A 68913-nucleotide genomic window follows, 5' to 3' on the forward strand; every position below is an offset into this window, starting at 1 on the left:
TTCCACTGACCTCATCCCATGGATCCAGTCTGGCCAGGTCACTGTTGCTCTGAATGATTCTTCTGCCCAAAGACCCTGAGCAAAGCTGGGGTGAGCAGCAGTGAACCTGCCTCATGGTCCTGGGTGCTCCATCCCATGCACAGCCCTCGTAGGCATAGAGAACCCTGCAAAGCAAGGCACAGAGCTGGGGTTGATGCACATTGTAGTGCTTCCCACATCCTGGTTGGTGACTGCAGGTGCAGTCCAGGTCCTCCTCACTCATGTTCGGATGTGGATGGTCAACATCATGGGGAAAAGTATGGCAGAGGTGGGCAAGTAGCTTCTGGCTGAAGCAATGGGGTGATGCACTTGGCCCCAGCCTGTCCTCCCCTCTGCTCCAGCAGTGGCCACTCTGGATTCAAGCTTCCCCCTCCCTGCCCAGCCTGCAGATCAGTCTCCTGCAGATCCAAACATTAATCCTGGTGCTGCAGGAGCAGAGTGCTGCAGCAGCAGCGCTCGGAGGCAGCCAGAGCTGCTGCGCAGAGATCTCTGCCCAAATCCTCCAGGATCAGCTCCTCCAGCAGTTGTCTAGAGACAGGCCAACAGAATTAGGCCTGGAAATGTGTGGAATTGCCAGGCAGGACTTGGAGGCTGGAAGAGCTTCAAAGAAAACAGAGCTCACGTGGCTGACAGCAGAGGGGTGGTAACTGTGCCTTGGGTTTGGTGGAACAAACCAACCTTGGGATCACAGAATGGGCTGGGCTGGAAGGGACCTCCAAAGCTCATTCAGTCCAAACCCTGCACTCAGCAGGGACATCCTCCACCAGAGCAGGTTGCCCAGAGCCCTGTCCAGCCTCACCTGGAATATCTCCAGGCATGGGGCCCCAACCACCTCCCTGGGCAACCTGTTGCAGTGTTCCAGCAGCCTCCTGGTGCAGAACTTGTTCCTCACATCCAATCTCAATCTGCTCTGCTCTGGTTTGAAGTCATTGCCCCTGGTGCTGTCCCTGCAGGCCTTTGGGAACAGTCCCTCTGCAGCCTTCTTGTAGCCCCTTCAGGTACTGGCAGGCTGCTCTGAGATCTCCCTGGAGCCTTCTCTTCTCCAGGCTGAACACCCCCAGCACCCTCAGCCTGTCCCCACAGCAGAGGTTCTCCAACCCCCTGATCATTTTCATGGTCTCCTCTGGACCCTCTCCATCAGGTCCAGGTCCTTCCCGTGCTGAGGGCTCCAGAGCTCAATGCAGTGCTCCAGGTGAGGTCTCCCTTCACTTGATGCTTGGTCCCAGCAGTGCCTGAAGGTCAGAGCTGGCTCACTCAGGAGCCTGGCTCAGCTGAGCAAGTTGCACCACTTCAGTGTTTGTTGGTTTGGATCAAAAATAGAGCCTGCTGGCTTTAGCACCACACAATATTCCCTTTTTCTCCCTTCCTACTGTCTCTGCAGCTTCCTTTTTTTCAGTGCATTGCCTAGAAACTGCCCTGCAAAAGTGGAAACATTGTCACTGGTGGTGGATCTTTCTTTGGTCAGGGACATGTGGCTGGGAGCAACAGGGAGGGACTGGTGTCCCTGGTGCCACTCTGCCTCCCCTGGCTCCCAGTATGGATCCTCAGGCAGCAATGCTACCACCCTCTGCTCCAACCCACCCTTGACCCCCAGCTGCCAACCACCTCAAGGGCAGCCAAGGCTGCAGAAGGTCCAGGCCCCCACCCCTGCTGTCCTGCTGGGTCTGACAGCTCAGAGGTGGTGTTAGGTGGCCCAGAGGGCTGCAGGGTGCCCTCAGAAGGGAGGTGATATGAGGTGTGATCTACCCCAGGGCCAATGTGGCTGTGATCTGTCCCTCCTGCTAACACAGGTGGGCTGTCAGAGGCCTCCTGCCAGCTCCTGAGGTTGCATCACGAGCAGAGCACTGCCTGGGCATGCCCTGGGTCTGGGAGCGACCTGAGTCCATGGGGAGGTTGGTTTTGTCAGCCCTCACACTGGGGGCAGGGAACCTCATCCCAGGATCCCTCCACACCTCCCATCATGCCTGCTCTGCAGGATGTCCTCCCATGTCACCCCAAGGCCTCCCTGACAGTGCCACCAGCCCCAGCCATGAAGCCCCCTCCCCACAGCAGCACAGAATGCATCAGGTTGGAACAGACCCTTGAAAGTCATCTTTGTCCAAGCCCCCTGCAGGGAGCAGGGACATCTCAGGCTGCTTGAGGATGTCTCCAGGGATGGGGTCTCCACTGCATCCCTGGGCAGGCTGTTCCAGTATCTCCCCACTCTCGTTCTGAAGAGCTTCCTCCTGCTTCTTCGCTCTACTCTGCTCTACTTTCAAACCACCTCCCCAGCCTCCTGGCCCTGGCTGCCAGCACAGAGCTGAGCTGGGTTCTCCCTAGCCCCTCTGTTCCTTCAGCAGCCAGGTGAAACCCAGTAGTTTGTAGGCACTGTGCTGGCAGAGAAGAGAGAGCAGATGGTGCCCTAAAATCCCCGTGCCCCGAAGTGAGCTAACCATCACTCTGAAGCTCTGGAGAGAGGTTGTTTTTTTTGCCCCCCTCCCTCAGATCCTGCTGAGCCTGGCGAGGACCGTGATTGCAGCTCGGGCTGGCTGGAGAGGGCAATACCCGGATGGGCTCCCTGCCTTCCAGGCTGTAATTGGGGCCCGGCCACACAAAGCACAAAGCTTTTCCCTTCCTGTTGCCGCGCTCCCTCCGCGCAGCCTTCCCCTGCCTGCGCTCTGCGTGCTGGAAAAGCTGTAAATAGCAGGGCACGGGAGGATTGCTCCCTGCTGCCTGCACCACGCCCGGGATGCCCGCTAGAAAATCCATCTTCCCCTTCAAAAAAAGAGCCCTCGCAAAAAATATCCCACCCCAATAAAGCCCCACGGTCCAAACCCCGGCCTCCCCGGCACCGCCGCGCACGCCCCGCCGCCGGGGGGCCAGGGGGAGCGGATCAAAGGCGATGGCTGCGGGGGAAGGAACAATGAGGCCATCCCAGCTAAATCAGCAGCAGGAAGAGGGCTGCTGGAGGCTGCACGAAATCGATCGGGCGCTCTGGCGGAGGAGATGGCACTGCCGCGGCGCCGCCCGCAGCGCCTTGCCCATGCCCAGGGAGGAGGCAGCCTCCGGAGCTGCTAGGGCATCGGCTTGTGCAGTAGTAACAGGGAGACCCCCCCTTTGGACAGGGAGCCCCGTGGTACAGGCAAGGGGTGATGGGCACAAGTTGCTACTGGGGAGATTCCCACTGGCTGCCAGGAGAAAAATAAATCACAGAATCATAGAACTGTTTGGGTTGGAGAAGACCTCTGGGGTCATCCAGTCCAACCATCAAGACCTCTGATCCAGGCCGAGAAGGACCTCCTGAAATCATCAAGACCATGCTTTCAGCACTGGAACTATGAGACACTGGAATGAACTCCCAGGGCAGGTGATGGATCCTCCTGCATCAGACAGTTTAAGGCCCAGCTCGGCAGGGTGCTGTGCCAGCTCATTCCAACTCTGTTCCCACCCTGAGAGGTTGGGCTGGATGGTCCCTGAGGTCCCTCCCAACCTGGTGTTTTATGAATCCATGAGGAACCTTGAGCACATCCCTCTGCCCCATTCATCTCCCTCCCATCACCTCTCTGTCCCCTCTCAGCGAGGCTCCATCCCAGCCTGGGGTATGGTGAGAGAGGTTGGTAGGGAGAGCAGGGAGCCCAGTGCCACGCATCCTCCTGGCCACTGCCCTGCCTCATGGCTTTGGGTGTCTAGGGAGCTCATTACACACAAGTATGCTGCAAAACAGCCCCTTTGGCTTTTTTGGGGGGGATGTGGTTTAATGGCACAGTGGTCTTAGGCTGAAGGTTGGACTTGATCATCTTGGAGGTATTTTCCAGCCAAAGCAATTCCTTGAGTCTATGAATATATGGTCCCAAATTCCCCAAGTGATGCAGGAGCACGACCTGGGTTTTCTGGGAAGCATAATGGGGGCTTAGAAGACTTGGGAGCTAAGGGCTGGTGATGCCTCCAGTCCTGGTCTCCTCCAGAAACCACCTCAGGGATGTGCCTGGGGCTTGGGGGGGAGGCAGTGGGCAGCAGCTCCCCTCTCCAGGCTGGGCAGTGGGATCTCTCACAGCTCCAACCGGTGAGAAAGGGCAACCCACAGAGACATTTTCTTCTTCAAATGAATTCAGCGTTTGACTGGAGATTTCAAAGGAGATTTAGAAAGAGAAGATGAAAAAGAAAGTTAAAAGCTGCCCAGTGAGGGGTGGAAACAGGAACGTGGGGAGAGATCAGGGGCAGCACCGGCAGCAAAGCACCGGCAGGACACCAGCCAGCACCCAGGAGAAGATGAGGGGAGCCTTCATCACATGGCTGCCCAGCTAGGGCATCCGTTGCCATCCTCCAGCAGCTCGCTGCCCATTGCTGCAAGCTGATTCTCCAGGTCTGCAGAGCCCTGCAGAGCCCTGCCCCGGTGTGAGGAGTGGGGCTGGAGGCTGGCAGTGACCATGCTGGGAGCTGGAGGCGGGGGAGCCGTGCCTGGGGAGTGGGACCAGCAGCGTGGGAAGGGCAGGATGCAACAGGGACACAGAGTGAGACACCGGGAGAGAAAATGTTAATCAACTGCAGTGCCTCCCTGAAAGGAGCCAAATGTAAATGAGATAATTAAGCTATTATTTAAAGACTGAGACGGTGGGGACAGGCCCGGGGTGGCCGGACTGCATTTTAATCAGCTGCCTGGCTGGGGCTGTTGAGCCCAGGCTTGTGTCCCTGCCTCTGCATCCCTCTCACCGTTGCCACGCTCCCTGGGTACCACACAGCTCCCCAGTGAGCCACGGGGCCATGGCCGTGCTCTGCTTCCCCAGGTACCCAGGAGGCCAGGAGGTGAAGCATCCAGGTGTGGCTGCACAGCCATGTTTCCCACCTGCCCAGGGGATTTTGGTTGGGCTGCAGAAGCCCCTCGGGTGCCTCAGTCTGGTGTTTGGAAGGCTGAGGGTAAATCCACCCAAGGAGAAGTGGAATGGGCTGAGTTGGAAAAAGCCTCTGAGATCCTCCAGCAACCCAACACCACCATGGCCACCAAACAACATCCTGAAGAGCCATGTCCACGTTTCCTGAACTCCTCCAGGGGTGGGGACTCCACCAGCTCCCTGGGCAGCCTGTCCCAGTGCCTGACCACTCCTTTTTGTGATGCTCTAACGATGCTGGCTGGACTGAGCTCCAAAGGCAAGGAGCCTTTCGTCCCTCTTGGGTGTGGAACGAGCAGAAGGGCTGTGAGTAATTGCCCTGTGGCTCAGTTTCCCCTCCTCTGGAAGCAGCCTCAGAGAAGCTCTCAGCACAGTGGGGAGCTCCAAGGTCACTTCTGAGCTGCAGCAAGCCAGCAAATGTGGCAGGACAGGAATTTCTTCCTGCAGCTATTTGCTTTGGTCAGGAATGGAAGAGAAAGTCACATCCAAAGTCACCCACGACAGAGGCAATGAAGTCCCTCTGTCCCTTGCCTTTGGGACCCTCCTGCCCTGGGATGGAGCATCCAAATCCTGCAAGCAGAGACCTCTGAACAGCAGGGTGGGTGTTCACTGTCTCTCTTTCCCTACACCAGCTGGCATCCAGGTGAAATGAAGTTAACAAGGGCCAGGTTCAAAGGAAATCCGAGGAGATGTTTGTTCTGTGGAGCATCCTTGAGGGGATCTCCTGTCTGGGGGTGAGGGGTGAAGGGGGTGCCCCTACCTGCATGGGAGGTGTGGGACTTGAAAGACAGGAGGAAAAAAAGCCCATGGAGAGCTCTAAAGCAGAAAGGCAGGACCTCTCTAGCTCAGCAAACCCCCACTGCAAGCATGCCTGGAGAGGAGGGAGCAGGGAAGCAGTACACTCTCCAGCCACAGAGGTAATCTCTTCCCCAGGCACCTGGCACCGACCCCGATGGAAATGGGGGACGAGGGTAGAGGAACCTCTCCTGTGTGCCCGTGGCAGAGCCCTCATCTTTCAAGAGGCTTTCTTACTGTATGGCTAAAGAAGAAATTAAAAGCTTGCTCCAAGAGTGCTTTTCAAGTGCTTTAATCTCATTGAGGTGCCTAATTCCTGCAGTGCCCACTCCTTAGCACGACTGGGCCCTCAGATCCTGCAGATGCTTCAGAAGAGGGTGTTTAGCACAAGATCACCCCAGAGCCCTCCCTGCCAGCCCACGGACCCCTGAGCACCCAGCCAGCACCGCAGGCTGACCCCTGGCTGCCAACGTCCCTGCCCGGGGGCTGCCCCTGCCGCAGGAGCTGGGACCTCCCACCACGCTGACCCCTCCCCGAGCGTGAACCCAGCCTCCCTCTGCTTGATTTGCCCAAAGCAGCAGACTTTTACCTCTTCTTTCCACCCAACCAAGCAGGCTGCAGCTGCCTCCCTGCTCCCAGGCCTGGGGAGGGGCTTCAGGTGCAGTGAAACTGGTAACACTGAGTACCAACAGCACCAGGCTCCTGCTGGGGTTGGGTTTGTCCCCTCAGCCTCTGCAGGGGCAGGTGCTGCCTGGACACCTCACAGGTTAGCAAATGGGTTTGCATCGTTGTGCTCTCCTTTTCCCTTCCCACCACTGTCCCCTCCCTTGCCCTCCCCATCCTTGTCTTCCCCTCCCCATTGTTGTCTTTTCCCTTTCCCTCCCCTCAGCTCACAGGGTGAGGTTAGTGCCATCTCATCCCAGTGAGGTCCTTTTGGGTATGGTCACAGACTGGATCCAGGGCTCAGAGCTCCTGAGTGCCATCTCATCCCAGTGAGGTCCTTTTGGGTCCAGTCACAGACTGGATCAGGGGCTCAGACCTCAGTGGCTGGGGCCAAGCTGGCACAGGTGTAGTTTTCCAGTTCTCCTGGAAGTGCTTCCTATCCTGGCACCCATTTGAGCAATGAAGCAAGTGACTCCTGTGTGATTTACACTGCCAGCCCCACGGTGGAGAGGAGGTGGTGGAGGTCTGGAGTCACACGTGGCACCAGGGTCACAATGCCTTGGTCTGAAGCAGCCATCAGATGACAGGAGGGAGGTAAAGCAGATGGCTCTTGGTGGTTTGTTTGCCATGGGAAACAATTTGCCTTTCTTTTCTCCCCCCTTCCCCCCCTGCAAGACCAAACCACCTTTCTGTGAGGTGTGTGACTCAGCTCACCTAGCTGTGATCTGGGAGACAACAGCCCTTTTTTCCCAGCCAGCCATGTGGGAAGGTTTGTGCACCTCTCCCCTCAGGCAAAGCTCTGTTCAGAGCATTCCAGATAGGAAGAAACTGCAACTGCCTGTCTTTAATCCCAGCTCCAGGACTGAGAACTTTCCAGCCTGCTGGTGGGCATCTTGGAGGAGCATACAGTGCCATGGCCTGCAGACAAGAGGAGATGCTGAGTGGACAGCACAAACACAGCCTGGGGCCTCAATGCCCTGGGGCCAGCAAGGGCTCAAGCAGTGGACCCCAGGGTGCTCCATTCTGTGCTGAAGGAGATGCTGCACGAGTTGAGAGGAAGCCTCACAGAGCCTTGGTGCCTCTGCCTGTGAAGGAGTCATCCAGGGCATGCAGGCTTCATTTGCAGAGGTCTGCTTGCAGATAACCTGAGGCGGCAGAGGTGACTTCTAGTCTTCTTGTGTCTGTATGGACCAGAGGAGGGGGATCACCTGCCCTGAAGTCTGACACTATTCCTCTGGGGAGGAAGCATGACTGTGGGGCAGCCAGGACTGGGGCAGGGCTGTGGACCAGGCTGAGCAGGACCTGGCATCATTGCAGTGCTGGACCCATGCCTGGATGAGGGAAGCTTGGTGCCACAGCCTGCAGCACTGGCACAGCTCAGCAGGCTGCCAGCAATGCCACTGGCACGAGTGGGCCCTGGTCTGCTGATGCTGGGTGGTGGACACTGAGTCAGCGGATCACAGAAAGCATTGGCTTGGAAGGGACCCTCAAAGGTCATCTTGTCCAAGCTCCTGGCAGGGAGCAGAGGCATCTCCAACTGGAGCAGGTCGCTCGGGGCAGGGACTGGTGGGGAGGGAAGGGGTGTGGGGTGTGGGGTGTGGGGCAGGGTTGGGATGGCTTTCAGAGCCTGCATTGCCACTCTGGGCAAATCCATCCAAGGATCAGACGAAACGAAATAAAAGCCCCGACTCAGTGCCCCGAGCACGTGTGAAGTCGCTTTCTCAGGGGCTTGTCCAGAAGCTGAAGTTCCCATTCTCCCAGCAGGAAGGGGGGGGGGGGGTGGGGGGGGAATCACCAACCCTCCAGGCACAAAAGGCGTAGGAGGAGGCGCTGGCTGGCGAGGGTGGGCCGGGGGCCAGGGCTGGGCGCCGGGCGGTGGCAGTAATTTTCCACAGGCAGCGCTTTAGGTGAGGCTCTCCCTCAGCAGCCTGCGCTGGGTGGGGGTTTTTGTGTCCCCCCCCTTCTTCCCCACCTCCAGAGATTGGTGTTGGATGGGAGCCCAGGAGAGGCAAGATAAAGGTCTTCTCTATCAGACAGCTGTTGAAAGATCTCAAATAAAGAGGCAGGCACGGCTCAGAAACCGTTAGAGGCAGCAGACGTGAAGGGTAAGCTGCGGAGCAGGTACTGCTCCTCTCCCCGAGAGGCCTTTGAAGCTGCCTCCTCCCCTGCCCGTGCAGCTCTCCTCACCTCCAGCAGCCTGGTGGGCTGGGGGAGCTGTGCCGGCCCAGGGCACGGCAGCTGCCTGGCCCCCAAAGGTGGGAGAGGATCATTCCTCAGCCAGGGGCAGGCGGGGGTGGGGGCTAAGCACCCACCGGGGTAGGGTAACTTTTACCCTAACTCTTTACCATCAGGGCAGCGGAGCACTGCAACAGGTTGCCCAGGGAGGTGATTGAGGCCCCATCCCTGGAGGTGTTCAAGGTGAAGCTGGACAGGGCTCTGGGCAACCTGCTCTGGTGGAGGATGTCCCTGCTGAGTGCAGGGGTTTGGACTGGATGAGCTTTGGAGGTCCCTTCCCACCCAGACTACTCTGTGATTCCCTTTGCCCTCCCACAGCCGGGTGGCTGCCCGGGGAGCAGGGGGTGGGCATGCAGCCAGCTGAGCTGAGCTCATCTCATCACCCACACACGCTGGCAGCCAGGCCTGACCCTGTCCTTGTCATCCCCCACGTCCCACAGTATCTATGCCAGGCTACAGCTCCCCAAGCTGCCCCTGCCCCTCCCGCTGCGTGCCAGCCCCTGGCGCCCCGGCAGGAGGCGGGCGCCGCGGTGCCAGCCGTGGCCTGGTTGCCACACTGTGGTGTGTCACCAACCTAATCAGATCTCATGCTCCAGGGAGCACTTTGCTGCCTGCGGGGAGGCGGCGGGCGCCTGCGCTGGGCCTCGCCTCTGGTGCCCAGCGGGGCACTGAGGGCAGCCCAGTGGTGCTGGCAGCCCTTCCTGCGGCTGCTGGGCACCTCACAGGCCAGGAGGCCTTGACTGAGCCACCCCAGTGTGACCACAGGGTGCCTCAGAGGGACCTCTTGTTCTTGCCAACCCATCCATGCATTCAGTACTCTCCATCCTTTCCCATCCCATCCCATCCATCCCATCCCAACCCCTCTTTTATCTCACACCAGACATCCCCTATGCTGTGCCACATCCTGTTCTGTCCCAGTGGTTCTGTCCCATTCCATCCTCTCCTGTCCCTTCCCATCCCATGCCAATCCCTCCCAGCCCTCTCTCTTATCCCATCCCACCACATCCCCTATGCTGTATCCTGTCCTGTCCAAATGATCCTCTTCCATTCCATCATCTGCTGGCTGCCTCATCCCACTCCGCCTATCCCATCCTATCCTCACCCCAGCAACAGCAGTGCCACAAAACTGTTTCTCTTCCATCCCAGCCCTGTTTCATCCTGCAGTGTCAACTTGTGCTGGAAGCAAGAGGTGGGATGGTATAGCAGAGGCAGGACACAGTCCCTTGGCTCTCACAGCATACAGAAGGACCAGAGCCTGCCAGGAGGACTGGCAGTGATGAGCTCAGGGTGAGCTGCTCCTAGGGCATCCCTCTGGTGTGAATTTGTCTCTCAGGATTCTTTCTCTGCAGCTCCTGTCACAAAACCACAGAATGGGTTGGGTTGGAAGGGACCTCAAAGTTCATCCAGTTCCATGTCATAGGCAGGGACACCTCCCACCAGCCCAAGTTGCTCAAGGCCTCATCCAGCCTGGCCCTGAACACCTCTGGGCAGGAGGGAGCCACAGCCTCCCTGAGCAGCCTGTGCCAGTGTCTCCCCACCCTTACTGCCAATAATTTCTTCTTCACCTCCAATCTCTTCTTCCTCACTTCCTCAGTCTCCCCTCTCCCAGCTCAAAGCCATTGTCCCTCATCCTGGCACTCCCAGCCCTTGTCCAAAGTCACTCCCCAGCTCTCCTGGAGCCCCTTCAGGTACTGCAAGGCTGCTCTGAGGTCTCCCTGCAGTCTTCTCTTCTCCAGGCTGAACAGCCCCAACTCTCCCAGCCTGTGCCCACGGGGGAAGTTCTCCAGCCTCTGATCATCTTGGTGACCTCCCCTGGACCTGCTCCACCAGTTCCACACCCAAAGCATCTGCCTCCTCCTGGGGCACTCCTGCAGGTACCCAGCAGTGACTCCTGGACAAGTGACAAGCAGGGGCCCGATTGCTGTGGGTTTAAGAAACTGGGATGACCAAAAAGGGGTAAAAGAGCCTCTGTCTGCTCCCTAAACTATGACACTGATTCACTCCATGTTATGTGGCATGCAGACAGGAATGGTTAGGGTGGGGTGCCAGTGGAGAAGGCAGGGACCAGGCCTTCTCCAGCTGCCAGGGTGCAGCTGCCTGTGTGATTTTGGGAAATGCCAGAGCCCTGCCCTTGACTCAGCCATTTTCTAGCATCTCCTGAGCTGAGTGGAGCTGGTGCTAAACCTCACTTGCTTTGATCATGAACAAATAGGAGCTGGGAAGCCAAGTTCAGCACAGAGTCCCTGGCTGCTTGTGAAGCTGCTGCTTTTTGCAGCTTTTAGCTGTCTGGCTGGTGCATGGCTGGGGACTTTGCCCCTCACCCTGCTGGCTGCTGTCTAAGCTCCTGCTCTCTGAATCCAGAGGAGCCTTGGGATGTGCCGGGACTCAGGCTGGTCTGCTCAGACTCCTGTGGGAGGAACTGGCCTGGGGGATGCTGAGGGATTGGTGCCTTGCACCTCAGCTACGTTGATGTCTCTGGCTAATGGCAGAGCTTGTGACTGACTCATCGATCAAGTCACCCCAGGCAGGACAATACCCCGGGGTGGGTACCTGGAGGGGTCAGAGGGTTGCCTTCCTGGTTTGCTGGGTGAAGGTGAATGAGGACAGTGGTGACCCAGGTCGCCTAGCTTCTGGCTTTCTTGTTATCCCTGCTCCTCCAGAACCTCATCTGGCCTTGGGGCAGGGTGCAAGGTATGGGACATGGTGTGGTGATGCAACCCCCACCGAGGAAGGCCCCAGGCATGTGCTTTTCAACCCCTGGGCTGAGGGAGCAGTCTCCAAAGGCCACAGACCAGGCAGCAGCATGAGGTCTGGGGGTCTGCTGGAGAGGTGGAGAAGCTGGGGTGGCTAGCTGGGGGGTGCCTGCAGTGCTGGGGCCACATGCACCTTTCCCCGCTGTGCCAGCAGAGCTGTGTCTCCAGACGGACGCCCTCCGAGGCTCAGCAGGTCCCCTGTGCCCCGCGGGGCTCCGGCGTGGGGCGCAGGGAGGGGGCGTCGCTGGCAGGCGCCGGGATGAGGAGGGGGAGCAGGAGCAGGAGCAGGAGAAGGAGCAGGCAGCCATCCGCTCCCGCCGCGCCTCGCTCTACTTGCCACGGTCCCTAAGCTCCCTTTCCTTCCCCTCCACTGCCTTTCATGCAGCTCGCCCAAGGCTCCAGGGCCTGGGGATCTTTCCAGGCTTCCCCAGCTGGGGTTTGGCAGCTCTAATTTTAGGCACTTCGCAGTTTTGCTTTCTCTGCCGAGGCACAGGCGTGTGCGGGAGGCGAGCCTGGCCCTTCCCCGCCGCGGCTGCCTCGCTCTTTGTCTCTCTCCCCTGCACGCTCCCGCCTGGTGCCTGCTGCACCGAGACGCCGGTGGACATTAATTAGCCCCTTTCTGAAGCCAGCCTTCTTGCAGGGAGGGCGGAGTGCAGATGAATGCGGAGCCAGGGCCCCTCCAGACCTTCTGCTGCCCCATGGTGACGTTCCCCAGAGCGTGGTGCGCCCCTGAAAGCACTCAGAAGAGCTGAGGGGCAGGGTGAGAGGCTGTGGGCTCAGAGGAGAGCCCAGCCACAAGGACATCAGGCTGACCACGTTTGGACAATAGTGACCCAACCCCTTTTAGCCCTTCCGAGTTTCTGGGATGAGGCTGGGGAACACCTTGTTGCAGGAAATGCAAAAGCTAAACCTGGAGGTGAAGCAGGCAGCAAATGAATCCATGCAGAGAAAAGAGAGAGCTCAGGTCCTCCCTTGCACCCTGTCAGAGCTACTGCAAGAGCTGAGGAGGTTTAATTTGAAAGTCCAAGCTCAGCACAGCCCCGGGTGCACGACAGGATCGTTTTGCCCAGTTGCTGTGCAATCTGGGCAAAGTGGTGGGTGACAGCATCCCCCTCCCCACACCCCACGGGAAAACATCTTCGGGGTAGGGGGAGAGGAAGATATTGTTTTCCCCCAAGGAAATAAAAACCCAGGTGAGGAGGGCAGAGGAGGTGGCGGCAGCTGGGAGAGCAGGCTGTGCTGGCCGGGCTGGATCCTGCCCCGAGGGCACCTCTGCTCACAGCAGAGGGGCAGTGGGTTTTGCCCGGTGCAGCCAACGGGCTCTCATCTTCCAGCGGGGAGGGGCTGGGGCTGGAGCTGTCTTAACTGGGTTGCGAGCTGCCTGCTCCTGAAAGGGGCTCTGCATCCCATTATCCATAAACCTGTTCATGGCACATGGCTAATTCAGGCAATTTGTGACACGTTTATGCTGTCGATGTAATAAGCAAGCTGCTGGGTTAGAGCACCGTGTTCCCAGCAGCGAGCTGCAAATCAGGCTCCTAACGCTGCCCTGCAGCTGCAGGCTGTGCCCAGGGCTGCGGGACCAGCGTCAGGACCCGCACCCTGCTTTGCTGGAGGGCACAGCACCGTGGGTTCGGGGTGCCTGTGAACCCTCCCTGCCTTTTGAGCCTCTGTGCCGCCCGCAGGGAGCTGGGCTGGCAGGGTCCCCGAGGATGCGCTGCCCTGCAGGTGATAGGGAGCTTAGCTGCCCACCCCCACGCTGGCATCCCTCTTGTCACAGGTTTGCAGGACCCAAATCCAGCCTTATCAGAGGGCCGCAGCGCCGGAGCTGTGCCCAGCTGGCTGCTCCGACCCTTTGCTGCCATGGCTCACGTGGAGCGGTGGGTGGACACGGCTCTGGCTCTGCTCGACTGCCAGCTTATTGCTGGGCATCGCCGCAGACGGACGCCGCGGGGAGCGCGGTGCAGGGGCTGCGGCGCAGCGGCCGTCAGGAAGCCGCGGCGGGGGGCGCGGCAGCGGGGGCTGGGGCTGTGCTGGCAGTGCCCCCATGCCCACCGTCTCGGCAGCCCGTCCGCCGCTTCCCGGTGGCCGGGGCCCGGGTGGGCTGCCCGCTGCCACCGCCGTCCTCCCCCTCCGCGCCGCCGGCTGCCAGCGCTGCGTCACCGCCAGCTCGGCTGATCCGGGGGCACCGATTCCGCGCCGGGGCTGGATCACACCGTGCCAGGGCCCCCACGCTCCCTGGCCCAGATGCCCCCCCTCCCACCCGGACCGCGTCTTCCCTGCCTCCCGTAACCAAGGAGAGACATTAGCGGCGGGGGAAGAGCGGATTTCTGACGCAGGAGCTACTGCGGGCCCCCCCTCGTCTCCAGCGCCGGGGCCGCCCTGAGCCGGTGGCACCGGCAGGGTCACGGAGCCGGGGCTGATGCGGGCCGGAGCGCGGCAGCCACGCACCCTCCGCAGCCGCCGCGCAGCTGCCGCTCGCCGGGCGCCCTGGGGGATGCTTCAGGGTGGCTGCGTTGGCCTGGGGGGTGGGGAGGGGGGTGGTGAAGCTGCTTCCCAGACACCCCCACGCAGGTGGGGGCCTCGGGGCGGTGGCTGCGGAGCACGACGTGGGGGGACGGGAGTGAAGGGCCTTGCTTGCTCCAGGGTCTCCTTACCGGGGTCCCATGCAGGGGCTGGGGAGCATCTGCAGGGGTGAACGATGCAGTCAGCAGGGAGGAGGGGGCTCCCTGTGCTCAGCTGAGCACGATGGGGGCGAGGTGGGTGCCTGCCACACGCTGGCGCCACAGCAGATCTGTGGGATGCCCAGGCCGGATGTGTGGATGGGGTCAGGTGCCCCTTTGAGAAGATGCCTGTGTGGGAGTTTGCCTCAAGGAGAGCTGTTCAAGCACAGCTTCTCCTCCTGGCAGCTCCCAGCATGTCTTGTGAGCTGTTGGTGCCTCCAGAGCTGTTGCAAAGGGCAGCAGAAGACTCCTTCCCAGTTGGGCAAGGAGCAGCCAGGCTGGCTGCAGGTGCCTCAGCTTTGTGTGCCGGGCTGTGCTGGCCCCTGGACCTCAGACATCCACGTGGATTTGGAGCCCAGCAGCCTGCCTGGAAGCTGGGGCTGATTTTCAGAAGCCTTCCCAGCCTCTCCAGTGGGATCTGGTCTCATCCCACACAGCTGGCAGGGGAAAGCCAAGCTGCACGCATGGGTGTGCTCTCACACACCAGAGAAGGGACCCTCAAAAATCATCTTGGCCAGCCCCCCTGCAGGCAGCAGGAGCACCTCCAACCAGAGCAAGTTGCTCAGGGCCCCATCAAGCCTCACATTAAATGTCTTCAGTGTCTCCCCACCCTCACTGTGCAGAGCTTCCTCCTGATGTCCAAGCTCTTCCAGTTTCAAACCACTGTCCCTCATCCTGTCATTCTAAGCCTTTGTCAGAAGTCCTTCCCCAGACCTCCTGTGGCTCTCTTCAGGTACTGGAAGGCTGCTCTAAGGTGGCCCTGGACACCTCCCACCAGCCCAGGTTGCTCAAGGCCTCATCCAGCCTGGTCTTGAACAGCTCCAGGCAGGAGGCAGCCACAGCCTCCTGTGCCAGTGTCTCCCCACCCTCACTACCAAGAATTTCTTCCTCATCTCCAGTCTCAATCTCCCCTCTCCCAGCTCAAAGCCATTGTCCCTTGTCCTGGCACTCCCAGCCCTGTCCGAAGTCCCTCCCCAGCTCTCCTGGATCCCTTCAGGCACTGGAAGGCTGCTCTGAGGTCTCCCTGCAGCCTTTTCTTCTCCACGCTGAACAGCTAAGCCTGTCTTCATAGCAGAGGTTCTCCAGCCCTCTCATCATCTTTGTGGTCTTCCTCTGGGCCCCCTCCATCAGGTCCATGTTGTTCCTGTGCTGGGGCCCCCAGAGCTGGACACAGCCCTGCAGGTGAGGTGGATTTGTGTGTCCCCATTCACACCTCCAGGTTGGGGGCAGGCTCACAGGGGACAGAAAGGAATGAGATGGCTTGGAGACAGACATCCATAGCCCTGGTGGGACCTCAGGAAACATCCCTGAGGCACACACCAGGTTGGATGTTAGGAAGAAGTTCTATACAGAAAGAGTGATTGCGCTATGGAACGGGTTGCCCGGGGAGGTGGTGGAGTCGCCGTCATTGAAGGTGTTCAGAAGGAGACTTGACGGGGTGCTTGGTGCCATGGGTTAGCTGTTTGGGTGGGTTGGATTGGTTGATGGGTTGGACACGATGATCTTGAAGGTCTCTTCCAACCTGGTTTGGTTTATTCTAATAAACTGTTTTATTCTAATAAACACAGTCACCAAGGCCAGGTGTGGGGGGCGCACAGGCAGCCCCTGCCCGGCAGGGCTGCGGCGCCTCCCCGCCGCAGCGAGCCAGCAGAGCAGGCTGTGGAGGGGAGGAGGGCTGGGAGCAGTCAATTTCCATCGCTGCCAGCTGACAAGTTTAAAGCAGCTAATGTGCCCCACAAGATGAGGCCTGCAGAGATTTACAGCTCTCCTCGGCTGGCTGCTCCCATACGGTGCTGGTGTCAGCCAGGGAGCCTTTGAGAGAACCAAGATAAAGCTCCAGCGAGGCTGCAGTGCCCACCAAATGGATGGCAGGGAGAGAAGAAAGGAAGGAGAGAGGTGGTTGCTGGATGGGGAGGGTGGGGTGTGGGTTTCCCTCCCCATCAGCCAGGCTGCTGAGCTCATGTCCCCTCCCGCAGCCACCACCGAGTTACCCCAGGTCAAGGTCAAAGCAGCCCTCCTGGAGCAAAGTTGTTTCTCAGCTGTGGCAGGAGGAGGTTTGTGAAATGCTGCCAGAACCATCAGATGTCCACTGGGGGTGGGAGACATCAGCAGGTGTGGTTCACTGTATGGGGCAGGACAGCCTCCTGGGGTGAGGAAGCCCTAGGGATGGGCAAGAAGCAGCCCAAGCCTTCCACTGCATTGTGCCAGGCTAGTACTGGAGTGGGTGGGATGGTGAGAGAAGGCTCCTGGGTGGGGGTCCTGGGAGAGCATCAGATCTCAGCGGGGCACCAGCTGGGGTTAGCAAGCCCTGGAGGTCTCACACAAGATCTAGGAGCTGCTGCTAAGCTCTTCAGTGCTGCTGCTGCCAACCTGCTTTCAGTGCCATTCGAGGGCCAAGCTGAGGTGCTCCACAGGGCAGCTGGATTCCAGCTCCACCTCTCTGTTCCTCTGAGTCCTCTGCTCAGCCTTTGAGCAGGCCTGTGGCCAGCACCCAGCTTTGTGACACACACTGGGGTGTCAGCTGGCTGGGCCTGTGGCTGGGGCACCCTGGGCACATGGGGTGCCCTCGGAGCTGCCTGCCCATCCCAGCACACTGCTGGTGTCTGCCAGCACCCTTCTGCCCCTGCTCTGCCTGGCAGAGCTATCAGCAGTGGGTGCTAGGAGGCAGATCCCCTTCCCTGAGGTCACCACGTCCTGAGAGCACCTCTGCCTCTCGGCCACAGCCGAGGGACTGGCTGGGATGGAGGTGTCTGCAGAAGGTGGCACTGGTCCCTGTTTCCAGGCTGCTGCTCTGGGGCACCCAGGTCTGCTGGGCTAACAGTGCTCACATTGGTCCTCCTCACCTCTCCAGCCTAGCTCAGGCTCTCCTGTGTAGAGCAAAGCTGTAGCCATGACAGCAGGCTGTGTCTGGAGAAAGTGGAAGCAGGCAGGGTCAGGGATCCTCACAGCTAGGCAGGCCATTAAACCTGTAACAAACCATCCAGGAAGACCTTTTGTGCCTCTATTTGCCAAGGTCTGTCCTGCTGATGATCTGCTCCAGAGGATGGGAGAGCTGGCAGGCTCCAGGAGGAGCTGAGCTCCTTGCAGCCCTCAGCTCTGCTACCCAGGTGAGCTGCTGGGGCAGGGGGGTGGGGTATGGAGGCCACCTCCCAACCCCTCAGAAGCAGAACTCACCTCCCTGCCTTGGCTGGGCAGCAAACAGAGGTCGGGTGTGACCTGGCCCTGTGGTGGGCTGGAGAAAGCTGCTTTGGGGCTCAGTGGCAGCAGGAGTGGCTGCTAGGCTCCCAGCCATGGCACTGCTGGAGTGGCAGAGATGCCCTGGCTGCCCTGGGGTGGGAGAAGACAGCCAGGCTGGGGAAAGCACCACTTGGTGATGCCTGTTTGCTGCCTCATCCCACCCAGGAGAAACCAGGCAGGGCAGAAGATCCACCTGTGGGATCTCCAGCAGTGGGGGGTCTGGAGATGCTCTCCATCATGCCTGCCTGGCCTGCTGCCTGGCTTGGCCACACCAGAGGCCAGGAGACCCCAACTCCTCCATCCAGCTCTGAGTGGCGGGACCTTGCATCCCAGCACCTAACTGGTGCTGTTCCTGGCCTGGGGCTGGAGCGAGAGGGCTGTGTCAGCACCCTGACACCCTCAGTGCTGTGGTGCCACCCAGCCCCGATGCACCAGGAGCTGGGGAGGCAGCCTGCACTCTGGCACCAGCCTGTGGGATGCTTCTGACACTTCCATGCAGAGGGGCAGGGTGGAGTGAGCCCAGCAGGAGCAGGCAGAGCCAATGTGTCCCCTCTGCTCCTCTCCAGCACACCAGTGATTACAGCAGGAGGCACACCCAGGGCAGTCACCAACCCTGGCACGGGAGAGGGGGCACATCTCTACTGTCCCAAGGCAGCTGTTTGAGCCCTGCCCTGCTGGAAGCAAAGAGCCTCTTGTCTGCTCTGGAGAGAGCCCCTCCTGCTCCTTGCTGGCTCCTGAGCTGAGCACAGGCAGGAGCCTCAGCGGAGGACTGGGGCTGCCGGTGCCGGGCAGTGCCAAGGACTGCCCCAGAAGAAGGGACTGGGGTGCCCATCTTCCCCCCAGCTGGTCGGGGGGAGGTCGCACGGCTGCCTCCGCGCTGCTGCCTGGTAGTGACGGCGCGGCGGGGGGCAGAGGGGGAGCAGCACGTCCTTATCTCCTCTCCCTTTGTGCAAACACAAGGAGCCCTCCCGGAGCCGCCGTGCGATGCCGTCAGCCGCAAAGCCGCACAGCCGAGGCGGGAGGCTGCCCAGCTTCTGTCTCCTTCCCAGCAGGTGTGGCTGGCCCTGCCAGGCAGATGGCTCAGCGCCTGGCAGAGAGGAGCGCCGGCGCCAGGAGCAGCTGGCTCCAGCCGTTCCCGGGCCAAGAGCAGGGCTGCTGAGCGGCGCGGGGGGCGCACGGATCGCGCAGGCACCTCCCCGCCCGGGCTCAGGTCGTGCTGGGCACCCCTGGGCTCCTGCGTGAGCAGCTCCTGCCTCTGCCCGTGGGGATCCTTCGGTGGGGTCTCCAGGAAGGTGCTGGCAGGAAGCAGCGGTGCCCCGGAGGTGTCTCCTGGAGGGCACCCCCAAAGCTCAGCTCTGGTGAGGGAACCTCCAGGGCAGCTTTGCTCTGGGGAGCTCCGGATGCCAGTCAAGCAGAGGGACCTCTCCCTGCACCCTGGAGCAGCTGTGGCACAAACGTGAGGAACCCCAGCATGGACCCTGCTTGGAGCCATCAGGTCCCATCCCAGAGTCTGTCCTTGCTGCTTGTCTTCATAAAGTGCTGGGAGATCACCAGACAGATTGGAAGCCCTGCTAGAGCCAGGCTGGGCACTGCCTTGGCATTTCTAATCAGCAGAGTGGGGGAAACAGCTCCTTTGGCATCAGCTGGCAGCCACTCTGCACTGTGGCCCAGCAGGACAGGGCTCAACCAAACCCTCCAAGACCAGGATGGGGATGCAAACATTTGGCACACTGCAAGAACATGGGGCACACTCCAAGAACATTGGGCATACCCCTAGAAAAAGTGTGCCCACTGCAAGAACATGGGGTACACCTCAGGAACATGGCACCCACCACAAGAACATGATGTCCACCACTACTACATGATGCCCACCACTAGTACATGATGCCTACCACAGGAACATGATGTCCACCACTACTACATGATGCCCACCACTAGTACATGATGCCCACCACAGGACTGTGATGTCCACCACTACTGCGTGATGCCCACCACTAGTACATGATGCCTACCACAGGAACATGATGTCCACCACTACTACATGATGCCCACCACTAGTACATGATGCCCACCACAGGAACATGATGCCCACCACTAGTACATGATACCCACCACAGGACCATGATGTCCACCACTACTATGTGATGCCCACCACTAGTACATGATGCCCACCACTAGTCCATGATGCCCACCACAGGAACATGATGCCCACCACTAGTACATGATACCCACCACAGGACCATGATGTCCACCACTACTATGTGATGCCCACCACTAGTACATGATGCCCACCACTAGTACATGATGCCCACCACAAGAACATGATGCCCACCACAGGAACATGACATCCACCACTAGCACATGATACCCACCACTAGTACATGATACCTACTGCAGGAACATGATGCCCACCACAAGAACATGATGCCCACCACAAGAAGATGGTGCCCACCAGCCCATGCTGTGCAGAGGGGAGGCTGTGACCCCAGTGGGGAAAGGGGAGCAGCAGGTGGGACTCTGTCCCCATGCAGAGCTTGTAGGGCACAGACCATGGTGGCAGCAATGGGGCTGCAGCAGCTGTGTTCAGGAGGGGGGCAGTGCACAGCCTGGCTCCCTGTGCACCGTTTGCCTGCCTCTGAGTGAGGGCATAAAGCAAAGCAAATGCCCAGCATCAGGAGTGACAGCCTGGGACCTCAGTGCCACCACCTCCTGACTCTGACGTCAGGAGAAGCTGCTCCTGGGCACTTGGCTCCCCAAGGGGCAGAGATGGAGGGGATCTGTTCCACAGGAGCAAAGCCTCTGGGCAGGCTGCAGGCTCCTCCATCCTGCTGCTGCAGGCAGGGCTGGAAGTGGAAGCTCTGAAGTCATGCAAGGAGCTCTGTGCTTGGTATTTCCTGCCCTGGGAACAGGAAGCGTCAGCGGAGCCCAGGAGGGAGCTGCTCTGAGCCTGACACATTTCCATCCCTGCCTGTGGGAAGCTCCATACCTTCCCTCAGCCTCAGGCCCAGGCTCAGGCCAGGCTCAGGCCCAGGCTCAGGCTGTGGTGGGTCTGGGGAGCTGGCCTGCACAGAACTGTGGCAGTTGGAATGATTCTCCATCTCATCCTCCCTTTGTGCCACTCTGACCTGGGCCCTGTCTGCCCAGGCTCTAGGACAGCCGTGGAGCTGCTGGCTCACAAGCTGCAGTGTGAGAAACAGCTGGTGCTGAGGAATGGATGTCCAGGGCTGTCCTGCTGATGCCCTACCCTCCAGGTGCTGTCCTTTCAGCCCCATTAGCTGCAGGTCCAGCTCCTTAACAACCCTCCCCTGCCAGGTCTGGAAACCTAGAAACACAGAATCACAGAATAGTTTTGGTTGGAAGAGACCTTTCAGGTCATCAGGTCTGACTGTGAGTCCAGCACAGCCACCACCTGTTTCTCAGGCACTGCCAGGTCACCACCAACCACCTTCTCAGCATCACATCTCCATGGCTTTGAAACCCCTCCTGGAATGGGGACTCCACCTCTACCCTGAGCAGCCTGGGCCAGGCCTTGACAATCCTTTGGGGAAGAAATTGTTCCTCAAGACCAACCTAAACTGCCCCTGGCACAACTTGATGCCATTTCCTTGGGGAAAAAGAACTCCCACCAAGCTCCAACCTCCTTTCAGGGAGCTGCAGAGAGCAATGAGGTCTCCCCTAAGCCTCCTCTTCTCCAGACTCAGCAACCCCAATTCCCTCATCCCCTTCTCAGAAGTCCTGTGGAGCAGCATCTCATCACTGCCCCTAGAGCCTCCTCCTTTCAAGGTCTATGTCCATGCTGGCAACCACCAGCCCTAGACACAAGGCTCTCTCAGCCCATCAAAGCTTGGGTGCAAAACCTGTGGTTGTTCCATGCCCTGCTGCACAACCATCTCCCTTCTGTGCCACCTGGATCACCAAGGTCCCTACCACAGGACCGTGTTCCTCTGCCCAGGGCTGCTGCTGGTCGTGGTGGGGCAAGGCTGGGGGAAGGGTAGGTTGGCCTGATGCCTGGTACCAGGGGAAGGCTGTGGCATGGCAGAAGTTACTGTCCGGCACCTGGGCCAGACCAATCCTCACTATCAGTGCAGGCTGGGGGAGGAGGGGATAGAAAGCAGCTCTGAGGAAAAGGACTTGGGGTTGCTGGTGGGGGAGAAGCTGGGCAGGAGCCAGCAATGGGCACTGGCAGCACAGAAGGCCAAGGGCAGCCTGGGCTGCATCCAAAGCAGCCTGGCCAGAGCTGGAGAGAGAGGATCCTGCCCCTCTGCTCTGCTCTGTGAGACCTCACCTGCAGGGCTGGGTCCAGCTCTGGGACCCTTGATACAGGAGGGACCTGGAGCTGATGGAGAGGGTCCAGAGGAGGCCATGAAAATGGTCAGGGGGTTGGAGCAGCTCTGCTGTGGGGACAGGCTGAGGGAGCTGGGGGTGTTCAGCCTAGAGAAGAGAAGGCTCCAGGGAGACCTCAGAGCAGCCTGCCAGTACCTGAAGGGGCTACAAGAAGGCTGCAGAGGGACTGTTCCCAAAGGCCTGCAGGGACAGCACCAGGGGCAGTGGTTTGAAATTAGAGGAGACTTAGATTGGATGTGAGGGGCAAGTTCTGCACCAAGAGGCTGCTGGAACACTACAACAGGTTGCCCAGGGAGGTGGCTGGGCCCCATGCCTGGAGCTATTCCAGGTGAGGCTGGACAGGGCTCTGGGCAACCTGTTCTGGTGGAGGATGTCCCTGCTGAGTGCAGAGGTTGGACTGGGTGAGCTTTGGAGGTCCCTTCCAGCCCAGAGCATTCTGTGATCCTATGATGCCATGATCCTATGGTTCTGTGACTGCCAGTGTCTGCTGCTGGCAGCCATGGCAGCAGCCTCTGAGGAACATGAGCAGCACACGTGAGCCACGCTGGTGGCTGCAGCCCTTCTGTGAAGGCACTGCAGGCACTGGCCTGAGGAGCTCAGGGTCTGAGGAGCTCAGGGTCCAAGGAGCTCAGGGTGCAAGGAGCTCAGGGTGCAAGGAGCAGTGAGTCCATACCTGAAGGCATCCTGCAGCAAGGGTGTCTAGAGACAGGCCAAGGGGGAATGGTTTGAAGGTGAGGGAGGGCAGGGCTAGACTGGAGCTGAGGAAGAAGTTTTCAGTGTGAGGGTGGTGAGACTCTGGCACAGGCTGCCCAGGGGGGTTGTGGATGCCTCCTCCCTGGGGGTGTTCACAGCCAGGTTGGATGAGGCCCTGAGCAGCCAAGTCTAGCTGAGGGGCAACACTGCCCGTGGCAGGGAGGTTGGAGGAGATGAACTCTGAGGTCCCTTCTACCCTGAGACATTTTGAGATTCCACAGAGACACTGGGTGGGATCTGCACCAGGAGCTCAGAGGCTTGCTGGCTTTCTTCACACAGCAGTGTCAACAGCAGCCATGGGACAGGGCAGCACAGAGCCACCTGCCCTGCTAGCCCTAGCCTGAGCAGGTTGCAGAGGGCATGTTCGGACCAGATCTTCCCTGACCAGCTCCCAAGGGGATATTGATGGGACTGCAAAGATGCTGAGGGGCCTGGAACACCTCTGTGAGGAGACACTGAGAGAATTGGGGCTGTTCACCCCGGAGAAGAGCAGCCTGGGGGGGATTTCATCAATGCTGATCAATGCTCAAAGGGTGGGTGGCAGCAGGATGGGACCAGGCTTTGTTCAGTGGTGCCCAGTGCCAGCCCAAGGGGCAGTGGGCACAGACTGGACCATCAGAAGCTCATCTGAAGATGAGGAGGAACTTCTGTAATTGAAGGGTGCTGGAGCCCTGGAGCAGGCTGCCCACAGAGGTGGTGGAGTCTCCATCTCTGGAGAGATTCCAGACCCCCTTGGATGTGTTCCTGGGTGACCCTCTCTAGGTGCCTCTGCCTGGGCAGGGGGTTGGCCTGGATGAGCTAAACAGGTCCCTTCCAGCCCCTGCCTTGCTGTGATGCTGTGATTCTGTGATGATCTGTTTTGAAGGTGCTGGGGGCCCCCACCCCAGAGGTACTCAGGTTGCACTGAGCACTCTGTGGGGCAGACACTGTGGAGCTCTCTCTCTGGGGGGGCCAGGGGCTAGCTGCTCTTTGGGGCCATGGGCTGGCTGCTCCTGCACGGTGTCTGGCCAGAGACAGCTGGGTAAGATGTGACAGACTGATGCTGGGGTGTTGGGCTGCCAGCACCTAAAACACCTCTCTGGAGGCTTCCCACTTGGATTCCCATGGGATCATGGGGAGTCCTGAATCCTTCAACCTCTGCTGGTCACCTCTGCCTGTGACTTCTCCTGCTCCCCTGCCTTTGGGGCAGCACAACCACTTGAGAGCAGCAGGCTGCCCAGCTCTGGGTCCCCCTGGAAAATCATGTCCCAGGTGAAGGAAAGACAAATACCCAAAGCAACCACTGGCACTACCCAGACCTCAACTGCCCTTCGAGGGCAGCATTTGTACAGTGCCCAGCACAACAGCCAGCAGTGGGGAGCAGCAGCAGCCGAGTGACAGCCATCAAATCTTGGGAGGGCAGCTCATGGCTGAACTTGATTTTCTTCAGGAGCAGCAGATCTGGGTCTGGGAATGGATATTAGGAAGAGGTTCTTCAGTACATGGGTAGAGAGAGCCTGCAACAGGTTGCCCAGGGAGGCTGTGGATGTACCCTCCCTGGAGGTGTTCCAGGCCAGGCTGGATGAGGCCTTGAGAACCCTGGGCTGGTGGGAGGTGTCCCTGCCCATGGCAGGGGGCTGGAAGTGGATTATCTTTAAGGTCCCTTCCAAGCCAACCCATTCTATGGTTTTCTGATTCTGGGCAGCTGCAGAGGACAGGATCTCCCTCTGCATAAGTGGTGGCTGGGGTCAGCCTGGGCAGAGTGCATGCAGAGGGTTTGTGGCAGGGCAATGCCATCTCCTCCAGGGGGTGAGGACCCCCAGGGACAAGCATCCAGAGCCCCTCCAGCCATGTGCATGTTTCCATAAGCCCTCTCCTGGGCAACTGTGAGCACAGAGCCAGAGAAGCCATCAGGGTGAGGAGAATAGAATAGAAGTAACCAGGTTGGAAAAGACCTTTGAGATCAAGTCTAACAGGACACAGTCTCAAGCTGTGCCAGGGGAGGTTCAGGCTGGATGTTAGGAAGAAGTTCTTCCCAGCAAGAGAGATTGGCCATTGGGATGTGCTGGCCAGGGAGGTGGTGGAGTCACCATCCCTGGAGGTGTTTAGGAGGAGCCTGGATGGGGTGCTTGGTGCCATGGTTTAGTTGATCAGATGGTGTTGGATGGTGAGTTGAACTCAATGATCTCAAAGGTCTCTTCCAACCTGGTTTATGCTATTCTATTCTATTCTATTCTATTCTATTCTATTCTATTCTATTCTATTCTATTCTATTCTATTCTATTCTATTCTATTCTATTCTATTCCATTCCATTCCATTCCATTCCATTCCATTCCATTCCATTCCATTCCATTCTATCACCCAGCACCACCTAATCAACTAAACCATGGCACCAAGCACCCCATCCAGTCTCCTCCTAAACACCTCCAGTGATGGGGACTCCACCATCTCCCTGGGCAGCACATCCCAATGGCAAATTTCTTTTTCTGTGAAGAACTTCTTTCTAACATCCAGCCTAAACCTCCCCTGGCACAGTTTGAGACTGTGTCCTCTTGTTCTGGTGCTGCTTGCCTGGGAGAAGAGACCAACCCCCACCTGTCTACAACTTCCCTTCAGGTAGTTGCATAGAGCAATAAGGTCTCCTCTGAGCCTCCTCTTCTCCAGGCTTCTCCAGGAGCTTGGTCAGGGAATGGTTCTCAGCCTGGTCAGGGGGCTCTCTAGGTCACCCCATTTTGCCAGCCCATAGATAGGCAGCCAATGGCCCTGCCTGGGGCTCCCTGGTGGGCTTGGAGGGGGTTACCCCATGTCCCTGCTTCCCACTCTGTGGGGTGGCACCATGTGGAAGGGAGAGGACAAGCCCCCTGGCAGGAACAGATGCCAAATGGATAGGAACTGAGACTGCAGGGGATGGCCCAAACCAAGCACAGGGATAGGCCCAATTCCAAAACCCTCATATTTCACCCCATGTAGGGTGAGGTTTCCTGGAGAAGAGAGCTTCAGAGCAGCCTTCCAGTACCTGAAGGGGGTCCAGGAAAGCTGGGGAGGGACTTTGGACAAGGGCTGGGAGTGCCAGGATGAGAGACAATGGCTTTGAGCTGGGAGAGAGGAGATTGAGACTGGAGATGAGGAAAAAATTCCTGGCAGTGAGGGTGGGGAGACACTGGCACAGGTTGCCCAGGGAGGCTGTGGCTGCCTCCTGCCTGGAGGTGTTCCAGGCCAGGCTGGATGAGGCCTTGAGCAGCCTGGGCTGGTGGGAGGTGTCCCTGCCCATGGCAGGGGGTTGGAGCTGGATGATCCTGAAGGTCCCTTCTAACCACTCTGATTCCCTCTGTGTTACTACCTGCAGTAAGCATGCACATAGCCAGAGCAGCCAGTGCTGCTGCTGAGGGAAGGGGCTCCCCACCCAGCTCCCCATTCCTGCAGCTCCCCAGCAAGACCATCTCTGTTTTGCTGCTGCTGCCTGCTTGGCAGCTGCTTGCCCTGGGCCAGGCTGTTGCTTTGCTAATGAGCTGCAGTGCCTTGCTCAGGGTCTTGCTCGCCGTTGGAGCTCAGGGAGTCCCCAGGCTCATGTGCTTAGCTCAGCCCCACGGTTTAAATCTCTGCCAAGAGAAATGGAAGAATCTGGTGCTGCCAGGCCTGGAAAAAACAGCAAGGGCAGGCTTGGATTAACCCTTCCCGTGCCGCTCCCCTCCCTCTCCTGGCTTCCCAGGCATAGGCAAGCCCTGGGCTTCACACCCCTGCTTCCCACACCCTGCCTCCTGCTCCTGCTGCTTCTCTACCTCGGGGGGGTGGGGTGGGGGTGGGGGAGTGCAACTTTTCTCCTGAGATTGCCCAGAATTCCCAAGGACTGAGTATTCTCAGGGCACTCGTTTGTGTGCCCCCTTTGATGGCAGGAGGGCGAAGGGCAGAGGTCCGGGAAAAGAATCATTTCGGGGAAAGAAACAAACAAGAAAAGGGAAGACAAAGAGAGGGGGGAAAAAGCCCGTCAGGCCACTGGGGCAGGAGCTTCTCTCAACCTCTGCAGCACGCAGTTCACGTTTCCTGCGAGCCTGGGGCGTGGAGCCCGTCGGACGTGCTCAGGCCCGCTGTGAATCCCGGAGCCTCCCGTGAGGGCAGAGAGCTTCCGAGGGGCCGGGGAGCCGCGGCGGAGGAGGCTGAGCTGCCGCAGGGGCTGTGGCTGCAGAGACGTTTCCAGGGCTATTTGTGAAGGTGAAATGGTCTGTAAAGATTCCAGGACACCATGTGGCAGGACGCTTAGGCAGGGCTCCTCCTCGGGTGTTTGCCGAGAGCCGGCGGGCTGGGGAGAGGCTGTGTGTGCAGAATGCCTGGCGGTGATTAGAGCAGCTGCAAATTTCAGCTTAATATGCGGCATAATGAGACACGGAGCATTATTAGCCTGCAGCCATCCCCCCCGCCCCCAGCCCCGCCGGCGATGGCCGCAGCCTCAGCCACTGCCACCTTCCCGGCGCTGCGCAGAGCCCTGCAGGGGGATGCCGGCCCGGGAGCAGGGCAGGGAGTCCTGCTGGGGGGTGTCGGACCAGGGAGCAGGGCAGGGAGTCCTGCTGGGGGGTGTCGGACCAGGGAGCAGGGCAGGCAGTCCTGCTGGGGGGTGTCAGACCAGGGAGCAGGGCAGGCAGTCCTGCTGGGGAGTGTCAGACCAGGGAGCAGGGCAGGGAGTCCTGCTGGGGGATGCTGGCCCCGGGAGCAGGGCAGGCAGTCCTGCTGGGGGATGCTGGCCCCGGGAGCAGGGCAGGGAGTCCTGCTGGGGGGTGTCAGACCAGGGAGCAGGGCAGGGAGTCCTGCTGGGGGGTGTCAGACCAGGGAGCAGGGCAGGGAGTCCTGCTGGGGGGTGTCAGACCAGGGAGCAGGGCAGGGAGTCCTGCTGGGGGGTGTCAGACCAGGGAGCAGGGCAGGCAGTCCTGCTGGGGGGTGTCGGACCAGGGAGCAGGGCAGGGAGTCCTGCTGGGGGGTGTCGGACCAGGGAGCAGGGCAGGGAGTCCTGCTGGGGGGTGTCGGACCAGGGAGCAGGGCAGGGAGTCCTGCTGGGGGGTGTCGGACCAGGGAGCAGGGCAGGGAGTCCTGCTGGGGGATGCTGGCCCCGGGAGCAGGGCAGGGAGTCCTGCTGGGGGGTGTCAGACCAGGGAGCAGGGCAGGGAGTCCTGCTGGGGGATGCTGGCCCCGGGAGCAGGGCAGGGAGTCCTGCTGGGGGATGCTGGCCCCGGGAGCAGGGCAGGGAGTCCTGCTGGGGGATGCTGGGCCCGGGAGCGGGGCAGGCAGCCTGTAGGCAGCTTGGTGGTTGCAGAGGGCTCAGCTCCCACAGCAGGCACCAAGGCTTTGCCCTTTGGCTAAGGGTAGCAAAGGTTTTGTCACCTAGCCCCTGTCTGTGCACAGCAGCTTGTGCTCTTCTGGCCTCTCCAGCAGCTCCCCCAGCCTCCACCTGCCCAGAGAATCAGGGAATTTTTTCAGTTACAAAAGCTCTCCAAGATCAGCATCCCAACCCCACCATGGCCACTAATCCATGGCCCCAAGTGCCATGGCCATGGTTCTGGAATACCTCCAGGCATGGGGACTCCACCACCTCCCTGGGCAGCCTGTGCCAGTCCCTGACTGCTCTTGCAGCACAGAAATATTTCCTCCTCTCCAACCCAACCCTCCCCTGGCACAATTTCAGGACATTTCCTCTCCTCCTATCACCTGAGACTAGGGAGCAGAGCCCAACCCCCAGCTCATTGCAGCCTCCCCTCAGGGAGCTGCAGAGAGCAATGAGGTCTCCCTCAGCCTCCTCTTCTCCAGACTGAGCACCCCCAGTTTTTCAGCCTCCCCTTAACCATGGAGTCTGCTCATGGAGAATAACTTCCACATTGTCTCAGCCATGGCTGGAGCTCTGAGGTGGTGAGGACCAATCCTGTCTGTGCTGCCTACCAGGGCAGGAGGTGCTGGGGAAAGGCTTATGCAGGGTGAAGGCTGCACAGGGAGCCATGGCAGTGCTGGGAATCAAAAGCATGACTTGGTATTGCTCTTCATGAAGAGGAGTATGATGAGATGCTGTACCCACTGGCAGTGTCCAGCCACGTGTGCACAGATCTGCACCAGCTCTGAGCTTCCCTCTTCTGCAGTCTCTGCTCCTCCATCCCAGCAGCATCCTGCAGCCCCACCATGTGCAGCAGTTGCTGCCTCTTCTTGTGAGGAATGTTCCAAAGCATTGACTCCTCTGAGAAGGAAAGAGCTGCTGGGCCATGGCAGGAGGATGTTCTGCCTGGTGCAGCAGGGGCTGGCATGAGGAGGCTGTTGGGGGTCCTATGCTTGGTGATAGGCTCTGGGATATCCCTGGTGCAGGTCTGGGTTCAGCCAGTGGCTGGCTGTGGTCTTAAGGTATCTCTAGCCCTGGCCCAGGGTGAAGCTGAGGAGCCATGGATTCCTCCAGGGCAGCCATGGGAGGTGCTCCCATGAGCCTGGGAGCAGTTGGGGTGTGCCAGCCCGTGTGTGCTCACAGACACACTTGGATGTGCAAGGTGTGTGCAGGTGTGTGAGGTGTGGGTGCAAGGTGTGTGAGGTGTCTGTGAGGTGTGGGTGCAAGGTGTGTGAAATGTAGGTGCAAGGTGCGTGAGGTGTGTGAGATGTGTGTGCTAGGTGTGTGAGGTGTGGGTGCAAGGTATCACAGTATCACAGTGTCACCAAGGTTGGAAGAGACCTCGAGGATCATCGAGTCCAACCTGTCACCACAGACCTCATGACTAGACCATGGCACCAAGTGCCACATCCAGTCCCCTCTTGAACACCTCCAAGGATGGTGACTCCACCACCTCCCTGGGCAGCACATTCCAATGGCCAACAACTCTCTCTGGGAAGAACTTTCTCCTCACCTCCAGCCTAAACTTCCCCTGGCACAGCTTGAGACTGTGTCCTCTTGTTCTGGTGCTGCTTGCCTGGGAGAAGAGACCAACCCCTTCCTGGCTGCAACCTCCCTTCAGGTAGTTGTAGAGAGCAATGAGGTCCCCCCTGAGCCTCCTCTTCTCCAGGCTAAGCAACCCCAGCTCCCTCAGCCTCTCCTCACAGGGCTGTGCTCAAGGCCTCTCCCCAGCCTTGTTGCCCTTCTCTGGACACCTTCAAGTGTCTCGATGTCCTTCTTAAACTGAGGGGCCCAGAACTGGACACAGGACTCAAGGTGTGGCCTAACCACTGCAGAGTCCAGGGGCACAATGACCTCCCTGCTCCTGCTGGCCACACTATTCCTAATGCAGGCCAGGATGCCATTGGCCTTCTTGTCCACCTGGGCACACTGCTGGCTCATGTTTAGGCAGCTGTCAATCAGCACCCCCAGGTCCCTCTCTGTTTGTGAGCTCTCAGCCACTCTGACCCCAGCCTGTAGCTCTGCATGGGGCTGCTGTGGCGAACATGCAGCTCCTGGCACTTGGACTTATTGAATGCCACCCTGTTGGGCTCTGCCCATCTGTCCAGCTGGTCGAGGTCCCAAAAAAAGCCTACAGCCCCTGGTATTCCCAGGCAGTCTCGCATCCAATTACTAACCAGGCCCAACCCTGCTTAACTTCCAAGATCAGATGAGATCAGGGGTTCTCAGGGTGGTATGGCCATAGGCAAGGTGTGTGAGGTGTGTGTGAAAGGTGTGTGAGGTATAGGTGCGAGGTGTGTGAGGTGTGTGCAGGCATGTGAGGTGTGTGTGTGCAAGGTGTGTGAGGTGTGTGTGCAAGGTGTGTGGCGTATGTGAGATGTGTGTGCAAGGCATGTGAGGTGCGGGTGCAAGGTGTGTGAGGTGTGTGTGTAAGGTGTGTGAGGTGTGTATGCAAGGTGTGGGTGCAAGGTGTGTGAGGTGTGGGTGAGAGGTGTGTGATGTGTGGGTGAGAGGTGTGGGTGCAAGGTGTGTGAGGTGTGGGAGCAAGGTGTGTGTGAGAGGTGTGAGGGGTGTGGGTGCAAGGTGTGTGAGGTGTGGGTGCAAGGTGTGGGTGCAAGGTGTGTGAGGTGTGTGTGAGAGGTGTGTGAGGTGTAGGTGCAAGGTGTGTGAGATGTGTGTGCGAGGTATGTGAGGTTTGTGTGAGAGGTGTGGGTGCAAGGTGTGTGAGGTGTGGGTTCAAGGTGTGGGTGCAAGGTGTGTGAGGTGTGTGTGCAAGGAGTGTGAGGTGTGTGTGCAAGGTGTGTGTGCAAGGTGTAGGTGCGTGGTGCGTGAGATGTGGGTGCAAGGTGTGTGAGGTGTGGGTGAGAGGTGTGTGAGGTGTGGGTGCAAGGTGTGTGAGGTGTGGGTGCAAGGCTTGGGTGCAAGGAGTGTGAGGTGTGGGTGCAATGTGTGAGGTGTGTGTGAGAGGTGTGTGAGGTGTGGGTGCAAGATGTAGGTGCAAGGTGTGTGAGGTGTGGGTGCAAGGTGTGTGAGGTGTGTGTGCAAGGTGTGTGAGGTGTGGGTGCGAGGTGTGGGTGCGAGGTGTGGGTGCAAGGTGTGTGAGGTGTGGGTGCAAAGTGTGGGTGCAAGGTGTGTGAGGTGTGGGTGAGAGGTGTGGGAGCAAGGTGTGTGAGGTGCGTATGCAAGGTGTGGGTGCAAGGTGTGTGAGGTGTGGGTGCAAGGTATGGGTGCAAGGTGTGGGTGCAAGGTGTGTGAGGTGTGTATGCAAGGTGTGTGAGGTGTGGGTGAGAAATGTGTGAGGTGCGAGTGCAAGGTGTGTGAGGTGTGTGTGCAAGGTGTGTGAGGTGTGGGTGCAAGGTGTGTGAGGTGTGGGTGCGAGGTGTGGGTGCAAGGTGTGTGTGCAAGGTGTGTGAGGTGTGGGTGCAAAGTGTGGGTGCAAGGTGTGTGAGGTGTGGGTGAGAGGTGTGGGAGCAAGGTGTGTGAGGTGTGTATGCAAAGTGTGGGTGCAAGGTGTGTGAGGTGTGGGTGAGAGGTGTGGGAGCAAGGTGTGTGAGGTGTGTATGCAAGGTGTGGGTGCAAGGTGTGTGAGATGTGGGTGAGAGGTGTGTGATGTGTGGGTGAGAGGTGTGGGTGCAAGGTATGGGTGCAAGGTGTGTGAGGTGTGTATGCAAGGTGTGGGTGCAAGGTGTGTGAGGTGTGGGTGCAAGGTGTGGGTGCAAGGTGTGTGAGGTGTGTATGCAAGGTGTGTGAGGTGTGGGTGAGAAATGTGTGAGGTGCGTGTGCAAGGTGTGTGAGGTGTGTGCGCAAGGTGTGTGAGGTGTGTGTGCAAGGTGTGTGAGGTGTGTGTGCAAGGTGTGTGAGGTGTGTGCAAGGTGTGTGAGGTGTGTGTCCAAGGTGTGTGTGCAAGGTGTAGGTGTGTGGTGCGTGAGGTGTGGGTGCAAGGTGTGTGAGGTGTGGGTGCAAGGTGTGTGAGATGTGTGTGCAAGGTGTGTGAGGTGTGGGTGCAAAGTGTGGGTGCAAGGTGTGTGAGGTGTGGGTGAGAGGTGTGTGAGGTGTGGGTGAGAGGTGTGTGAGGTGTGGGTGCAAGGTGTGTGAGATGTGTGTGCAAGGTGTGTGAGGTGTGGGTGCAAGGTGTGTGAGATGTGTGTGCGAGGTATGTGAGGTTTGTGTGAGAGGTGTGTGAGGTGTGTGTGCAAGGTGTGTGAGATGTGTGTGCAAGGTGTGTGAGGTGTGGGTGCAAGGTGTGGGTGCAAGGTGTGTGAGGTGTGGGTGTAAGGTGTGGGTGCAAGGTGTGTGAGGTGTGGGTGCAAGGTGTGAGGTGTGTGTGAGAGGTGTGTGAGGTGTGGGTGCAAGGTGTGTGAGGTGTGGGTGAGAGGTGTGTGAGGTGTGGGTGCAAGGTGTGTGAGGTGTGGGTGCAAGGTGTGAGGTGTGTGTGAGAGGTGTGTGAGGTGTGTGTGCAAGGTCTGTGAGGTGTGTGTGTGCAAGGTGTGTGAGGTGTGTGTGAGAGGTGTGTGAGGTGTGTGTGAGAGGTGTGTGAGGTGTGTGTGCAAGGTGTAGGTGCACGGTGTGTGATGTGTGGGTGCAAGGTGTGTGAGGTGTGTGTGAGAGGTGTGTGAGGTGTGGGTGCAAGGTGTGTGAGGTGTGGGTGCAAGGTGTGTGAGGTGTGGGTGCAAGGTGTGTGAGGTGTGTGTGAGAGGTGTGTGAGGTGTGGGTGCAAGGTGTGTGAGGTGTGTGAGGTGTGTGTGTGAGGTGTGGGTGCAAGGTGTGTGAGGTGTGTGAGGTGTGTGTGAGAGGTGTGTGAGGTGTGGGTGCATTGGGTGCAAGGTGTGTGAGAGGTGTGTGAGGTGTGGGTGCAAGGTGTGTGAGAGGTGTGTGAGGTGTGTGTGAGAGGTGTGTGAGGTGTGGGTGCAAGGTGTGTGAGAGGTGTGTGAGGTGTGGGTGCAAGGTGTGTGAGAGGTGTGTGAGGTGTGGGTGCAAGGTGTGTGAGGTGTGTGTGAGAGGTGTGTGAGGTGTGGGTGCAAGGTGTGTGAGGTGTGGGTGCAAGGTGTGTGAGGTGTGTGTGAGGTGTGGGTGCAAGGTGTGTGAGGTGTGTGTGAGGTGTGGGTGCAAGGTGTGTGAGGTGTGTGTGAGGTGTGGGTGCAAGGTGTGTGAGGTGTGTGTGAGAGGTGTGTGGTGCCTCAGCACATGGACACAGAGCCCTCAGCAGTGTGTGATCATAGCCTCATCATTGCATGGGGTCGGACCCTCCAGGCTCACCTTGCCCAACCCCCTGCAGGCAGCAGGGACACCTCCAGCCGGAGCAGGCTGCTCAAGGCCACATCAGCTTTGACCTTGAATGGCTCCAGGGATGAGGTCTCCACCACCTCCCTTGGCAGCCTGTTCCAGTGTCTCCCCCCCCTCACTGCGCAGAACTCCCTCCTGATGTCCAACCTAACGCTGCCCTGCTCCAGTTTCAAACCATTTTCCCTGGTCCTGTCCCCTCAGCCCTTCTGAGCAGTCCCTCCCCAGCTCTCCTGCAGGTCCTCTGCAGATACTGAACTGCAGCTCTAAGGTCTCCCTGGAGCCTTCTCTTCTCCGGGCTGAACAGCCCCAACTCCCCCAGCCTATCCCCATAGCAGAGGTGCTCCAGCCCTCTTTCTGGCCTCCTCTGGCCCCACTCCATCAGGTCCATGTCCTTCTGGTGTTGGAGGTCCCAGGGCTGGACACAGCCCTGCAGGTGAGGTCTCACCAGAGTGGGGCAGAGGGGCAGGATCCCCTCACCCATTTTCTACCCCAGCTCCAGGGACCTGCAGGCAGGGTGTTTCGAGGGACGGGCATGAAGTGTGGTGCAGGTTGGAGGTGCTGGTTCCTGGAGCTGCTGCCTTCTGCCTGGCAGGGCCAGCAGGGCTCTGCTGGCTCAGGGCCCATCCCTCACCCACTGCTTCCCACAGGCAGCCTCTGCCTCTGCCTCCATTTTGTGCTGACCCAGGCGTTTGCCTGACCTTGGAGCTGCTGCCAAGCGGAACCTTGCCGTGTTTTTGCCTGGGGTGTTTTTCAGCCAGATCAGCTCCCCTGCCTGGTTCAAAGCTGGCATTTGCTGCCAAAGGTATGACAGTGACATCTGCAGCCAGGGGCTCCCCCCTCCAGAGCTGCTGAGGGCTGCCTGAGTCACCTCTCCCTCGCACCCGCCGTTGCCATGCTGCTGCTGCTGGGTTTGGAAGGAGCAGGGAAGCAAAGCCCAGAGAAGGTCTCAGTGAAGCAGAAGCTGCCCTGGATGTTGTCAAGCCAGCACCGACTGCTGCTGCAGTTCATCTGCACCAAGGTCAGAGCCACCAATGGGGCAGGTTGGTTTTGGTTCCAGCCTGAAATTAGATCATCAATTAGTGAAATCATCACTTTGATCCGGAGAGAAAACTGGAGCCGGCCCAGGGCTCATCAATCCTGCAGAAGGCTCTGGGAAGGTGGCCCTGTGCTTTATGGGGAGGGATCTGACCAAAGCAATTCAGCTCCATAGCCAGGGAGCCAGTTTGATGTCTCAACAGCGGGCACAGCTTCTCACCCACAGCCTGAGCCAGCACATCCAGGCTGGTGTGGAGGCAGCCGTGGCAGCCCCGTCCCCAGCAGATGTAACAGCCTGGTGTTAACCTCTGCCTCCCTTGCAGGGGCTGGGAAGCTTCCCATCATAACAACACTGCCTGGGTGACTATTTCACGTTTCTCAGGACTTTGAAACCCAAACCCCACTTTGATTTTTATGAGCAATTTTATGGGATTGTCTTTAAGGGCTGTGAAAGCTTAAAACTTTTCCTTCAGGTGCCTTGACCTTCTGGGCTGCTCATCTACCCGTGCAGGAGCGTCGCTTCCCCCCTCCCTCCACCACACTTTCATCTGATCACCCTTGAATTCAGAGCTATAAAAAGGAAGGGATGGCTCCCAGACAATAAAAATGGGGGGGGAAGAGACCAAACCCAAGGCGAAGCAAAGCTAAAGATAAAGGTGTTGCAAGTCCTCCCCTCCCGCAGCCTTCGGAGTGGGGGTTGGTGCCTGAATCCGCAGCCAGATGGTGAAGTCGTTCAGGCTCAGGGCTGGGTCAGCCTGCAGCAGGCTGCTCACTCAGGCCAGGGGCCTCGGGCAGCCTGCCTGGTCACATCTACCTGGAATGGCATGCAGAGCTGGCAGGAGGGGTGGCACAGGGCTCCTGGGTCAGGCAGCTTGGCAGCATGGCAGTGTCTTGATTGCCTGGAGCTCTGTGTGGGCTAAAAGAAGACCTAGGCAAGACCTAGTCCAGAAAAGAGAAGGCTGAGAGAGGATCTGATCAATGTATATAAGTACCTGAGGGGTGGGTGCCAAGTGGAGGGGGCCAAGCTCTCTTGGGTAGTGCACAGTAATCAGACAAGGAACAACAGGTACGAGCTCGAACATAGAAGGTTTCACCTCAACGTGAGGAGAAACTTCTTTACAGTGAGGGTCACAGAGCCCTGGAGCAGGCTGCCCAGAGAGGTTGTGGAGTCTCCTTCTCTGGAGACTCTCCAACCCCAACTGGATGCATTCCTGTGCAGACTACCCTGGGTGACCCTGTTCTGCAGGGGGTTGGACTGGATGATCTCGGGAGGTCCCTTCCAACCTCTAATGTACTCTGATCCTGTGATCCTGGCGTGAGCAGCTCCTGAGCTCCCAAGCTCCAGCTCTGCTGGGGTTCCCAGGGCTCCCTCCCATGCAGTGCTGTGTGCATGGGCAAGTGCTTCACCTTGTGCTTACCTGGAGGAGACTCTGAGCTAGGAGAAAATGAGATGTGCAGCGAATCACACACTCAGAGACTCAATGGTGGGGGTAGGAAGGGACCTCCAGAGACCATCCAGTCCAACTCCCCTGCCAAAGCAGCGCCACTTAAGGCAGGCCACACAGGAACACGCCCAGGTTGGCTTTGAAAGTCTCTACAGAAGTAGAGTAGATCTTTGCTACAGCCATAATGGAGAATTAATCTCTTCTTCACCGTAATATGTTCTTCATCTTCACTGTAATCTCTTCTTCATCTTCACTGTAATCTCTTCTTCCTCACTGTAATCTGTTCTTCACTGTAATCTGTTCCTCTTCACTGTAGTCTGTTCTCCTTCACTGTAGTCTGTTCTTCATCTTCACTGTAATCTCTTCTTTGTCTTCACTGTAATCTCATCTTCATCTTCACTGTAATCTCATCTTCATCTTCACTGTAATCTCTTCTTCGTCTTCACTGTAATCTCTTCTTTGTCTTCACTGTAATCTCATCTTCATCTTCATTGTAATCTCTTCCTCATTGTAATCTCTTCTTCACTGTAATCTGTTCTTCATCTTCACTGTAATCTCTTCTTCATTGTAATCTGTTCTTCACTGTGATCTGCTCTTCATCTTCACTGTAATCTGTGCTTCATCTTCACTGTCATCTCTTCTTCTTCACTCTGGACCCAGTGTCCACCCATCAAGGTCACTCCGTTCAGTTCCAGAAACAAGGGATGTGGGGGCAGCATTACAGGCTGGGGACTTCTCCCACCCTGGCGGGCATCAGGACCTGGCACCAGTCACCTCTTGGGCCTCCCTTGCTCCCAGATAATCAGCTCCAGTGCTGATTCACCAGCTCCAGCCACCTACAAGGCACCAATCCCCCCTCTCTCTCAGCCTCAGTACATCACCAGGGGCTGCTCATCCATTCCACTCAACTCTGGCACGGCGTCCGCTGACAGCCGGCATCTCCTGACAACTTTTCCTCCACCTGCTCAAGAAGGAACCCACAAATGCTTCCTTCTCCCCACGAAGGGGCCCCCACAGCAAGGTCCCTGGCAACACCCAGCAAATGTGTAATTTGTTTTTATTACTCCAGGAGGGCAAGCTGCTGTGCGTGACCAAGGAAACCGAGAGCTGGCTGCCCTTCTGAACTTGCTGAGTGCCTGATGGAGAGCAGCAGGAGAAGAGAGCTGGGGGAGTAGGAAAAACATTGCTTCCCTCCTGCCTATTGGCCCAGGCAAGATTGATTGACCATGCTCCTGACAGCAGAGCACGCCTCAAGGTAGGCACAAAGCTGTGGGTTAGCCCTGGAGAGCCACCAGCCATGTGGATGAACTTAGACACGTAGGGGGAGATGTAGGTCTGGGGTTGAGCTGGAGAGCAGGTCCCCAGGATAGGGAGGACAGAAGAGATTCATAAGTTCACAGGTTCATAAAATACCAGGTTGGAAGGGACCTCAAGGATCATCTGAGGAGAGCTTATTGTGGCCTTCTAGTATCTGCAGGGGGCTTACAAGAAAGCTGGGGAGGGACTTTTTGGGGTGTCAGGGAGTGATAGGACTGGGGGGGATGGAGCAAAACTAGAAGTGGGGAGATTGAGATTGGATGTGAGGAAGAAGTTGTTCCCCATGAGGGTGGTGAGAGACTGGCACAGGTTGCCCAGGGAGGTGGTGGCAGCCTCATGCCTGGAGGTTTTGAAGGCCAGGCTGGATGTGGCTGTGAGCAACCTGCTGTAGTGTGAGGTGTCCCTGGCCATGGCAGGGGGATTGGAACTGGCTGAGCTTTGAGGTCCCTTCCAGCCCTGACAGTTTTATAATTCTATGATCCAGTCCAACCTCTCATGGTCAGAGTAGGGTTGAAATGAGCTCGCCCAGCACCCTGGCAAGCTGGGCCTCGAAACTGTCTAATCCATGAGTCCAACATGGAGCTCAGATGTGTATGATGGTGCTGGCTGGTCACTCAATGGAGCAGGGCTGGACTCCTCCTACCTAGCTTTTGATGCCTCCAGTGCTGACAGCCACTGCTAGAGAGAAAACGCTTCTGGGATGTCATTCACCTCCTCAAATCAGCCACCAGTTGTGCCCAGAGGTTGCCTTCCCCCTTTGCCAGCTGAAGCCCTGCCCAGAAGATGGGATGTTCTCAGGGCCAAAGGGCAGGCTTAGGAAAGAACTTGATGGACAGTGAGGCATGTTAGGAATGGTGATGGGAACTGAGGAAACACCACAGTCCTGGCTTGAAGCCTAGGCAAGTGGCTGGGGGTGGTTGTCATCACAGAGTGCCATGCACACACCAGCTGGAGGGAGGGCAGAGAAAGAATCAAGGTAAGGGCTTGTGAAGAGAAGAGCAGTTGGAGATGTTTTATCAGGAGAGGGATTCTGGTGTCATCACGCCAGCTTGATCTGAGCACTTTTGTGTCAAGCTGCAGCACTGTTTCCTACTGCCACAGACTCACACCAGAATAATCTCCATAGAGGGCATGGGGATTCTTTTTTGGACAACTCCTTGCTTTTAGAAAACCTCAAAAATCCACCTCCCAATTCACCTAATTTTGGTGCTCTCAGCTTTCAGCTTCCCAAAACAGAATGGGAAGAGAAATAAGAAAGAGATAAATCAAAGTGTGAAGGAGAAGGTGACTACAGCAGCGCTTCCCTGCGGCTGACTTCCCCTGCCTGCCTTTCACCACATCCCGACCCAGCCCGCAGCAGGGCAGCGACGGGGGAAGGAGCTGAGAGGCTAAGGAGGCCAAGGGCATCTGGGTGGTTGGTTGGAGGCTGGTCCCTGGGAGGCGAGGGGTGGTGTGAGCAGGGCCAGGGAGCTGCGGGGAGCAGCCGCCGCCTCTGCCTGCCTGTGCGCCGCTGGCCCCACAGCTTCCTCTGGCAGCGCCCGGCCCAGGCTATTTTTGTGCTGCGTGAAGGAGAGAGCAGGGGAGAGGCAAGGTGGAGAGGGAATCAGTGAAGGTCACAGGCACAGGCGCTCTGCCTGCTGCCGGGGCACAGCCCATAGGGGGTTGCACAGGGGTCTGGGTGGGAGGCTCGTCCTGGGTGGGAAATGGTCACAGAATCACAGAGTGCATGAGGGTGGAAGGCACCCTCAAAGGTCATCTTGTTCACCCCCCCTGCAGGCAGCAGGGACATCTCCAGCTAGAGCAGGTAGCTCAGGGCCCTAGCAAGTTTGACCTTGAATGTCTCCAGGAATGAGGTCTCCACCACCATGGGGCAGTAAATGTGAAAGAAGTGCAGGGCAGTGGAGTCTGACCCTCAGCCACCAGAGCAAAGAACAATGGAATGGGTTGGGTTGGAAGGGACACCAAAGCTCATCCAGCTCCAACCCCCTGCCATGGGCTGGGATGCCTCCCACTAGCCCAGGTTGCTCAAGGCCTCATCCAGCCTGGCCTGGAACACCTCCAGGAGGCAGCCACAGCCTCCCTGGGCAACCTGTGCCAGTGTCTCCCCACCCTCACTGTGCAGAACTTGCTCCTGATGTCCAACCTCAGTCTCCCCTGCTCCAGTTTCAAAGCATTGCCCCTGGTGGAGGAGCAGCTGTGTGGAGCAGCTCCATGCTCCACCTCTGCCTCTGTTCCTGGGCAACATGCAGGCACCACGGCCCTGCCAGCACGGGGGAGCGAGCTGGCAGCGAGCAGCCACTTCTGCTGCAGACTGTGCATGGAGCAGCACTGCTGCAGGGACGGTGGTGAGGCTTTGGCATGCAGCAGCAACAGTCGTGATGGCTCTCCCCAGCTACGTCACACACCCCCAGGGCATGAGCTGGAGTCACTCCTGTCCACTGTGGCAAAGACTCCATAACTGGAGGAGCCCAGATTGCCCCCAAAGCTGACAATCCTTCCTTCAGCCACTGCAATCAATGAGGGCAGCAGTGCCCAGTGCTGTGCCCCTGGGATCTGGCCAAAAGCTGCAGCATCTCTTTCCCCACACTTTACCCTCACCCTTTAGAGTCATGGCTTGCCTGGGAACAGCAGGGAAAGGTGAGCACAGGAGAAGTCCTTCTGCACAGCATTGCTTGCAGTGGGAATCTGGGATCTGGGCACCCACAGCAGGGAAAGGTGAGGACAGGAGGTGTCCTGCTTGCAGTGGGAATCTGGGATCTGGGCATCCACAGTAGGGAAAGGTGAGGACAGGAGGTGTCCTGCTTGCAGTGGGAATCTGGGATCTGGGCACCCACAGTAGGGAAAGGTGAGGACAGGAGGTGTCCTGCTTGCAGTGGGAATCTGGGATCTGGGCACCCACAGTAGGGAAAGGTGAGGACAGGAGGTGTCCTGCTTGCAGGTGGGATCCTGGCATCTAGGCTTTCCGCACTTGGGTGAGCTGAGCCAGAAGTTGCCTGGGGCTCTCCTCACCATCACACCGGGTTCAGGAGCCGGGGATGTGAGCCCAGGCGAGGGCTGGAGCAGCCCGGTGCCGTACCGTACCGTACCGTACCGTACCGTGCCGCGCCGCTGGCAGGGTCCCGCGGGCAGCCCGCGAGTCGGAGCAGCCTCCCGCTCCCGGGGGATGGCCGCGGGCGGCAGTTGCCATCCACTTTCCCATCTCGGAGCAGATTTATGAGGCTCCCAAAAGCTCTCCCGTGGCCCTCCAGGAGGGTTGGGGCTGGGGGCTGGCGCGGGGTGGGTGGTGGCGGTGATGGTTGGGCGGGGGGGGAAGTTGTGAATCTACTTTCTTCCCCGGCTGCGTACCACTGTGCAACGGTAATCCCCTGAGCAGGGTGAAACGGAGGCCTAGCTACCATGACCTCCTCTGTAGGTTTCCATGGCTACCATGTACTATAAATAAAAAAAGGAATTTCAAACCAGTTTTCAATCCTGCTTAGTGGGAATAGGAAACCTCTTTTGAATTTAGTTTCCTATCTCACCTTACCGGGGGTGATTTTGCCAGCCCGTTGGAAACAAATAATTACCCCTTCAGCCAGGAAATTACCACCAATCAGACCTATTTACTTCCAAACACTCGGAGCTAATTAGCACGTTGGGGGGAGAGCTGCCTGTTCGCCGCCGCGCTGGAGATGGGAGGCTTTAGTGTCTTTATTTTGGTGGTGCCGGGGAGAAGGGGCGGGGGGGGGGGGGGGAGTAAGGACGTGGGGGCCAAGAGGTCAGCGAAGGGCGGCAGAGCCCTTCAGAAAACACACGCACGGGGGGGGGGAATAATATGGAGCTGAAGCTGTAAAAGTGAAGACACCCGAGCTGGTGCCTGGATTAACAGTGTGAGAAGCTCCAGCAAGGCAAAGGGGGGAAAAAAAAAAAAACTAAAAAAAAAGAGGGAATATTACATCTGCATCCTTTTGCAATGAATCAGAGTCATGCTGCAGATTTTGTCTGGCATCCTGGGTCTCTGGAGGATAGAAAATAATTTGGTCGCAGCAGTGGGAGGTGTGTGTGCGTGGAGAAGGGAGTTGCTTTCCAACAGCCTGCTGTGGTGAGAACATGCCTGACACTTCATTCCTTTCCAGTTAATGCAGCGAGGCCGGGAGGAAACTTAACCCTCTAATTGCTAAAGTGTACTGGGGACGTGGGGGAAGAGAAGTCCTTGGGAAAAAACACAACCCAAAGCGGGAAGGGAAGCCCTGGGCTGGGCTGGGCTTGGCCCGGCCGGCAGCCAGCTGAGGGGAATTTGCCCGAGCGGCTGGAGGTGGGGGCAGGGGAAATGCTAATTTGAAACAGGCACCGGGGAAGGAGGGCAGGAGGACAGAGGGGTTGTGTTTTTCAGCCCTCTGGGCTGGCAGAGGGCCTGCAGAGTCCGGTCCGTCACAATGCTGGGGCCGGGCCAGCTGCACACGTGGTGGGGGTCTCACGCTCCGGTGTTCCCAAATGGCTCTGCAGCCCCAGCTCAGCGCCCTGGGTCCGGGCTCCCGGGGCACCAGGGCTGAGTGTCTCCAGTGCTTTCTATCGCTACGCCTTCCTCGCCTCCCTGGACGGCTCCTGTTGGCCTGGCCACGCAGCACAGCCCCCACGGTGTGGTCCTGGCAGGGGCGGGCCGCACCTTCCCCCGGGCAAGGAAAGGCAGGAGAAGGAAGCAGGAACATATGATGAGCACACTAATGGGGGGCTGCAGCCCCTCCATCGCTCTGTGGCTGGCTGGGGGGCTGCTCCCAGAGGGAAGGGCTTGCTTCCCACTGCTGGCTTTTGATGGGCTTGGGCAGGTTGCTCTCGGAATGCACGGAACCAGCGCAGGAACCAGCTCCATGCATGCATCATCTCCTTGCCTTGCTCATCCTGGTAAAGGTCTCCTAGACAGTGGAGGATTGGGACTGGCAAGCGTGAGCTCTCCTCAGCTGAGGAGGAGGAGGAGGAGAAAGAGGAGGAGGAAGAGGCAGCCCCCACGGGTAGCAGGGCTGCAGAAAGCAGCCGGGGCTCAGGCAGGGCTCGGTAAGCTCTGCTCGGAGCCTGTCCATAACGGTTAACAGCAGCAGATGATCAGGGCCGTCTGAGCCTGCTGGCTGCTGCCCTCCTAAAGCTTCTCATTAGCATTTCCAGGACACGGCTGTTGTGCTGGGATCTACGGGAAGGCACCGGGAGCCACAGAGCAGCAATGCATCAGCCTGGGAGAGAGGCCCGTTTCAGCCTAACGGCAGAGGCTGGGCTCTTCTGGAATCAGGTGTCTCCTTCCCATTGAAATTCAACAGGAGTTGGAGCCTGCTCCCAGGGCTTCTTTGAAAGTCCCAGACTTAATTAGTATTTATCTTAATTAGGGGGACGTTACCTGCTCTGGGAACCTCACTGCTATCTGCTGGATTCATCCCCACAGCACCCTGGGAAAGGGCTCCCAGCCCTTTTTGCAGTGGGAGGCTGAGGCACTCGGTGGCTCATGCTGCAAACCTGCCACCTCGGCAGGGACTGAAAAACAACAAACCCCTGTTTTTTCTGGGGGCTGGAAGGGCCACAGCATCACCCAGATGACCCTTTCTGGGTCATCTCCTCTTGGGAGGCCAGGGTAAATAATGCAGGGGACTGTGGGGAGGTCGCCTGACTGGGTCCAGCAGGATGATGCTGAGCCCCTCCTGAGGGATGTTTGAGAGGGGACCTGGGTGGACACAGAGGCAGCCCGGCCCCAGTCGTGCTCTGGAGCACTGCTGCTCGTTCACCATCTTCAGGCCAGGCCACAAATCACAGGGTGGAGGATGGGAGGGTGAGGAAGGAGCAGAAAATCAGAGCTCTGGTGAGAAACAAAGTGAGTGGCTGGGGAAGAGCCGGAAACCTGATCTGGTCCGAGCCACAAACACGCAGCCAGGACAAGCCGTGGGGCTCCTTGGCACCAAGCATCTCACTCACACCCTCCTGCAGAGGTTGAGAGAGGCAGATGAATACCAACAGCTTCTCAGCCCTCTCCACACTGGCTCCCCATGGTCAGAGGAGCAGAAATCTGAGTGCCCATTGCCTGCCCCCCAGCCCCACTGATCTGCAGTGCTGGGCAAGGTGGGGTTCCAGATGGTGGCACCCCTGTGGTCTGCCCCTGCCTGGCTGAAGGGGTGACCCCCAGCCAGGCTGGCAGCTGGCAGGGAAGGGATTTGTAATAAGAAGCAGCAAGTTGTCCCTGGACAGAGCAATCAAAATGCTGTGACCTCCCCTGCCGTGCCCCTGGGGGTGGGATGAGAAGCCTGGGGGGCTGGGGGTGGTCCATAGCTCCTGGGGATGCAGATGTGACAGAAGCCCCTGGTGCTGACATGAGGCAAGAGCGGATCAGTATCTCCTCCTCGCTGCTCCTCCAGGGCAGCCAGCCTCCAGGAAGAGCCCTGAGGCTGGCAGGTTGTCCTGACAGGTAAGAGCCCTCCAGAGGGTCGGCCTTGCCCACAGGGCTTTGGGCCAAGGGTTTTCTGAGGCACATGGTGAGAGGGAGCAGGTGGTGAAGCAAGCTAAGGCTGGCCCACAAAGCTCACTGGGGACAGTACAGGCAGTGCTGGTCCTGGTGTGCAGGCAGAAGCTGGAGAAGAGAGAATCATAGAATCAATAAGATGGGAAAAGACCTCAAAGATCCTCAAGTCCAGCCTGTCACCCAAGGCCTCATGACTACTGAACCATGGCACCAAGTGCCACATCCAATCCCCTCTGGAACACCTCCAGGGATGGTGACTCCACCACCTCCCTGGGCAGCACATCCCAATGGCCAACAACTCTCTCTGGGAAGAACTTTCTCCTCACCTCCAGCTTCAACTTCCCCTGGTGGACTGGGAAGGGCAGGAGGGGGATGAGCTACCTGCAAGGGATGAGCTACCTGCAAGGGATGAGCTACCTGCAAGCATCCACCAACAGTGGGACAGGGAGCAGGGATGAGGAGTGGGAACAGCTCTGATGGGAGGGGAGACCTTGGTTCTGGGAGTCATCTGCTGCCAAGTCCTGGGCAGCAGCCAGGGAGGTCAACCCACAGATGGCCTTAGGAATAGTTTAGTGACCTGGTAACAGAGGCCTATCCCTGTGGGGCAAGGAGTTGTGTCTGAACTGGACCTGGCTGATGTGGTGCTGAGCACCTCAAGCAGCCCAGCAGCACTGACAGGAAGCTTTCTGCCTCACCATCCTTCTGGGCAGTGAGAACCTTCCCCAAGGTCACAAGGCCTGGCTGTTACCCACCAGCAATAGTAAGGGCTGGGTCCAAGGGGTAGAGGGCAAGAGTTGCCCAGGACATGCTGAGTGAAATGCTCAGCATCCTGGTGAGACTTGGCTGTGACTGCCTGGAAGGAGGCTGAGAGCCTTCATCACCCAACCACTCAGCAGGAGCCTGAGGAAGGGATGGGAGGGGGCACCCCTTGCCAGGCAGGACCTGGGACCAGGTCTTTGTCCAGCTCTCCTCCATCAATTCTCTTTCTGAAGGAGTCCCAGGATGGAGCAAGGCCAGAGAGGGCAACAGAGCTGGGGAAGGGTCTGGAGAAGAGAGCTGGGGAGGAGCAGTTGAGGGAGCTGGGGGTGTTCAGTGTGGAGAAGAGGAGGCTGAGGGAGACCTCATTGCTCTCTGCAGCTCCCTGAGAGGAGCCTGCAGTGAGCTGGGGGCTGGGCTCTGCTCCCCACTCTCAGGTGAGAGAAGGAGAGGAAATGTCCTGAAATTGTGCCAGGGGAGGCTCAGGTTGGAGAGGAGGAAAAATGACTTTGCTGCCAGAGTGGTCAGGGATTGGCACAGGCTGCCCAGAGGGGTGGTGGAGTCCCCATGGCTGGAGGTGTTCAGGAACCCTGTGGCCATGGCACCTGGGGCCATGGTTTGGTGTCCATGGTGGGGTTGGGTTGCTGGTTGGACTGGATGATCTCAGAGGCCTTTTCCAACCAAACCATTCTGAGATTCTCTGATTTGCTTGTGGACTATAGGGCTAGAATTTGAGAAAGAAGAGGGGTGGAAAGTGGTCTGTAAGGGAACAAATCTGGTTTCATGTGGTGAAGAAGAGAGGAATTGGCATCTGGGGGTGCATGGTTCCAGCATGTAGAATGTTTCAGAAGTGGTTGATGAAGACACTGAGTGCTCTGCTCTGCCCTATCCCCTCTGGCTTTTCACTAGCACTGGAAGAAGAGGAGCAAAGGTTTGAGAAGGGAAGCTCCTAGAAGCCAGGGGTTGGTGCTGAAGGCTTGGCTGGGAACCCCTGGGAATGCTAGCACAGCAGAGCTGCAATTAGGAGCTGTGTCCTCACAAAGCTGTGAGCAAAGCATCCCTCCCAGGGCCTGCTGACACAGGCACCAGCCTGGTGGCACCCAGCCTGACATAAACCTTGTCCTCAGCCAAGACAAATGTGGTGGCTGGAGGGCTGGACCACTCCTGCACCTTGCTCTGCTCCGTACCTCGGGAGGTGTTCTGTAGAAGGCCTCAGCCTGGAGGCTTCGAGCTCGTAGACAATGTGCTAAAGTAAAGTAGCCTGAGCTTATGGAAGCCTCTGAGAGCCTGGTTTTGCCCCGTGTGGAGGCTAGCAGCACACCAGAGGAACAGCTGAGGACACGGAGCCAGGAAGCCAGCAGTGAGTTACCCAGGGGGGAGAGCAGTGGTCCGGGGCTGCAGCCCTGCCTGCCGTAGCAGGGCTGGTCCCTTCCCACCTCACGGGCAGGCTGCACAGCCCCTGGGCTGAACCCACTGCTGGGCACTGGCCTGGGCTGTTTGCACACCTGCCTGCTCCATCCCGTGCTGCAGACCAGCAGGAGGTGCAGAGCTGGGGCTGTGTGGAGGATTGCTCCATGGTAGGAAGGAGGAACTTAAGGCTTCCCTTCCTTGGGGGGCTCCGTGTTGGCTGCTGCCACAAGTGCTGGGCCTCAGGAGTCCTTTTGGGGCCACAGGGCAAGGGCAGGGATTTTGGAACACCTAATTTTAGCTTGGTGAGGCACTTCCACCTGGAACGAGGTCAGCTCTTCTCTAGGGCCTCCAGGAGGGAGAAGCTGCTTCAGCTGCTCCAAAGTGCTGCCTGGAGCAGCTGATGTCCTGCTGAATGCCCTCAGGGGCAGTGCTGAAGGGAAGATCATTTCCTCACAAGCTTCCAGGCTGCTCTGACAAAGATCCCAGGGGCAGCAGAGACACCCAGGTGCACAGCTTGGTCCTGCCCCACCAGCAGAGATTTCTTTCACCCATGCAGAGCAGAGCTCATTGTCCCCCAGCTTCACTGCTTCCTACCAGTGGTGCATTGCAGTGGAGAACCTTGCTCAGCACTGTACTGGGAAGCTCAGCACCCCTGTCACAAATGAGGTGACATCCAGAAGAGGCTCACCTGGGTACAGTGACAGAATCAGACTCAGAGAGCACAGCAGACTGGGAGGGACCTTCCAAGGTCATCTTGCCCAACTCCCCTGCAGGCAGCAGGGACATCTCCAACCAGAGCAGGCTGCTCAGGGCATCAGCTTTGACCTTGAATGTCTGCTGGGATGGGGCCTCCACTACCTTCCTGGGCAGCCTGTTCCAGTGTCTCCCCATCCTCACTGTGCCTTCCTCCTGATGTCCAACCTGAATCTGCCCTGCTCCAGTTCCAAACCATTGCCCCTCAGCCTATCCCCACAGCCCCTTCTGAACTGTCTCAGCTCTTCTGGAGCCTCTTCAGGTACTGGAAGGCAGCTCTGAGGTCTCCCTGGAGCCTTTTCTTCTCCAGGCTGAACAGCCCATAGCAGAGGTGCTACAGATCATCTTCATGGTCTCCTCTGGACCCTCTCCATCAGCTCCAGGTCCTTCTAGTGTTGGGGGTCCCCTATCAGGACCCGGCCCTGCAGGTGAGGTCTCACAGAGCAGAGCAGAGGGGCAGGATCCTCTCTCTCCAGCTCTGGTCACACTGCTTTGAATGCAGCCCAGGCTGCCCTTGGCCTTCTGTGCTGCTAGTGCCCATTGCTGGCTCCTGCCCAGCTTCTCCCCCCCCCCCCCAGCACCTCCAAGTCCTTCTCTGCAGGGCTGCTCTTGATCTCATCACCCCCAGCCTGGAGTGGTACAGAGGTTGCCCTACCCAATTGCAGCACCTTGCACTTGGCCTCATTGAACCTCCTGAGTCCAGCACTGCTGGGGAACAAGCAGGGTAGCAAGGAGGCAGAGATGGCTGTGGAGAGATGTGAGCAGGAGCAGAGAGCTCTGTGTGTGAAAGGGAGGCAGAGCCCATCCTGAGGCTCTGCAAAGCCTCTCTCGAGATGGCTGCAGCCTCCCAGGGCTGAGGCGATTTTGTCAACTGAAGGCAGCCCTGTGCTCTGGAGCCTGACAGGGACCAGAGAGCTGCATAACGAGGAGAGACTTCCTGGAGGAGACTGCAGGGAAGGATGTAAAGGGTTGGACAAAGAGAAAGGTGGGTGGCACCACGGCGACCTCGGACCCAGCACGGCGGGCAGGGCTGCACATCCCAGCTCACAATGACAGCATCTGCAGGAGGAGGGCTGGGAAAGCAGCTCCCAGCCTGCCAGACCCCGGGGCTTCTATATGCACCAGCTTGGACCCTTTTGGCTTGCTCTGGGAGCCCCCCCACCCCCGCTGATTGCTTCTTGTGGGGGGCAGGAGCCAAAGGCTTGCTCCTGTGTCTGGTGGAGCCAGCAGGGCTCCTTCTGTCGGAATGCTCTGAGCCACAGTGCCTGGGCTGGCTCAAACCAGGCAGGGGATGCTCTGAAGTAGATCAGAGCAGGAAGGTGTTTGCAGCTCCACGCTGTGGGTCAGCTTCCTGCTCTCTGCATTTCCTCAAGGCATCTGTTAACAAGACACTGGTCAGAGGCAGTCACCCTCCCGGTGCCAGCCCGGGGCTGAGGCTGCTGTGCTGACACCAGGATCCCGTCTCCAGCCAGAGGGGCTGTTGGCAGCCCATTTAAACACACCCGAGGCTAGAGGGCACTTGGCAAAGAGCGACCTAAAACAAATTAGGAAGACAAGGGGATGCTCCCCTGGGCCCCCAGGACTGGAAATAAAGAGGTTCCTTTGGCCAGAGAACAGGAGAAAGAGGCAATCCAGATGAGCTGCTAAGTACCTCCAGCAGGTAGGAATAGGAAAGTGCAGTCTGCAGCCCTGGGCTGGCAGCATCTCACCAGGAGTGGCCATAAGGGTGTCCCTGCAGGCTGCTGGCCAGACTTAGAGGGTAAACAGAACCACAGAAGTGTCAGGGTTGGAAGGGACCTCAAGGCTCAGCCAGTTCCAACCCCCCTGCCATGGGCAGGGACACCTCACACTACAGCAGCTTGCTCACAGCCACAGCCAGCCTGGCTGCAAACACCTCCCTGGGCAACCTGTGCCAGCCTCTCACCACCCTCATGGGGAAGAACCTCTTCCTGACATCCAAACTGAATCTCCCCACTTCTAGTTTTGCTCCATCCCCCCCAGTCCTATCACTCCCTGACACCCTCAGAAGTCCCTCCCCAGCAGATCCTGGAAGGCCACAAGAAGGTCTCCCTGGAGCCTTGTCCTCTCCAGCCTGCACAACCCCAACTCTCTCAGGCTGTCTCCAGAGCAGAGCAGCTCCAGCCCTCTGCTCCTCCTCGTGGCCCTTCTCTGGACACCTTCCAGCACCTCCAGCTCCTTCCTGGCACAGAGGCTCCAGACCTGGACCCAGAGCTGCATCTGTGGTCTCAGCAGAGTGGAGCAGAGGGGCAGAATCCCCTCCCTCCCCTGCTGGCCACACTTCTCTTGCTGCAGCCCAGGCTCTGCTTGGCTCTCTGGGCTGCAAGTGCTCACTGCTGGCTCCTGTTGAGCTTCTCCTCCCCCAGCACCCCCAAGGCCTTTTCTTCAGGGCTGCTCTCCAACCAGTCCTTGTCCAGCCTGGGCCAGTGTCTGGGATTGCCCTGACCCAGGCCATGAGAAACTGCAAAGACCACAGAAACAGCGGCTGTGTGTCAAGGAGGTGTCCATCACCTCCTACATCACCCTGCCCCTTGCTCCAAACACCGGCAGGGACACCTTCTACCAGAGCAGGTTGCTCAAGGCCCTGAGCCTTTCTATTTGTGGAATAGACCTTTGCTGGGTCTGTTGAGAGAAAGCAGCATCACTTCCCTGCCCTGCTGCAGCCATCTGAACATGACCCAGGCTGTGCCCAGCTGGCCAAGAAGGGCAGCAGCAGCCTGGCCTGGAGCAGCAATGCTGTGGGCAGCAGGAGCAGGGCAGGGACTGTGCCTCTGTATTTGGTACTGGTGAGGTCACACCTTGGATCCTGGGTTCAGTTCTGGGCCTCTCACTGTAAGGAGGACATTGAGGAGCTGGAGCAGGGCCAGAGAAAGGCAACAGAGCTGGGGAAGGGTCTGGGGAACAGGGCTGGGGAGGAGCAGCTGAGGGAGCTGGGGGTGTTCAGGCTGGAGAAGAGGAGGCTGAGGGAGACCTCATTGCTCTCTGCAGCTCCCTGAGAGGAGGCTGGAGCCAGGCTGGGGGTTGGGCTCTGCTCCCCACTCTCAGGTGAGAGAAGGAGAGGACATGTCCTGAAATAGTGCCAGGGGAGGCTCAGGTTGGACATGAGGAACATTTTCTTTGCTGCCAGAGTGGTCAGGCACTGGCACAGGCTGCCCAGGGGGGTGGTGGAGTCCCCATGGCTGGAGGTGTTCAGGAACCCTGTGGCCATGGCACCTGGGGCCATGGTTTGGTGTCCATGGTGGGGTTGGGTTGCTGGTTGGACTGGTTGAGCTCAGAGGCCTTTTCCCACCTAAACCATTCTTTATCTCAGTTCTGCACAACAGTGGCCAGCAGTTCAGTTACCTCCTCAGGCTCCATTCTTTGACTGGTTGCCATCTAGCCATGCCTTGCTCCTCTTCCCCACCTGCCCATCTGCTGAGCTCCTTCAGGTTGGGTGATGCTGGACCAGCACAGCACAAGCCCTGTTCTCATGCTGACCCCAGCACCCTCATGCTGATCCCCACCCCCCTGGCAGCAGCAGCAGCAGAGCTGTGCTGTTCCCTCAGAGAACAGAGAGCTGTGGGACATTGATCTGCCTGTCCTGAGGTCTTTGCTGCCTTTGAAGCCGTTCTGGAGGCAACATTTGTGCCTCGGGGGGGTTGGTGCTGGAGGTTTCCCGGCTGCCTCTCACACTGCCAGGTGGCTCTTGGCTGTTGGTATGGATGTTGGAGGTGCAGAGGTGTGTGGCCTTTGCCTCCGTGGTGCTGCCACCCCTGTGAGAACCCATCTGAGATGTGGAGCTCAGCTGACGCCGGTAGGGGACCCAGGGTGTGAGGGACAGCTTCCCTATGCAGGCAGGAGATGAAAATGAGATTCAGAGCCTTGATTTCTTCAGGCTGGGTAGCCAAAAGGAGAAGCTGTCCCTGCAGGTCAGCAGTGGTTGGGTGGGACCTGTGTGTGCACTGCAGAACTCCCTCTGCTGAGCACAGAGCCCCTGGGGGAGGCTCAGCAGCAGATGTCTGAGCTGCACACCTGCCCAGTACTGCCCAGAGACCACTTCCCTGCTCTGGTGTCACCCTGCTGAACATCTCTGTCAGTGACATGGCCACTGGGATGGAGGCACCCTCAGCAGGTCTGCAGGTGACACCAAGCTGTGTGGTGTGGCTGACAATGCTGGAGGGAAGGGAGCCATCCAAGGGGACCTGGACAGGCTGCAGAGGTGAGCCCAAGCCAAAATCATGAAGTTCAACCAGGCCAAGGGCAAGGTCCTGCAGCTGGGTCAGGATAATCCCAAGCACAGATCCAGGCTGGGCAAGGAGTGCCTGGAGAGCAGCCTGGGGGATGTCAGCTGGTGACAAAGTCCCCAGGAGCCAGCAATGGTCCCTGGCAGCCCAGCAGGCAGCTGAGTGCTGAGCTGCATCCAGAGCAGGGAGAGCAGCAGCACAGGGAGGGGATTCTGCCCTCTGCTCTGCTCAGACCACACCTGCAGCACTGCCTCCAGCTCTGGGGCTCCCAGCACAGGAAGGACCTGGAGCTGCTGGAGAGGGTCCAGAAGAGGCCATGAAGATGATCAGAGCCTGGAGAACCTCCCCTGTGGGCACAGGCTGGGAGAGTTGGGGCTGCTCAGCCTGGAGAAGAGAAGGCTCCAGGGAGACCTCAGAGCAGCCTGCCCCTCTGGGCCCAGCAGAAGCCCCCAGAGCCTGATGGAGAACCACAGCCTGGCTGGGTCTATGCAGCTCTGCTCTGTGTCCTTCCCAGCTGGTGTGTTTTGGGCTGGGGACCCAGAGCCACCCCCCTCTGCTTGGGGTGCAGGGAGGCTGTTCCTGCCTGAGCTCAGTATCTCCTGCTGGCAGCCTTTCCAATTAGGGAGCCAAGTGGGAGTCAGGAGAGACCCCAGGGTGGCTTTCACACTGGCTCTTTATTTCCGTGCAAACCTGGATGAAGGGCTGAGCTGAGCTGAGCTGAGGGAGGGAGGGAGGGAGAGCAGCAATGCTGGGGGGGAGGCCAGCCTGCAGAACACAGGTCCTTGCAGCTCTCACTGGAAGTGTGTGTGGGGGACAGGGCTGAGAGGGAGGCAAAGCCTGGCTTGTCTCTCCTGCCTGCTTCAGCTGCTAGGAGGCTGCCTGGCTCCTGTGCTCTTCCCTGTGCCTGCTTGTGCCTCCTGGAATGGCACTGGGAACCACAGAGCCATGGAGCTGCTGGGCTTAGGAGAGGCCTCTGAGGCCATCAGGTCCAACAGCTCACCCAGAGCTCACAACCCCACCTGTGCCACTGCACCACGTCCCTCAGCACCACATCCAGGCAGCTTTCAAACACCTCCAGGGATGGGGACTCCCCCACCTCACTGGGCAGCCTGAGGCAGTGCCTGAGGACCCTTGCTGGGAAGAAATTTCCCCTTGTGTCTAAGCTGAGCATCTCTGAATGCTGGGCACAGCAAGGTGGGGACGGGGCTGAGCATGCCCTGTGCTCCCCAGTGTCCACCCGGAGGTGCAGGGCCTGGCTCGTGGTGGTTACAGGATCTGGCTCCACACTCTCCCACTGCTGCCCTGGGCTGGCATCCCAACTCCTGCTGGTGCCCCAGAGCAGAGTCTCTCTGCCATCCCCCAGCAGTGATGGTGCTTCTGGCCCTGCAGGGCTTAGCTGGAGGAAGTCCAGGGAGGAAAATGTGGGCAGAGGAAGATGTCACAGCTGGAGGGCACACAGAGCACAGCCACGGGACAGGGAGTGGCAGATGCCCCAGGCAGGGCTGTGACATCTTCCCTCCTGGCCTTCCTCCAGCCTCTGCTGCTGTTCCCATTGGGTGGGACCTCTCCAAACTGCCAGAAACAACTGGGCTGCCTCTGCTCTGACAGGGAGACTGCAGAAAGGGCCTGGGGGGGGAAACCTGGAGGAGCAGTTCTTGCATGGATACAGCATCACAGCAAGGCAGGCATTGGAAGGGACCTCTGGAGGTCATCCAGGCCAACCCCCTGCCCAGGCAGAGGCACCTAGAGAGGGTCACACAGGAACACATCCAGGGGGGGTTGGAATCTCTCCAGAGATGGAGACTCCACCACCTCTGTGGGCAGCCTGCTCCAGGGCTCCAGCACCCTTCAATTACAGAAGTTCCTCCTCATCTTCAGATGAGCTTCTGATGGTCCAGTCTGTGCCCACTGCCCCTTGGGCTGGCACTGGGCACCACTGAACAAAGCCTGGCCCCATCCTGCTGCCACCCACCCTTTGAGCATTGATCAGCACTGATCAGACCCCCCTCAGGCTGCTCTTCTCCAGGCCAAACAGCCCCAAGCCCCTCAGTCTCTCCTCATCAGAGATGTTCCAGGCCCCTCAGCATCTCTGCAGCCCTTTGCTGTGCCCTCTCCAGGCCAGTCCCTGCCCATCTTGAACTGGGGAGCCCAGAACTGGACACAATACTCCAGATGTGGCCTCACCAGGACAGAGTAGAGGGAGCAAGGAGGGCTCCAAGTGTTGACCCCTGGGCAGCCAGCATGCAGGCACCAGGGAGCAGATCCCTCAGCAGAAGCCTGTGGAGCAGTTGTGCTCCCCAGGCCCTGTGGCCAGGCTAGCACAGGGGCTGCTTTCCAGGGGCTGCTGTCCTGCTCAATGGTGTGATCATGGCTGCACAAACAGTTCCACCAGCTCAGCTGCTCCCCTGCCTCCCTCCCCTCCTTCCCTTTGTTTGCAGAAGCTGAATTCTCTCCAAGCAGCCTTTTTTGCAGGCATCTCAGCCAGATGACAACCCCAGGTGATGCTTGCAGGCACCATGGGAACTGCAGCATCAGAGGGTTCCTGGCTGGAATGAGGACACAGTTTGTGGCCAGCTGCTTGGGTGAGCTTAGCAAAGCACCTCTGGGATGGGGACATCAGTCTTTGCTTTTCAACCACTAGTCTGGAGTCAGGGGAGGGTCTGGTCCCTGGATGTGCTGTGCCTCAGCAGAACAGAGGCAGCAGCACCTCTCAGCTTGGCAGCTGTGTGCTGGAGAGGTGAACTCAGTGATGTCTGGAGGCTATCATCAGCCTGCAGCTTGGCTGAGGTGACTCTACAGACACCCTTCACCCCCAAAACTGAACTGCAGCTGCCTCCTGTGAGCAGGCAGAACAGGAGGAGGCACCTGGGGGATAGCTGAGAGATACAGAACGAGGTGAGCTGCACAGGAGGGGTGGAGAGGGCTTTAGCCTTCTTGCTCCCAGGTGAGAAGCAGGGGTATGAGGCAAAGACAATGAGCTGGAGCAGATGGAAGGAGGCAATTTTCCCAGGAAGGTGCTGTGGAGCTGTGGAACTCCTCAAGAAAGGGCATCACACCACTGGCATCACTGCAGGGCCATGGGAAGGTGACATCTGGCCCAGGAGGACCAGCTAGGAGCTGGGCAAGTGCTGAGGGAAGTAAAATCTGTTTATCTGCTTCCTCTGTCCTTCCCCAGGTACCAGCTGCTGCTACAGACACCACCCAGGCAGGAAGAGCCCTCAGGCTGGCAGTGCCCTGAGGTGCAACATAGGATCATAGAATCAGTAAGGCTGGAAAAGACCTCAAAGATCAAGTCCAACCTGTCACCCAACACCTCATGGCTACTAAACCATGGCTCCAAGTGCCTTGTTCAGTCCCCTCTTGAACACCTCCAGGGATGGGGACTCCACCACCTCCCTGGGTAGCACATCCCAAGGGCCAACAACTCTCTCTCTGAAGAACTTTCTCCTCACCTCCAGCCTAAACCTCCCCTGGCACAGCTTGAGACTGTGTCCTCTTGTTCTGGTGCTGGTTGCCTGGGAGAAGAGACCAACCCCCACCTGGCTACAACCTCCCTTCAGGAAGTTGTAGAGAGCAATAAGGTCTCCTCTGAGCCTCCTCTTCTCCAGGCTAAACAGTTACAGAATCACAATACTGTCAGGGTTGGAAGAGACCTCAAGGATCATCCAGTGCCAACCCCCTGCCATGGGCAGGGACACCTCACACTACAGCAGGTTGCTCAGAGCCACATCCAGCCTGGCTGCAAAAACCTTCAGGGGTGAGGCTGCCACCACCTCCCTGGGCAACCTGTGCCAGTCTCTCACCACCCTCATGGGGAGCAACTTCTTCCTCACATCCAATCTGAATCTACCCATTTCTAGTTTTGTTCCATCCCACCCAGTCCTCTCTCTCCCTGACACCTTCAAAAGTCCCTCCCCAGCAGGAAGAAGTAGAAGCCCTTGTGCCACCATCAGCCCAGGGGCCACAGGGTGACACCCACTCCAGGAAGGACACTGAGTGCTCACTGCATGAGCAGGTGTGGAGGGCAGAGCTGCAGGGTGCTGCCATCCAGCTCTCTGCCTCCTGTGGTGTGGTAGGTGAAAGGATCAAGGGAGAGCCAGGAACAAGACTCAGGTGGATCCTTGCCACGCTCAGATGAAATGGGGCAGGTTAGGAGGTGGACAGCAGCTTCGGTGGGGAGTTCCCTTGAGCTATATGAGGACCAACCTAGTGGCTTCCCACGATAAGGTGACTGTGTCAGTGGGCAAGGGATGACCTCGGGATGTGGTCTGCCTGGAATGCTGCAAGGCCTTTGACACACTCCCCACAGAATGTCAGATGTTGGAAGGGACCTCCAGAGATTAGCCAGCCAGCCAGCTGCCAGCCTGCTGCCAGAGCAGGGTCACCCAGGGTAGTCCACACAGGAAGGCATCCAGGTGGGCTTTGAAAGTCTCCAGAGAAGGAGACTCCACCACCTCTCTAGGCAGCCTGCTCCAGGGCTTCAGCACCCTCAGCATCCTGCTGGCCAAGGTGGAGAGGTGTGGATTTGCTGGGTGGATGTTCAGTGGGTAAGGAATTGGCTGGGTGGTCACATCCAGAGGGTGGTGCTCAATGGCTCCAAGTCCACATGGAGAGCAGTGGCAGTGGTGTCCCTCAGGGGTCTGTGCTGGGACCTGTGCTGATTAATATATTTATCACTGCTATAGAGAGTGGGATCAGGGCACCATCAGCAGTGGGCAGATGACACCCAGCTGAGTGGTGCTGTGATACCCCAGAGGGACAGGATGGCATCCAGAGGGAGCTGAACTAGATGGAGAGGTGATGCCCAGATGAGCCTCATGAGGCTCAGCATGAGCAAGTGCAGGGTTCTGCACCTGGGCTGGAGCAATCCTCACTGTCAGTACAGACTGGGGAAGGAGGGGATAGAAAGCAGCCCTGGGGAAAAGGACTTGGGGTGCTGGTGGGTGAGAGGCTGGACAGGAGCCAGCACTCACACTGGCAGTACAGGAGGCAAAGGGCAACCTGGGCTGCATCCAAAGCAGTGTGGCTAGAGATGGAGAGAGAGGATCCTGCCCCTCTGCTCTGGGGGGACCTCACCTGCAGGGCTGGGTCCTGCTCTGGGACCCTTGACACGGGAAGGACCTGGAGCTGATGGAGAGGGTCCAGAGGAGGCCATGAAAATGGTCAGGGGGTTGGAGCAGCTCTGCTGTGGGGACAGGCTGAGGGAGCTGGGGGTGTTCAGCCTAGAGAAGAGAAGGCTCCAGGCAGACCTCAGAGCATCCTTCCTGAAGGGGCTACAAGAAGGCTGCAGAGGGACTGTTCCCAAAGGCCTGCAGGGACAGCACCAGGGGCAATGGCTTCAAAGTAGAGCAGAGCAGATTGAGATTGGATGTGAGGAACAAGTTCTGCACCAGGAGGCTGCTGGAACACTGCAGCAGGTTGCCCAGGGAGGTGGTTGGGGCCCATCCCTGGAGCTATTCCAGGTGAGGCTGGACAGGGCTCTGGGCAACCTGCTCTGGTAGAGGATGTCCCTGCTGAGTGCAGGGGGTTGGACTGGGTGAGCTTGGAGGTCCCTTCCAGCCCAGCCCATTCTGTGATTCTATAACTGAAGTCCTGTGCTCGGCAGGGGATGTGCTCAGCAGGAGAGGTGTGGGATGTGTGCACACTTGGGTGCAGACCTTGAATCCCTCTCTGTACCTAAAAGGGCCCCGGAGAAGTCACCATCCACAAGCCTCTGATTTTCAGGCCCCAATCAATTCCCCAGGGAGCCAGCAGGGAGCCAGCAGGCATCCAGCAGCCAAGCTGAGTCAGAGAGCACCTTCGGAGCCACAAACCCAGGACTTGGAGTCAGACGCCGCCGTCTCCTGTAGCCTGAAGTGGTCCCCAGCTGAGCCACTCCGTCCCCTGCCGAGCCCGGGGGCAGTCAGCAGGCAGCCCCCGGCGCCAGGGAAGGACCTCGGCGCAATCAGGCAGGCGCTGGAGAGCGGCCAGCAGGGACTGCAGGTGTCGGAGCCTCTCGGGGCACGGCCACGGCCGGCAGCTGGGCTCCACCTTCCTGCCTCGCAGCTCTCAAGGGCAGACCCAAAAATAGGCTGCTGCAATCACCTTGGCCAGAGACCCTGCTGACACAAATCACCCTGGCAGCGCACCGGGAGGAAGGGAGGGCTGTGCTTTGCGGAGGGATGAGCAGGGGGGTGACAGATCCAGACTCTGCCTCGCTGCAAACCCAGTCCCTCTGTGGGGTAGGGGGTAGGGGTGGGAGCAGCAGGATCTCGAGTGCAGCATAGGTGCACTCCTCCAGCTGCAGCCCCCACCAGGCTGCCTGATTCCTGCCTTGTGAGCACAGCTTTTGACCACCTCTCCTGGCCCCCATGTGCTGCCCTGTGTCGCCACCAATGAAACCAGTTTGGCCAGCAGCCCCTGGCAGAGGCACCTGGCTGCCAGCAGCAGATGCTGAATGCTGCCTTGCTGCTGTGATCAGCAGGTTGGGTTCCTCTCCTCCTCTCCCTGATCTCTGCTTCCATTGCTCTCTGCTGCTGACAGGAAATGGAAGAGGCAGTGGCTGGGGTCTCGTGTCACCAGCAGCCATTGCTAGGCTGAGCACCTTAGCAACAGGGGTGGGATGGGATGGGAATGCTGCAAGCAGAGGTCCCTCTGGGTGGGCACCTCACTAAATGGACACCTCAGCTGAGGCTGCTGCAGGAGTTTCTAAGAGCCCTAATCCTAGAATAATGGAATGGTTTGGATTGGAAAAGGCCTCCAAGATCATCCAGTCCAACCATCAGCCCAACCCCACCATGGACACCAAACCATTGCCCCAGGTGCCATGGCCACAGGGTTCTGGAACACCTCCAGGCATGGGGACTCCACCACCCCCCTGGGCAGCCTGTGCCAGTCCCTGACCACTCTTACAGCACAAAAATTGTTCCTTATCTTCAACCTAAGCCTCCTTTGGCACAATTTCAGGACATTTCCTCTCCTCTCACCTGAGAGTGGGGAGCAGAGCCCAACCCCCAGCTCACTGCAGCCTCCTCTCAGGGAGCTGCAGAGAGCAATGAGGTCTCCCTCAGCCTCCTCTGCTCCACACTGAACACCCCCAGCTCCCTCAGCTGCTCCTCCCCAGCCCTCTTCTCCAGACCCTTCCCCACCTTTGTTGCCCTTCTCTGGCCCTGCTCCAGCTTCCTCAATGTCCTCCTGGGAGTGAAGGGCCCAGAACTGACCCAGGACTCAGGGTGTGCACACTGCCTGGAATGACTTTGCAGGGTGCCTGGGATGCCCTTGCAGGCCTCAGTGTCTCTGCCTGTGGTAAGCAGCTCCCCAGGACCCAGAGGAGCAAGGCTGGCTCAGGTGAGCCTGCCTCCTCCAAGTGTCCCACCAGACTCTGCATCATTGTTTTTCTGCAGCAGGCTCAGCTTGACTCATCTCTGGGAGGCAGCCTCCAAAATGTCACTGCACACCACCACTTGGTTTGTGTCACTACCTGCCAGGGACTCAGCAGAGGGGGGAGGCAGGCAGGGTGTGGGGCAGCATTCCAGGCTACAGCTCTCATCCCCACTGCTCTCCCAGAGTGTCCCTGAATGCCTTCAGCGAGCTGTTTGCCTTCCCAGAGTTGCCAAGGCACGTCCTTATGCTTCCCTCTGCATGCCTGAGAGCTCTCCTGTGTCCTTCTTCAGTTCCCAGCAAAACCCACTTGAACTTACCATGCCTGGGGGCTTGGTAGGGGTGGAGGACACTTTCTTGGTGCTTTGAAGCTGAGGGCCTTCACCCAAACCCTACCAGGGCAGGAGATAAAAACACATCTTCAGCAAACGCCTTGTTCTGACTAAAGCTCACAACTGTCCCCTTCCCTGTCCCCATCCAGCCAGGTCCCCACAGCCACCCTCTGCCTCTGGGAATCAGTCCCTCAGATGCTGCAGGTCTCTGTCAGGGAGGGGTCCCCACAAAGCAGGCAGCCAGCTGGGGCTGCCCCAGGCAGGCTCTGAGGAAGGCTGAAGCAGCCTCCTGAGCCCAGCAGGCTGTGCCACATCCAGACAGAGTGACTGAAGTGACTGGGGACCTCTCTCCAGGCTGACCCTTAGACTGGGGACCTCTCTCCAGGCTGACCCTTAGACTGGGGATCTCTCTCTACCCTGACCCTTAGACAAGGGATCTCTCTCTGGCCTGACCCTTAGAACGGGGATCTCTCTCTAGCCTGACCCTTAGACTGGGGATCTCTCTCCAGGCTGATCCTTAGACTGGGGATCTCTCTCCAGGCTGACCCCTAGACTGGGGATCTCTCTTCAGGCTCACCCTTAGACTGGGGACCTCTCTCTCCAGGCTGACCCCTAGACTGGGGATCTCTCTTCAGGCTCACCCTTAGACTGGGGACCTCTCTCTCCAGGCTGACCCCTAGACTGGGGATCTCTCTTCAGGCTCACCCTTAGACTGGGGACCTCTCTCTACCCTGACCCTTAGACTGGGGATCTCTCTCTACCCTGACCCTTAGACTGGGGATCTCTCTCGAGCCTGACCCTTAGACTGGGGATCTCTCTCTACCCTGACCCTTAGACTGGGGATCTCTCTCTAGCCTGACCCTTAGACTGGGGATCTCTCTTCAGGCTCACCCTTAGACTGGGGATCTATCTCCAGGCTGATCCTTAGACTGGGGATCTCTCTCTAGCCTGACCCTAAGACTGAGGATCTCTCTCCAGGCTGACCCTTAGACTGGGGATCTCTCTCTACCCTGACCCTTAGACTGGGGATCTCTCTCGAGCCTGACCCTTAGACTGGGGATCTCTCTCTACCCTGACCCTTAGACTGGGGATCTCTCTCTAGCCTGACCCTTAGACTGGGGATCTCTCTTCAGGCTCACCCTTAGACTGGGGATCTATCTCCAGGCTGATCCTTAGACTGGGGATCTCTCTCTAGCCTGACCCTAAGACTGAGGATCTCTCTCCAGGCTGACCCTTAGACTGGGGACCTCTCTCTACCCTGACCCTTAGACTGGGGATCTCTCTCCAGGCTGACCCTTAGACTGGGGATCCCTCTCTAGCCTGACCCTTTGACTGGGGACCTCTCTCTAGGCTGACCCTTAGAATGGGGATCTCTCTCTAGCCTGACCCTTAGACTGGGGATCTCTCTCTAGCCTGACCTTTAGACTGGGGATCTCTCTCCAGGCTGACCCTTAGACTGGGGATCTCTCTCTAGGCTGACCCTTAGACTGGGGATCTCTCTCCAGGCTGATCCTTAGACTGGAGATCTCTCTCCAGGCTGACCCTTAGACTGGGGACCTCTTTCCAGGCTGATCCTTAGACTGGGGACCTCTCTTCAGTCTCACCCTTAGACTGGGGATCCTCTCCAGGCTGACCCTTAGACTGGGGATCTCCCTCTAGCCTGACCCTTAGACTGGGGATCCCTCTCTAGCCTGACCGTTTGACTGGGGACCTCTCTCCACGCTGACCCTTAGACTGGGGATCTCTTTCCAGGCTGATCCTTAGACTGGAGAATATCTCTCCAGGCTGACCCCTAGACTGGGGATCTCTCTTCAGGCTCACCCTTAGACTGGGGACCTCTCTCTACCCTGACCCTTAGACTGGGGACCTCTCTCCAGGCTGACCCTTAGACTGGGGATCTCTTTCCAGGCTGATCCTTAGACTGGAGAATCTCTCTCTAGCCTGACCCTAAGACTGAGGATCTCTCTCCAGGCTGACCCTTAGACTGGGGACCTCTCTCTACCCTGACCCTTAGACTGGGGATCTCTCTCTACCCTGACCCTTAGACTGGGGATCTCTCTCTAGCCTGACCCCTAGACTGGGGATCTCTCTTCAGGCTCACCCTTAGACCGGGGATCTATCTCCAGGCTGATCCTTAGACTGGGGATCTCTCTCTAGGCTGACCCTTAGAATGGGGGCCTCTTTCCAGGCTGATCCTTAGACTGGAGATCTCTCTCCAGGCTGACCCTTAGACTGAGGATCTCTCTCCAGGCTCATCCTTAGACTGGGGATCTCTCTCTATCCTGACCCTTAGACTGGGGATCTCTCTCTAGCCTGACCTTTAGACTGGGGATCTCTTTCCAGGCTGATCCTTAGACTGGGGATCTCTCTCCAGGCTGACCCTTAGACTGGGGACCTCTCTTCAGTCTCACCCTTAGACTGGGGATCCTCTCCAGGCTGACCCTTAGACTGGGGATCTCTCTCTAGGCTGACCCTTAGACTGGGGATCTCTCTCCAGGCTGATCCTTAGACTGGAGATCTCTCTCCAGGCTGACCCTTAGACTGGGGACCTCTTTCCAGGCTGATCCTTAGACTGGGGACCTCTCTCCAGGCTGACCCTTAGACTGGGGACCTCTCTTCAGTCTCACCCTTAGACTGGGGATCCTCTCCAGGCTGACCCTTAGACTGGGGATCTCTCTCTAGGCTGACCATTAGACTGGGGATCTCCCTCTAGCCTGACCCTTAGACTGGGGATCCCTCTCTAGCCTGACCATTTGACTGGGGACCTCTCTCCAGGCTGATCCTTAGACTGGAGATCTCTCTCCAGGCTGAACCTTAGACTGAGGATCTCTCTCCAGGCTGACCCTTAGACTGGAGATCTCTCTCCAGGCTGACCCTTAGACTGGGGATCTCTCTCTAGCCTGACCCTTAGACTGGGGATCTCTCTCCAGGCTGATCCTTAGACTGGAGATCTCTCTCCAGGCTGACCCTTACACTGGGGATCTCTCTCTAGCCTGACCCTTAGACTGGGGATCTCTCTCCAGGCTGACCCTTAGACTGGGGACCTCTCTCTAGCCTGACCCTTAGACTGGGTATCTCTCTCTAGGCTGACCCTTAGACTGGGGGCCTCTTTCCAGGCTGATCCTTAGACTGGAGATCTCTCTCCAGGCTGACCCTTAGACTGAGGATCTCTCTCCAGGCTGATCCTTAGACTGGGTATCTCTCTCTAGCCTGACCCTTAGACTGGAGATCTCTCTCCAGGCTGACCCTTAGACTGGGGAATCTCTCTCCAGGCTGACCCTTAGACTGGGGACCTCTCTCCAGGCTGATCCTTAGACTGGAGATCTCTTTCCAGGCTGATCCTTAGACTGGGGACCTCTCTCCAGGCTGATCCTTTGACTGGAGAATCTCTCTCCAGCCTGACCCTTAGACTGGGGAATCTCTCTCTAGGCTGACCCTTAGACCGGGGATCTCTCTCCAGGCTGATCTTTAGACTGGGGATCTCTCTCTAGCCTGACCCTTAGACTGGGGACCTCTCTCCAGGCTGACCCTTAGACTGGGGACCTCTCTCCAGGCTGATCCTTAGACTGGGGACCTCTCTCCAGGCTGATCCTTAGACTGGGGAATCTCTCTCCAGGCTGACCCTTAGATTGGGGCCCTCTCTCCAGGCTGATCCTTAGACTGGAGATCTCTCTCCAGGCTGACCCTTAGACTGGGGACCTCTTTCCAGGCTGATCCTTAGACTGGGGACCTCTCTCCAGGCTGACCCTTAGACTGGGGATCTCTCTCTAGCCTGACCCTTAGACTGGGGATCTCTCTCCAGGCTGATCCTTAGACTGGGGAATCTCTCTCTAGGCTGACCCTTAGACCGGGGATCTCTCTCCAGGCTGATCTTTAGACTGGGAACCCCTGTCCAGCCTGATCTTCAGATGAGGAGTGAAGGGTGGCAGCCAAGGTGGATGTCTTTCCACCTTCCCTTAGAAACATCTCCACCAGGACACCTTTCTCTGGTCCACTGCCACGTCTCTGATGTGCACTGCTGCTCAGTAAACACCTTCAAGACTCAAGATGCATCCATGTTGGGGAAAGGCTTTGGCTTTGGTCCCAAAACAGATCAGAGTAACCTCTTCACAGCTAGAGTCTGTGGTAAACACAAGGAATATTCAGCTCCTACCTGAACACCACTGAAGCCAGGACCAAGGCAACCCCCTAAGCCCTTTCTCTGGCTCAAGAAGAGATCTCAAGGGTATCTGACTGCCCAGAGCCATTCATTTGGTGGAGATGTGTTCCACACACTGTGCTCCCAAAGGATGACAAGGCTGAAGGGGCACTGGAGAGGGCAGCCTGGGGCTGGAGGCAGCAGCAGTGACCCTGGAGAGAGCTTCACTCCTCTGAGGAAAGAGAAGGAGAAAGAGGCTGGGTCCAGCCAAGGGTGGGGAGGATGCTGCGGGAGCACTGGCCATGAATCTCCAATCAGGAATGGCTCAGCACCCAGGATGCTCAGCAGCACCCTGTCCAGCTGGCCTCATCCAGGGGTCCACTCTCAGTGCTGGCTGCTGGGTGGACAGAATCATTTTGTAACGAGACCCCTGCCTTCTTCAGCCTCCCCCCATGGCATCACTCCTACCGACCCTCGAGCCCTGCCCTCACCACAAAGGAGTTGTGCCCCCAGCCCAGCTCACCCCTGTGGGGAGGGGGATGGCTGTGCACACACAAGTGACATGGGAGGAAGACTGGCAGGCGTCTGCTGGTCTGGGGAGCAAGGAGGGCAGGGTGGGACAGTGCCAACCGGCCTGCTTCAGACTCTTGCCAGCAGCAAAGACCTGAGCTGTGCTTAGAGCTGGTGAGGACCTGACTAGAAGCAGGTCAACTCTGCCTGAGCCAGCACACACTGGTGGGCCAGGCCCCAGAGCTGCTGGAGCAGCTGGAGAGCCATGAGTAGAGAGACTGGCATGGGCTGGGTGCTTGGCCCTCACTGGCAAGGGCATCTTTCTGTGGCTGTGCTTTGCTGTGCCCCAGCCTGTGCTCTGCCTTTGGGCACTGGGCGCCTCCAGGGGGCACAGTCCCTCGGATGCCCATCCTGAGAGATGCTGCACACGGCGGCCTGGCTGGGTACTGAAGGTGCCCAGGGACACAGTCCCTACCAGCTGGATTTTCAGGCTGACCCAGAAACCGTGTCTGGTGTGCCAAGCTCCCTCGCAGACACCCAGCCCTCCTCTGCTGAGCCTCAGTGCCGGGGGCTGGGGAGCAGGAGGAGGAATGTGCTGGGTGTGAGGAAGTGACTTGAGCTGTGGCTCAAAAACTCTCTGGGTGGGTGTCATGAGCACACACTGGGGAGTATCCCGTGGGCCTGAGCTCAGAGCTACATATGCTGCTCCCCTCCCAGCACCAAACATGGCACCTGGCATCTGCTCATCTCAGACCCCATTGGTACACAGAGGCGGTAGGTGGAAAGTCCAAGCCCACAGCACAGCCCATAAAGGTCATGTTTTATTCTGGCTGATCTCCTTCTCTTGCCTCATCTCCTGGAGGAGAAGGAAGAAGATAAACAGCCAGCAGCACAGTTTTGTTCAAAACAAACCAGGGCAAACAAGCAGGGGATAAAACTCTGCCTCTGGCTGGTGTGGGGGAGTCTGCTGAGCCCTGGGGACAGCCATTGTGCCCCCGAGTCCTGCATGGCCAGCTGGCAGTGGGCAGCTTCTGGGTGGGACAGGACAGCTGGGGTCAGTTTCCTGGGGAATATAAACATTTTTTGTCTTCTTCTGCATTTCCCAAACTCCCAGTGAGGGGTCCCCACACCCAGGCTCCCCTGAGCCCAACCATCCTCTGTGCCCAGAGCTCTGCCCAGATGAGCTCAGGGACACAAACAGGGAATTGGGGACAACCACCTTGGCTGTCCAAGCCTTTGCACAGAGCAGATCAGGCAGTGAAGCAGAGCAGGGAAGCCTGGCTGGATCTGGGCTCTGGAGAGAAGGGAAGCCGGGCCAGGGAGACCATGCAGAGGGGTCCTGGGAGGTGAGGTCAGGCAGTGATCACTCGCATGTGACAGCGTGAGAAGAGGAGGGGAAACGAGAGCTGCTGGGCCAGGGGGTGGTGCAGGGGCTGGGAGCCGCTCGGCTTTATTGTTTGGATTCTTACCTTCCTCCCCCGAGTGCCAGCAGCTCCCAGACCTTCACAGGGCTTTACGATCCCAGAACCTGGCAAAGCGAGGCACTGAGAAGTGAAGGAGGCCACCAGAGAAGATGAGAAGGGATCGTGTTTCTCTTGCTGTTTTTTCCTTCCCCCCCCCCACCCTGAAACAAAGCAGAGCTGTCAGTTGACACCTCCCGCACTGCCCCCAGCTCCGGAGGATTGCCGGGGCCGGGGCCGGGGCCGCTTCCAGCAGACCAGAGACAAGAGACGTGGGGCCGAGGCGTGGGATGGCTGCAGCGTGAGGTCCGGTGCAAAGCGGTGCCTGGAGCCGGGGAGGGAGCTCCAGCTGCCTGCTGCCTCCCGGCAAGCACGGGGGCGGCAGGCTGCGAGCCCCGGCAGCCTCGACCTGCCCTGGAAACCCAGGCTTTGAGGCTGGCTGCCGGGCAAAGGGGTAGGAAACCGGGCAAGCCGCCACCAAAAGTCTGCCCAGGCTTTGGTAAAAGCCTGCCCCAAGCATGCAGCTCCGTGGAAGGTCTCAGCTGGGACAAACAGGGGTGGTGGTGGTGGTGGGGGTGTTTCAGTTTTGTTCCTGTTTCCTCCCCCCCCTTTCTTCTTGTTTTAATGAAAAAAAAACCCACAAACAAACCACAAAACTAAACCCAAAGAACATAAACCAAAACAACACGACCAAGGAACATACAAAAAGCACCCCCCAAACAAACCCCGACCCACAAACAAGCCAAAACCGACCAGAAACCCAAGCCCCAGCTCGCTGGGGTTGAAGACTGGCTCGAGTGGTCTGAGGTTCAGGAAGCCCACGGCAGAGCCGGGCCCATCTATGCCCCCTGCACAGGCTGCCTCTTGGTCTCTGTGGAGCAGGAGGATGGTTTGCATCAAACCCAAGGACTGGACTGGGCCGCCTGGGTCATCGGGACTGGACCCCCACCTGCCTGGGCAGGCTCCTTCCCCACATCTACTTCAGATGGGTCTGGGCAGCATCTATAGCTCCAGTCTGCAAGGTGGCTTCCCAAGCCCTGGAACAGAGTGAGACAGGCAGGAAAAAGCTAAAACCCACCCTCATGACCCAGCCCAACCGTCGGCTGGCACTGCAGCACTGGCAGGGGTCCGCTGTCCCATCCCCATCCTTTCTACCTTCCCCTAGTTAGCTCAGCCCTGCAGACTGTCCCTGTGGTCTGACATCAGGGGACACTTCTGCCCTGCTTGCTGGAGGCCACATATGGTTTTTAACGGCTCTAGGCACCAACCCAAGCATGGCAGGCAAGGGCTGGGGGGAGCTGGCAGGACGGCAACATCTCAGTACAAAGCCCAGCGCTGAACACCATCCCCAGCCTCACAGTCCCCACTGCTGTCACCTTGGCTGCACCAAGCTCCTCCAGCCCTCTCCTCTTGTCCTCTGCTGCTTCTCATCTGCTTGTTATTCATGGCAGGGGGCAAGATGCTTCCCCTTCCACCGCCACCATCGGCACCGGCAGCACCCCCACCCCCCCGCCCCCCATTGACCATTGACTGTGCCGCCACTCGCTCGGCAGAGCCCCAGAAGGTTGAATTTAATGCTTGGGGGGGGGTGGGGGTGGGGGTGGTGGGATTTGCAAGTCAAGAATTCCTGCGCCCACACAATGTGCAGCTGGGCTCTGAAAGGGCCTGGGGATTAAAATGCAACCGCAAACTTGACAAACCGGCGCGGGGGCCGCAGACAATGGGCTGCGGCTCCTCTCTTATCATTCACGGCGTGTGAAGGACCCGCGGCGGCTCGGCCGGTTACAAGTCATGCGCCGGAGATGCTGCTGCTGCCGCCGCCGCCGCTGCCGGCCTGGACACCAGCGGGGAGGGCTCCTTTGTGCTGCTCTCGCAGCGGGGAGCGACCTGAAAGCCAAGCCCGAGCCGAGAGACATCTCCGCTCGCAGCTGGGGGTCGGGAGGGACCCGCTGGCACCGCGGGCAAGCTGGCAGCTCCTTCCTGGATGGGCCTCATCCGCCCCTAAGGGGCTCCAGGTTGGGCAGGCTTTGCCAGATGAGAATGAAGGAGCTTTTCCTCGCTCCCGTGCTGGAACTGTAGCGTGGATTACGCAGGATGTGGTGGTGAGGGGGTTCCGGGTGGGCAGGGGTGCCAGGATGGGGCAGAGGGCTTCAGCTGAGGACGGATTAGATGCAGGTCAACCGTGTAATGGTGAGGGACAATGCCACCTGGGGCTGCAATAATTAACACTCTGGAGATGAAGCCAGCACAAGAAGCATCCGGAATCCCCCCGTGGGCAGCAGCCAGACACCTTCCCCAGCCCCCCCGCCAACTGAGCCTGCTGCTCCAGGGGCATGCTCCCCCAGCACTGCCCCAGCACCACCCCAGTGGGATGCAGGGCAAGGCAAAGGCTGGCAGGAAAGGGCTTGGGTCTGGCCAGAGCAGGGGAAAGGAAGGAGCCACCAAAAGAGGGGATGTGGAGCATCTGGTCCTCTCGTGTGGCTGTCATGGTTAGGATCAGTTGTTTTAATGAGGCCATGGACAGGGGTCAGGGAGGATTGTGACTCAGCTGGTACCATGTTAGCCAGGTACTGGGCACTGAGCTCACCAGCACAACTGGGCAAGTGGCAGCACCATCATCCAGAGGCAGCAGCCATCCAAACCTCCCTGTCAAGAGGACATGGGACTGAGTCCTCTTGTGTCCCAGCAGCCTGGTGTAGGGCTGGGTGATCTGCCCCTTCCCAGCTGCCTCCTCACCACCTTCCTTGATGCTTTTGCTACAGGGCACCAATTTACCTCTCAGTACATCAGAACATGGGAGCATCAGAAGCTGAGCTTGGCAGCAAGAACGACTCTCCCTGCTCCTTGAGGTCTCCAAGCAAAGATGTGTGTGAGGGGAACCGCTCCTCCTCTCAACAGCTCCGTGGGGTGGGGAGCAAACTCCAGCACAGGGGCTGGGGCTGTGCATGCAGCTGCACTGACCTCCAGGCACCCTTCCTCACAGCAAGGGCTGCCCATGCAGTGGGCCAGGCCCGGAGAGACCAGAAAAAACCCAGCCCTGGCCACAAGCGCTTTGCAAGGCAGAGCAGTTGGGCTGTGCAGGAAGGGTTTGCTGGGTGGGGCTTGTTTGGGTCGGTTTGCTTTGGGTTGGTTGGTTTGTTCTTCCTACCCAAAAAAGCTTCTTCACTGAAAAAAGGGCCTTGCAAAAGTGACCCCAAACTGCCCCTGCTGGAACTGGAGTGAGCTTGTGGGGAGGCACAAAACTGTGAGAATGTGCTTGAAGGTGGAGTTGGCATTTCCCCCACTTCTCCTACAGCACAGGGCAGTTTGGCAGCCATTGGGATGCCAGGTTCCAGCGATGTGCTGAAGAGCAGCATGCAGCTGGGCTTTGAGCTAACCCAGCTCCTTGAGAGGGACCCAGGGAGAGTGAAGATTTTACCTGGCTTTGCCCAAATCTCACCCAGCTCCAGAGCAGGAGCTTTAGCAAACTGGCCTTGACCTGACAGAGGAGTCACACAGACTGATGTCCCTCGCTGCCAGCCCTTGGAGGGAAAAAACAACCACAGCAAGAAAGACACAAAGCTTATAAGCCATTTTACCTTCCTTTCTGGGGCTCAGCACCAGCAGCTTTGCCCAGGTGGTGACTCTGTGCCCAGGTCTGACTTCTGTGCCCAGGAAAATGACATAAATGACCTAACAGCCTTCCTGGCCACAACAGAGCCCTGCAAAGGGTTGCAGAGAGTCATAGAATAGATTGGAAGGGACCTCAAAGCTCAGCCCCAGCCCCTGCTCCAGCCCTGCTCCAGCTCCAGCCCCAGCTCCAGCTCCAGCTCCAGCCCCAGCCCCAGCCCCAGCCCCTGCTCCAGCCCTGCTCCAGCTCCAGCTCCAGCCCTAGCACCAGCCCCAGCCCCAGCCCCAGCTCCAGCTCCAGCCCCAGCCCCAGCCCCAGCCCCAGCTCCAGCCCCAGCCCCAGCGCCAGCACAGCCCAGCCCAGCCCCAGATCCAGATCCAGCCCCAGCCCCAGCACCAGCTCCAGCCCCAGCCCAGCCCCAGACCCAGATCCAGCTCCAGCTCCAGCCCCAGCCCCAGCTCCAGCCCCAGCCCCAGCCCCAACCCCAGCTCCAGCCCCAGCCCTGGTCCCAGCCCCAGCCCCAGCCCCAGCTCCAGCCCCAGCTCCAGCCCCAGCCCTGGTCCCAGCCCCAGCCCCGGCTCCAGCCCCAGCCCCAGCCCCAGCTCCAGCCCCAGCCCCAGCCCCGGCTCCAGCCCCAGCTCCAGCCCCAGTCCCAGCCCCAGCTCCAGCCCCAGCCCCAGCCCCACCCCAGCCCCAGCCCCAGCCCCAGCTCCAGCTCCAGCCCCAGCCCCACCCCAGCCCCAGCTCCAGCCCCAGCTCCAGCCCCAGCCCTGGTCCCAGCCCCAGCTCCAGCCCCAGTCCCAGCCCCAGCTCCAGCTCCAGCCCCAGCTCCAGCCCCAGCCCCACCCCAGCCCCAGCTCCAGCTCCAGCCCCAGCCCCACCCTAGCCCCAGCTCCAGCCCCAGCTCCAGCCCCAGCCCCAGCTCCAGCTCCAGCTCCAGCCCCAGCTCCAGCCCCAGCTCCAGCTCCAGCTCCAGCTCCAGCCCCAGCCCCAGCCCCTGCTCCAGCCCCAGCTCCAGCCCCAGCTCCAGCTCCAGCTCCAGCTCCAGCCCC

General features: G+C 58.7%; 1 long non-coding RNA gene and 1 pseudogene across 1 annotated transcript; one reads left to right on the plus strand and one right to left on the minus strand.

Moving 5' to 3' along the window:
* Positions 1 to 29865: 29865 nt before the first annotated feature.
* Positions 29866 to 29984, minus strand: LOC137455137 (5S ribosomal RNA; annotated as a pseudogene).
* A 3735-nt stretch (positions 29985 to 33719) lies between these two features.
* Positions 33720 to 40069, plus strand: LOC137455107 (uncharacterized). The gene is made up of 3 exons (XR_010990762.1): positions 33720 to 34038; positions 36570 to 36755; positions 39756 to 40069. It is a non-coding gene; the product is annotated as an uncharacterized lncRNA (long non-coding RNA).
* Positions 40070 to 68913: the final 28844 nt, after the last annotated feature.

This window comes from Melanerpes formicivorus, unplaced genomic scaffold (assembly GCF_026170545.1).
Source record: "Melanerpes formicivorus ecotype bairdi unplaced genomic scaffold, bMelFor1.0.p_v2 SCAF_91, whole genome shotgun sequence".
NCBI lineage: Eukaryota > Metazoa > Chordata > Aves > Piciformes > Picidae > Melanerpes > Melanerpes formicivorus.